The 52,958-nt window shown below is 35.1% G+C and overlaps 1 protein-coding gene across 1 annotated transcript; it reads right to left on the bottom strand.

Annotated features, from left to right (window-relative positions):
• Positions 1-3,490: 3,490 nt before the first annotated feature.
• On the bottom strand, positions 3,491-9,176 carry LOC121428177 (somatostatin receptor type 4-like). The gene is made up of 3 exons (XM_041624782.1): positions 9,012-9,176; positions 6,316-6,442; positions 3,491-5,202 (listed from the first exon to the last, which is right to left on the bottom strand). Exons 1-3 carry the CDS (start codon positions 9,032-9,034, stop codon positions 4,420-4,422), a joined length of 933 nt encoding a protein of 310 aa, XP_041480716.1. The 5' UTR covers positions 9,035-9,176; the 3' UTR covers positions 3,491-4,419.
• Positions 9,177-52,958: the final 43,782 nt, after the last annotated feature.

Here is a 52,958-nt window from a genome sequence, read left to right as displayed (position 1 = left end):
TTCTTCTCTTCACACTAAGAAATATGGGTTCAAATTTGAACCCGAGGGGTTGGTATAATAGCAGTACGCCCCCCCCCCCCCGTAGACAGTGTGTGTGAGTTTTGTCAGACGTGTATCAGAAATGATTATTTACGTCTGGGACCGACCTTTAACGTCACCATCCGAAAGACGTGACCAGGGCTCGAACCTCGAAACTCTGCATCAATTTGTAACTTTCCCCACAGCTTGGATTACAGGCGCACGCAGTGCTAAAGATGAGTGTGATTATGCGTGTTTATGCACTTTTAAGGGTGCAGTTAGCTATAATAAATACCCATTTATATTGGTCGAGAAATGAACCATAAAGGTGCAAATTTGAATTTTTTAAGACTATTGATATTATAATGCACATTAAAAGCTGAAATGTTGCACCTTTAAGGGTGCAAACGAGTATTTATTGGTGCACACACATGATAATATACGGTACATATTTGCACCTTTTCCACCAAAGGTGAAAGATCACACCCCATAAGATTGATGGAAGTATTTCAATTAAGGTGCAAAAAAAACATGTGAGTTCCAATTCCCAAATTTCCTTCTCTGTTTTTGTTTGCTATTTTTCTCCCGCTCTCTCCTCTCTTTATTATACTTCTCCCTTATCTCTCCTCTTCCGCCCCCCCTCTCTCTCCCTCTCTGTATAATCGTCACTTCCCATATAAGAGAGAATTTCTCAGATCTGGGGCCTGTTGCAGAAAGAGTTGCGTTTAAATGACAAGTCAAAATATCAAGCGCAAGTCCCGATTACGGCTGCTTCATTGGCTGAAAAACAAGTTATGCTTGATTCCAACTCTTTCTGCAACTGTCCCCTGTATCATGTTTATTTAAATATATATATCACAACAAAAACTGTGGTGTTAACCGGTGTACATAGAGGACCACACCAGTCATTTTACACCGTTGTTAAATTGGTGGTGTTAGTTTTACACCTATAGGTGCTATTACAACACCTTCGGTTGTTTCATTTACACTTTTTTCGTGCTATGTTCAATCTTTAGGGTGTAATTTTAACACCTCAGGTTGTGGTCCTCTATTAACACCAATTAGTGTCAGTCTTAACACCAAAGATTTTACAATATACATATATATATATATATATATATATATGTATATATATATATATATATATATATATATATATATATATATATATATATGTTAAATCACTTCCCTCTTTCAATAACATTCAGCAAATGAAGAGCACTATTCAATTTATATAGTGTGTAGACTGTGTACAGCATATTTAATACGAATCTTTGGACACTTTCATGAAAAATAGTGGATTTCACTTATACAATATTGACAAAAACATGACATAAAGTGGTGCATTAAACACAGAAAAACGGGAATAGATTTCGATGGCGCAACTGTCATTAAGAATCTCGTGCATACATTTTTTTTAATACGAAATTATTATACATGTACTAAAATTGAACGATAGAAACAGATAATGTTAAAGTAAAACATCACAATGAAACGAAATATATGGTAACAAGTAGAAAAGTTGATATGAAATTTTGATGAAATCTTAAAAAAAAAAACCAGCGGCATAATGATATCTCGTATTCTTTGTAGTACAAGTTTGCTAAAAGAATCAACGCTTCCATAATGTCACATTTCATTAATGATAATTCTTTTGGAAAAAAGGTGTGATTTTAGCATCCTCGTATATTTGAAAGCACAGTCCATTTTCTAAGACTTTTAAAACTTTAACTGGAGGAATTTTGTACCCATTTTTTTATTTACAGTAAATAATTCAATTTGACGATATATTTTCCTAATATCAGCTGATCCTGCAGCGATTCAATGCCGGTTTTCTTTATTATGAAATGACTTCACGTAAAAATGATAAAATTGCCATTATGATATTCAACCTCCCTCTAAGGCCAATAGTGGTCAAGTCTAGATTTAAAAAAAAAGTTAAATGACAGCATAATTGGTGATTTAAAATAACGGGAAGAAGAATCCACGACAATTTCATGGATGTTGAAAATCATATCAACCCAACAATATTATTCTACCTCACATAAGCGTGTCTTTATTAATAAACCTGTAAAAAAATGACATCGGAGGAAGAATTATGAAAGGTGAGGTGGGTTTGTAACACAGTCTAGTTGCATATTGGGCTAATTTGATTTTAAGGTGATATATATTGAATATCATCAGGATCATTGATATATCAAATAATTATGTATTCTTGTCTAAAAAGTCTGTTTCTGCTTTGACCTTGGCGTCGTCGTTGTCGAAGTAGTAGTAGTAGTATAGTAGCAGCAGCAGCAGCACCACCAGTAGCAGAAGTAGTAGTAGTAGTAGTAGTAGTAGTATAGTAGTAGTAGTAGTAGTAGCAGCAGCAGCAGCAGCAGTAGCAGTAGCAGTAGTAGTAGTAGTAGTAGTAGTAGTAGTAGTAGTAGTAGTAGTAGTAGTAGTAGTAGTAGTAGTAGTAGTAGTAGACAGTAGTAGTATAGTAGTAGAAGAAGAAGAAGTAGTAGTAGTAGTAGTAGTAGTAGTAGTAGTAGTAGTAGTAGTAGTAGTAGTAGTAGTAGTAGTAGTAGTATAGTAGTAGTAGTAGTAGTAGTAGTAGTAGTAGTAGTAGTAGTAGTAGTAGTAGTAGTAGTAGTAGTAGTAGTAGTAGTAGTAGTAGTAGTAGTAGTAGTAGTAGTAGTAGTAGTAGTAGTAGACAGTAGTAGTATAGTAGAAGAAGAAGAAGTAGTAGTAGTAGTAGTAGTAGTAGTAGTAGTAGTAGTAGTAGTAGTAGTAGTAGTAGTAGTAGTAGTAGTAGTAGTAGGAGTATAGTAGTAGTATAGTAGTAGTAGTAGTAGTAGTAGTAGTAGTAGTAGTAGTAGTAGTAGTAGCAGCAGCAGCAGCAGTAGCAGCAGTAATTATGGACATAGTTGTCATAGTTGTCATGGATTTATATGATGAAAATAAATAGATTAAATATTTTTTTTTACTTCACAAGACTTCTCATATTTATTTTCGTGGAAATAAAATCGTATCATTATTTAGTTTTTGGATTTCATACCTACATTTTTCTATACAAAGTACCTGAGGACAAAACGTTTCAGAGAAGACGAAAGAAGTGATCACTTGGCCCAGTTCAGACTTGCTCTACCATTGTCATGATTGTCTAAAGTTTATTTTAAAACCAATTTGAATTTTGGCAGGAAACCTCGAAATCAGTGCATACATTCGTAATTCCGAAGCTTCGTTATTCCAAAGGTTCGGATATTCGAAAGGTTCGAAAGTCCGAAAACGAAATGAGCTTCGTAATTCCGAAGGTTTATTAGTCCGAAAACAAAGTGAGGTTCGTAATTCCGAAGGTTCGTTAATCCGAAAAACGAAATGACGTTCGTAATTCCGAAGATTCGTTAGTCCGAAAACGTAACGATTAACGAACCTTATTTCGTTTTCGGAGTAACGCCTCAAATCTTCGGATTAACGAACCCTTTTACGTTTTCGGATTAACGAACATCGAAGTATAGGCAATTTACGTGTTTCGAAATTACGAACCTTCGGAATTATGAACCCTCGTAATCACTAAGTGTAACCTAAATCAGACGGTTCTGAAAGCAATAATTGGGGAAACATTTATCTTCATTATTCAGTCGATTGTGACACAAGTAAAACTACCAATTCATAAATCACTGTGAAAATTGTGGTCAACTTATTCAAATCACTTTAACCAGTGTCTGTGTCTCCAAACTTTCAGTAAAAAATATTTAAAATAGAGATGATAGAACATGCCTCCATAATTTACTCTTTTGATCGTTTTTTTATAACTTCTTGGACAACAAGTGGACTTGTGTGGAATAGGAATATGAGTATTACGATCACTATAACGCTGTCGCGCTATTAAGGTCCTTCCACTGGCAATACGACCAAGGAGATATTGATGCGACCTAGATTTGTGATGTCACATGTAACTTGACAGTTTGATAGAGTATAAAATACCCCCAAAATGTCTCTCTTTGTTGCGCTCTTTCTAATGGTGATACAAATACTTTATCTATAATGTATTCCTTGAAAATATGTATTATTTGCCCTCCTGTAGAAAGAATATTATACACGATCTACTGAAAGATGTGATAAAGGATGCCGTTTAAATATTTTTATTTAAAAAAATTGAAAAGTAATGCACATATGACATCAAAGAGCCATCTTTGTCGCATTGCCAATAAGAGGATTTACATTACAATAATGATCTAAAATTCATATGCTCATAAATTCCTTATCATTCATTCATTTTTTCTCAAACTTTTATTGATAAGTTTCTTTAATGTTTTCGTTTTCGCGCAAGCTATCTCGTTACAAATGTTCAATCATCCTTTAAATCAATCATTCTTCTTTGTTCTTGTTTCATATACACGGCTCGTGGTAATCAATTCATGCATTTCCATGTGAATAAAATGTTGTCATGCAATATTCTGACGATCTCGTATTTTCGGACACCGTCCCGTGGCTGTGTTCGCAATCGTCAACGAGATTGATCTGATGTCGAGCCAAGCCAGGGCTGTATTCCACTTCAACCGCGTTCCTTTCATACGAGAACGAGATTCCTACCGCCCGCCCGCTTTCTCCACGCTCCCGCATCTGATTGCCCGATATAGCATTGAGACCAGACGGATGACCTCCGTTCATCTCGCTCGAGGGCAACGACGCCCTCGTCGTGCTTTTCGACGTCGACCTACAGATTATCTGCTTGACGGCTTTCCAAAATGTATCGTTCGTGAAGGAATAGATGGCAGGATTTAGGCATGAGTTGAAGTAAGGCAAAAGAAGTGAGAGGTTTTTAAGTTCGGGGTGCAATGCTGTTGAGAAATACTGCTGTACGATGTTATAGGTGGCGAAAGGCGCGAAACAGACGATGAAGCCGAGGAAAACGCAAAGCAAACTCTTGCATATCTTCCAATGTGTGTTGCGAAACCGTTTCGGCACCGGGGCGCCATTGACGAGCTTATTCTTCAGGTAACTATTGCTTCGTTTGACATGTATCACGATGCGTACGTAGATGACGGCGGTGATGATGACGGGCACGTAGAAGAGGAGGATGTTGATGTACACGGGTTTGAAGTCTTTCCACCACGGTCCGAAGGGGACGATGACTTTGCACGCCCAGGGAAGTTTACCTGGGTAGGAGATCGCCTGCCCATCTCCGCTGTGAATACTCTAAAATGGATACCAATATGAAATGAATTTTAAAAACAGAAAAAAACTAAGAAACAATCAAGTTTTGTATTATCCTTATGGTAGTTAAATCAGAACGAAAACAGGAAATTTGTCATTTTTCATTGCAAACGCTAATGCAAGAGTATGGTATAATGGATCGATAAAGGACTATTTTATTCTCAAGCTGAGAATGTATATTATGAAAACTTCATTATTTTCAAGAAGTCCCGAACACGAAAAAAAAAGAAGTCAAGTTATCAAGTTTTGTCTAGACTTAAGTTGGAAGAAAAAAACAAGAAGACATGAGTGTGGATGTCTTCTTGTCTGAACGACCTCATCAAACCGAAATGAATTGAATTTGAACATGTTGCACGACACATGATTGTAATCAACTTGGCTAGATTCTGGATTTGTCTTTTTGTTTTTTCGCCTGATGACCTGACTTAACGAGGTCACGTCTCTCGTCTTCCAGCTTGTCTGCTTTATCTTAAATAAAATCACCTACACGATCTGTACAATGGTCAATGGTGGGCAATATTTGAAAGCCATAGCGCCATCTCCCGGAGAAACAATGCATTCCAAATCAAAGCAACAAAAATTCTGGCTCAACCAATACTGTTCATTTCTCATGGTGAAATAATATTTTTTTTGTTGAGTATAGATAAAAATAATACAATATTTGCAGAATTGTTCTTCTATCGCGCATTAAACATTGCATTAGATTTTTATGCTCATCAAGAAACAACATTTTAAAAGATGTTTTCGTTTGAAATTTTGACTTAAATTTTGACATAAATCTCATTAACATGATAAATAACATCTATTATGTCTATCTAATACATATGAGTGAGTGTTACAAGTAATTGCTTTATGACTACTGTAATACTAGTTACATTACTAATGACAAGAGCACCTGAAGAAGGTGGGTCAGAGTGGCCTCCTAACAGAATTTCTAACGACCAATTTCCCCGCCTCAAATAATTTCAGTCAGAAAAGTGCCTCCAAAAATGGTGATAGCCTTCTTTTTCGTCAGAGTCCCCGCATCTCAACCCTGATTTTTTTTTCACGGAATGCCATGGCTAATAATAATTCTCTGATTGTCACGTGACTTACCTCAAACATAAAGGCGACGGGGAGAGCGGTGGCGAACGCGATCAACCAGATGAAGAGGAGAATGAACTTTGTTCGACTGACCGTAAATTTAGCCTTGAACAAGACAGGGCTACTTACTGCGAAATATCTTTGAAAGAGAAGGAGAGAGAGGGAGGGAGAACAAAATTGTATCAAACAAATTGTTAGCATATCGTGCAGAGTATCATTAAAAGCTTATCAAAATGTTAGGGGGTACTTTGATTTTCCTGTCATTGTCAAATAATAGGCGATGTTGACAGAGAGGGAGAGAGAGCGCGCGAGATGGTGGAGGGCGGTCGCGTACCTAGGATTTTCCATAGGAGGGGGGGGGGGGTCAAAACCGTCCGCCAAAAAATTGGACAAGCAAAAACGAAAGAAAGAAAAAAGGTCGTCAATCACAAATAAAGGATTTCGTACCAGAAAAAATAATTGACAAGCAAAAAAAAAGGTCTTCAGGCTCGTCGGGGGGGGGGGGGGCAATAAGTCTTCAAGCTCATCAGGGGCAAAAAAGGTCTTTCAAGCTCGTCAAGGGGGCAGGGATACGTCCTTTGCATTGGTTGTGGATCGTCAAGGGGGCAGACTGCCCCCCCCCCCGTAGACACGCTCGTGGGGGAGGGGAGGGCAGACAGGGGAAGAGGGAGGAGGGGATATGAAGGGGGGGGGTCGTTTGCCTTCAGGGGCTCATAACACAAAGCTTAGCAATGATCGTCGAACATTTTTCTACGATCGATTCCACTGACTACCTGACTACAATGTACAATCAATCGTGAAAATCAAGCGTACGATGAATCGATAACCTTTGTGTTACGGGACCCAGGCCTTTATTTAAGGGTCAAATTTGTTTTTATCAGATTTGTTCCCAAAGTAAACGTCACTCAAAATGTGAAAAAGTTCATATTATCAAATAACTAAATAATAATATGATATCTTGAATCCATGATATACAATGCATATACGGGAAGCAGCGTGCAAGTGACGTCACAAACTACCATTTTAAAAATTCATAGCTCTATCATCAATTAATGGATTTCGTCATACCTTTATTATTAATATCTTTCCATTCTTTCTGATGTTATTTACGCCAACTAGACGTCAGTGTATAGGCTTTCCATTTACTATTTCCATTATCTTGACCATCCTTGAAAGAATAATAATGATGACAATGGAAGCCAAAACTTTAATTACTTATTTCTTATTCAATCATACAGGAATAAAGTCGATACTGCTGGCCCTAAAATGATAATAATAAAAACACACGCACTTGTTTGTTTTAAACTCCTTAACAATGACCTCTACTACCGCCTGCGTTGAAGACAAAGGACGATAAGTGTATAGTTGGGAAAAATTTATATAATTGTCATTAATAATTAATCATGAAAAATTGAATTGCACGAGTATTCCATTTGCAAAGCCATTACCATTGGAGCGCGGGGGAGGGTTCTATATGGCTACGCAATCAGGTATTTCGGTCACATTTAGTAAACAGAGGCGACTCGAGGGTATTTCAGTAGGGGGGCTAAATCAATGTGACGACATATTTTTTCTAACTAAATTATAGGGGTAACAGATTTATACTACCAAGATCTCCTCCTTTCATCACATTCTACCTTCTTTCTTCCTCTACCCCCCCCCCCTCTCTCTCTTTTCCTTTGATTGTTATACCCTCCTGTTTTTTAATACTTTTTTGGTTCTCCACCACTTATCCCCTCGGCACTCCCCCCCCCTCCCACCTGTGGCACTGCCCCCTGCAGAGCGATTACACCTGTATCGGACACTATTATGTCACGTGATTCACTCTTCACCAGTAAGAAGTCAATACAAAAAATGATATTCCTCTATTATATAGTTGTAATACATCGGAACGACGTCTCTCATCGCTCTATTCTCAGTATTTGAAATGCAACAACAATGCAAAAAAAATATATAATTTGATATTTAAAGGGCAAGTCCACCCCAACAAAAACTTGATTTGAATAAAAAGATAAAAATCCAACAAGCATAACACTGAAAATTTCATCAAAATCGGAGGTAAAATAAGAAAGTTATGACATTTCAAAATTTCGCTTCATTTCACAAAAACAGTTATATGAACGAGCCAGCTACATCCAAATGAGAGAGTCGATGATGTCATTCACTCACTATTTCTTTTTTTTTATTGTTTGAAATATGAAATATTTTTATTTTCTCGTCATTGTCATGTGAAATGAAGTTTCATTCCTCCCTGAACACGTGGAATTCCAGTATTTTAACATTTTGTGCTTCAGGCAAGGAGGTCCTAATCGTCAAATTCGTAAAAATTGAAATATTGTATAATTCAAACAATAAAAAACAAAAGAAATAGTGAGTGAGTGACATCAAATCTCTCATTTGGATTTAACTGGCTCGTTCATATATCTATTTTGTGAAAAATAAGCGAAACTTTGAAATGTCATAACTTTCTTATTTTACATCCGATTTTGATGAAATTTTCAGCATTGTGCTTGTCTGATGTTTCCCTATTATTTCAAATCAACATTTTTCCGAGGTGGACTTGACCTTTAATATCATTTACACGTATTTAATACATATTATTATTGTTTTTTTTAATTTATACTTCAATTCATCTGATACAGTATTATTTTCTAAAACTTATTATTCATTCTTATATTTTTAATATCAATATCTAATTTTATTCTCACCTATCAATAGCTATAGCCATCATGGTAAAGACCGTGCTGTTAAATCCTATAAACCTGAGATAACGATGTAGCTCACATTGGATATTATAGGCCCATAGAATCGGCCACGTTGATTGGTAGAATTCGGTCACGTGGAACAGTACCACCAGAGAGGCGAGGAGATCCGCTGAGGTGGTGAGAACAAAAAAGGGGAAATGTATGAAATTAGTTTTGAAAAAAAATTAAAATGATAATAATAAGATGATGATGATGATTGATGATAATATTAACATGAATGTATAATTGCTTTACATCAGACGTTAGGGGGAATATCATTTTGTATAGATTATCATTGAAAAATCATATTTTGTGAAAATGTATGAAAATAATTGTTTATTTGAATTTTAATTTTGCCCCACTCCTTCTACCGTAGATTAGTTCCACTTAACGTCTCCATGGCAACACTGCCTGGGAAGCGGAAATATTAGGGGTCAAAGCACCCAAGATTTTTCTGGGGTTACTGAGCATGTTATACACCATAGGCAGCAACTTTGGGAATCGGCTGGTATGCCAAAATATTTATTTAAAAAAATGATCTAAATCACATTCATTTTCGCCTATATTTTCTTCTTTTCAAACCAGCATACCCTCTTCAAAACTAGCTCCCTGGGCCTTGAACGTCTAATAAAAATGGTGGCTACTTATATAGCGCACAGGTCCACATCGGGTGCTCATGGCGCTTCAAGGAAAATAAACACATCCACAACAATAGAAAACGAAAACGAATAGAAACTGAATATAACCGAACCGAAATAACCACACTACCAAACTGTTAATGGGAGATCAAATTAGTTTTCAACTGGGACGTGAATTTTTCTTTTGATGAAATTTGGCGTGATTGGATGGGCAATTGCAATGATTCCATAGCTTTTGGTCCTATAACAGAGAATGCACGGTCCCCCCATTTGTGTTTTGTTCTGGGTGTCTGGAGCAATAGAGCATCAGATGATGAGCGAAGACTACGTGAATGCTGATATTTTGAGATAGATCTGCTGAGATATGTGGGGAAGAGAGAATAAATTGAATGATGTAATGAATAATGATGTAATATAATAATTGTCGACAGAATAAACCTATTGTCGATCCCCTTCCCTTACGATTTGTTATTGTATTTGTACTAATTGTTTAGAATATTTTTTGTTGTTTATTATGTAAATTGAAATATAATTGTAAATATAAAAAGATTGAAAGAGGAAAATAAATAGATAGGTTAGAAATAATAGTAAATGGGTTAAAGCATACTTCAAAATCAATATCTTGGTTAATATCAAGTTTTATTTTTAAAAATCACAATATTCCTATTGGCTTTGTTTTATTTAGATGTAAAATGCATCAAGGCTATGAGCATGGAGGAAGGGGATTCACTATGCAACTGTGCTCCTTGGTGCACAAATCAATTAGAGATTGTAATTGGCTGAAAAATCTAGTTAAGATTGATTTTTGAAGTTGCATTTGATTACACCTAAGCTCTCCTATTACAATCGTCTTGATCAATGGCGTTAATAAGTTCCGCTCTGACTGCATGATAGAAATAATTAAAATTTCATTGGTGACACCAGAGAACGTTTTTGTGTCAAGGGAAACTTCTGTCCTTATATTCACTCCCATCGCCATTATTGATTTCCATATCAAAAATTTCTAAAAAGAAGAAGGTTGTTTTTCACGAATATCCGTGACATGAAAAAATACTAAAATAAAAATAGGTATGCAAAGAATGAACAGTGCTTTCAAATTCACTGTCTAAACATCTACTCAAATTTGAATGAATTATATCTTATCAAAGAGGCAGTTAGAGATTCCATTAAGATATATTTCTTCAATTTTCGTCTTCTCACTGAATCGTGAATAAATGTAGAAATTTGTAAATAACCATAAACTTATTCGACATTTATAGAACTAGGATTTGGGATCCGAAGCGTGTTTCATAAAGCTGTTCGTAAGCGACTTCAAGAACGTCTGGTGAACAATTCTTACGCGCTAAATAATAAGCAATAAATATTAATAGTGAAGATCATTTACCACAAGAAAGGATCATGAATGATAATAACATCCATGTCTGGTGTTCTATTCGACTCATAGGAATTTAATGGAAATTATGATAACCAGGCAAGAACTGGCATCTACAATTATATTTAATGGTCTATTTTTCGCAACATGTTTATTTCAAAATTATTGTCTGCAAAGACATAATTTTGCTTTTCAGTTTAATACTAAAAATCAAGAACAATTTGTCAGGTAAATAAAATGGTGTTAATGAATACTGTTAGATTTGGTGGTATTTTCCCTGTTTTGTGTTGTATTTGCATATTTGTGTTTCATTCTCCTGCAATATTTTGCCTTAATCACTGCTTTCCTTCCGATGAAATACGGCTCTGAATAAAAGATCACACGTAATTTGTTGCGAATAAAAGCAACTTTAGGGAAATATGGGGAAAAATCCTTGACCTACTTTGTCATAGGAAAAAAAACTGTTGGTTGTATCATGGACCTATAGGCATGATAGGTCCATGGTTGTATACGTCGAGATTGAAATTGTTATATCTCAGAAATAGAAGAGAGAGAGAGAGTTGATATTGGAGAGCAAAAGAGAGATGGAGAAAAAGAAAGAGAGCGGGTGAGGAGCTAGAGCAGTAGAGAGAAGGGAAGAGCGGGGGGGGGGGGAGAGGCGTACAGATGGGGGTGCTTGCCCTGCCCCCCCTCCAAAAGAAAGAAATAATAATAATAATAAAAATAAATGAATAAATAAATTAATTGATAGATAGATAGAAAGATAGATAAATAAATGAATGAATGAATGAATGAATAAATAAATAAATAAATAAATAGATAAATAAATGAATAAAAAAATAAATAAATAAATATATGAAAAAAAATAAATAAATAAAAAATAACGACAAAGGAAAAAAGGGAAAGAGAGAAGGGTGAAATGTGATTATCAGTTTCTGAATATTATGTCACATCACAAAATTGAATTTTTTAACGAAAAATCTCAAGTATTTTCCTCGTTCAATACGCCATATCTGGCCCCTCAAAATCTTTGGCTCATTACATCACTGAGAGGGAGAGTAGGAGAGAGAGAGACATCGAGAGAGAGAGGGGGGGGGGGGAGGAGAACCTGATACATCTAAAGTAGATGCTAACACCCCATACGTTGTCCTTAAAAGAGTCCTATTACAACACGTTAAGTGTCAGCATATGGTAACACCGCAATTTAAAGGGAATTATTAGGTCACATAATCGTCAAAGAATATGAGTAACGGAAATGCATACACAGAAACTCATTTTAATCTATGAATGATATTTTTTCTTTAAAATACTTTGAATATAATTATTGTTATTAACCATAAAAACGGCCTCTATACTTACAAAAAATATGTATATTTAATTGCTTAATTAAGTCGACAATTCTCTGATTTAATTCCTGTTTCGCTAAACACTTCCTTTATATCAAAAGGCAAAATACACCCCGACGTCAAATTTTGGCAGAAGCCATGAACGAATTTCAAATTTCAATCAAATTATGATGACGCCCCATGCGAGCAGCTCCACATGATTTGTAGTATTTAATATAAATTCCATTAAACACGTATAACAATATTTCCACGATTTTACATGTAAATTACATGATCAGACTGATTTCTTCATGTTATTGGTATCCACTTTGTAAAGAAAGACATTTCTTTTTTACTCATTTATTAAAGAATTAATATCATTGCAAAAGACATTGGGATATCTCTGTAAACTGAATATTTCCAACCTGAATTAATGAACTAAAAATGCGGATTCTCTCGAATTAAATAAACATAGCTTACCAACGCAATCGAGAAGTTAAAATTTTCCACTCGAAGAGATATTTTAGCATGTTCAAGTTTAATTTCGCTTTATTCAACTATAAGGTGAAATGATAACACTAGTATAAATTATTTCCTTATTTGACTCCTCCCTCACAAGTAATATTAAATTGAATTATGATTGAGCACGGGTTGGCATTATTGCAAATAATTCGTACTTTCTAACGTCAATCCGTTAACATGTCTCGAAAATATTTTCCGTCACGATTTATTCAATGTTGCCCAGGCTCAGTTTTTTTTTCCATAATGCCTCGAATGCATGATTTATCAAAACTGAAGGATAATAGAATCTTTGAACCCCTAACATTTGAGCGGCGAGAAAAGAAAACAAATATAATATAAAAATATTCATATATCATTTCTGTATATTTTAGATCTGTATAGATTGTGAACAGTGTATAGGCACCACCGGAAGGACCCCTATGTTTATTAAGTACTGAAAAAAAAAAACAGGGGGAGGAGGTGTTTATCCTATTTTTCAAGTCGTGTATAAAAAAAATCTGCGTCATGTATAATTTTTCAAATGAAGGGATGTTGGCGCGTCGTGGTCTAGTGGTTCTGACTCTCGCCTTTCATACAGAGGTTCGTGGGTTCGAATCCTAGCCATGGCGTATTTTCCTTCAGCAAGAAATGCATCCACAATGTGCTGCACACGACCCAGGTAAGGTGAATGGGTATCCGGCAGGATTAAGTCCTTGCATGTACTGATGCACAGCAAAAACTGTGGTGTTGACCGGTGTACATAGAGGACCACACCAGTTATTTTACACCGGTGTTAAATTGGTGGAGTTAGTTTTATACCTACAAGTGTTATTACAACACCTTTTGTTGTTACATTTACACTTTGGTTTTTATTTGTAATCTCTAGGGTGTAATTTTAATACCTCTGGGTGTGGTCCTCTATTAACACCAATTGGTGTCAGTTTTAACACCGCAGTTTTAACAGTGTGGTAGCTCGAGCTAAAGCCGGGGTAATAATAGCAAGCGCTTTGCATCCTCTGGCAAAATGCGCTATATAAATCCAGCTATTATTATTATTATCAAATTTTATGCTGTAAGTCTTGAGACCGAATTACACACAAACACACACGCACGCACGCACCCTTATACGCACATGCAAAAATACGCAAGGCCTACATTTGGAATAGGGCGTCAGTTTTGCGTCAGTTTTGACGCACGACTGATTCAAGAATATTCACTGCTGAATTATACGCGCCGTAAAAGTTAAAACAACAACAATCAAATGCCCTCCATGACAATCAACAACCAAGAAATCTTTGACGAAAATTGATGAATCAATTCACCCTCTGGTTTGGGGACAAGCAATTAGCGTATTTGCAAACTTCATCATCTCCGAAATTTAATATGAAAAATGCTGTTCCGGTTTTCGTCAAAAACCTCCCAGCTGGGGCGCCCCCCCCCCCTAATATTTGAACGGTGCCGAAGGCGCCGCTCAAAAAATAAAAGAAAAGTAAAAGAAAGAAAAGGCAATGGTTAAAAAATAAAAATAAAGGAAAGAAAAGAAAAGGAGTCGCTTAAAAAAAATTATACACTGATTTAATGTTAGCAACAGTAAAGGAAAGACTATCCCCCAGCAAAGCACAATCATATCATCTTCCTTATCTTTTCTTTTAACTACCTTTTTTCCAACAACTTCGCCGGTAGCAGTGCGCTGCCTGCATATAACTGGCGCCAATCAAGAATAATCAGCGCCACCTTAATCTAAATCGGCGCCGGACAAGAATATAATCAGCGCCATTTGGTTATAAATCGGCGACAGTCAAGAAAAAAGGGCGCTACCTGAGTTCTTAACCGGCCCCGATGAAGGATAATCAGCGCCACCTATTTCTAAATCGGCGCCGGGCAAGAATAATCAGCGCCATCTGGTTCTTAACCGGCGCCGGGAAAGAAAAATCGGCGCTGCCTGAGTTCTTAACCGGCGCCGATGAAGGATAATCAGCGCCACCTAAATCTAAATCGGCGCCGGGCAAGAATAATCAGCGCCATCTGGTTATAAATCGGCGCCGGTAAAGAAAAATCGGCGCTGCCTGAGTTCTTAACCGGCGCCGGGAAAGAAAAATCGGCGCTGCCTGAGTTCTTAACCGGCGCCGATCAAGGATAATCAGCGCCACCTATATCTAAATCGGCGCCGGGCAAGAATATAATCAGCGCCATTTGGTTATAAATCGGCGCCAGTCAAGAAAAATCGGCGCTACCTGAGTTCTTAACCGGCGCCGATGAAGGATAATCAGCGCCACCTAAATCTAAATCGGCGCCGGGCAAGAAATATCAGCGCCATCATTCTGGTTATAAATCGGCGCCAGTCAAGAAAAATCGGCGCTACCTGAGTTCTTAACCGGCGCTGATGAAGGATAATCAGCGCCACCTAAATCTAAATCGGCGCCGGGCAAGAATAATCAGCGCCATCTGGTTATAAATCGGCGCCGGTAAAGAAAAATCGGCGCTGCCTGAGTTCTTAACCGGCGCCGGGAAAGAAAAATCGGCGCTGCCTGAGTTCTTAACCGGCGCCGATCAAGGATAATCAGCGCCACCTATATCTAAATCGGCGCCGGACAAGAATATAATCAGCGCCATTTGGTTATAAATCGGCGCCAGTCAAGAAAAATCGGCGCTACCTGAGTTCTTAACCGGCGCCGATGAAGGATAATCAGCGCCACCTAAATCTAAATCGGCGCCGGGCAAGAATAATCAGCGCCATCTGGTTATAAATCGGCGCCGGTAAAGAAAAATCGGCGCTGCCTGAGTTCTTAACCGGCGCCGGGAAAGAAAAATCGGCGCTGCCTGAGTTCTTAACCGGCGCCGATCAAGGATAATCAGCGCCACCTATATCTAAATCGGGGCCGCTCAAGAATAATCAGCGTCCCCTGGTTCCATTAAAAAGGCGCTGGTGGAATAATGAAGAAGGGCCTATTGCCAACCAAATCTAGATCGGCGAAGGTCAAGAATGATCAGCGGCACCAGGTTATACATGAATGCATGGTAATAACGAATAACAAAGCTTATCGCATGCCCTTACAGAGTGGACTGGGGTGGGGCAGTTGCCCACAGATGTCATGAAATCTTTAATTTGTTAATTAAAAATTCCCAGAATCATAAAAAAGTGAAGAGCAAATCCTTTAATTTTGATCTTACTTTCCGATGCTTTAATAAAAGAAAGGTCAGTCACTTGTCTTTTTTACACATTCCACATTGTGCCACCTCTATGGCCTTTGGTGTAAGACAGCTACTATAGTTTTTCACTAGAAAGTAATCAAGACTTGACTAAAATATCTTTCATAATTTTTACACCGGCTTAGGAATTTTTTCATCATTCTCAAGTCATTAATTATTTTTTAATTTGCTTAATTGCACTTCTCCCCTCAATGGCATTCTGTACAGGCCCTACAAAACAAACCACCACCTGCAATAGCGAATTAATTTAAGGTTAGATCAGACTGGGCTATTTTAAGAGAGTATACAATTAGGGATGATGAATGTTTTTTTTTTACATATGTTACTTGAAAATAATTATCACTCCAGTGAAATCATGCGTGAGAGATTCATTGTATAAGTTCCCAAAAGTACCTTTCCAAAAGTCACAAGATTGACCCATTAGTAGAGTTGTTAAGAGGTTGAACGCTGCATTTTTTAGTACAAATGTCCCACTTAGCAGAAATGTTCCTTGAGTCAAAAGAAAAAGATTCATCCAAAGAGACACGCTGTATCTATGCAAATAAGCAAGTAATTTGCATAAATTTGCATATTATGTCGATATGGTATAAACAAGTAATTCAGAATATATATTTCACCAGAACTGCCCTAAAATTGGAAATATAGACTAAGGGTAAGACAGGGAAGAAAACTGTCATAAAATAATTGGGCTATCCTTGTTTATTATTACCTAATTTACATAAATTATGCAAATTATAATTTAAAACAGTATTTTTTTAAGAATCCTGAACTATTTTATAAATAACAGCAATTAATAAAAAATGTCAACATTCTACATGAAAGAGAATATATTAGCGAAAACATCGATATGCTTCATGACAGTATTAGTGTCTTAATTTGCTTAGAAAGAGGGCAAATATGTCAAAATGTATGACGTGATATTGCGCTAAAACGAGACCAAAACAACCTCTATGTCACAGTCACACGCACGAATCGGACAATAAAGCGATCAATGGTATGTCATTCGAGATAACACAATCTCAACACAATAGCTTCCATCGGCTTCTCGTATCGCTTTTGTTGGTGTGTCTGCCACTCCGTAATCTATGATACATACGGGCAAAATGCATTTCGGTATCGGTAAAACACTATTAATTTTGTTTTATTTGTTTATAATTTGTTTCTCTTGGAAAATTTACAGGAGACATTGCTTTGCAGGTTACTGCTTTAATGAAGCTCTGGCACATAAATCATGACGAATGTACCCCACCTCAATCCATATATTAACGTTGTTATCTTTTGGAGACCCCAAAGTGGCAAAACATGCATCTCCCCGGCATTCCCGCTACTTTACAAAACCAGTTTGACTTGTATTATCAACTTGGAAAACACAGATATATGGGACATCAGACAACATGATTCCTGAAATTTTTTTTTATTATTTTTGTTTATTTAGGCCCACGGGAGCCCTCCGAATTTACCCCATCCCCTCTCCGTATTTCGACTTTAAATAAAAAAAAATATCATGTTTTAAAGCCATCGGCAAGGCAAATTGCGGTTTTTTGGTATAATAAAGCAACTTTTATATCTATATTTTTATATTTACATTCATCATTATTGATATTATTATAATTTTCATTAATATTATTATTATTACTATTATTGTTCTGCCGTTTGTAATAGTGCTCTAGCATGCACAGTAAAGGCTATAACCCAACAGGAGCATGCCTATGATTTATTTTATTTATTTATTTATTTATTTATTTCAATATATTTAACCAGGGTAGCCCACTCAGCAATAAACTGGTCTCCCGTGGGGCCCTGGAATACATGATAAAAACAAGTATAAAACATTTAAATACATTCAAAATATACACAGAAATATTCTAAATAACATGACTCGTATCATAACAGAAAACATAGTAGCAAACATACGACATCGTTAAAAGCATGATACTAATTAACAAATTTACACACGAAGCATTACATATAAATAAAATAAAGTAGATAGACATAAAAAGTTGATTTCAAATTTAAGAGGCAATAATAAAACTTAGAATTTAAAAAGATGCACTTTAAGTTTCTGTTTAAAGATTGATAAAGATTTTGACTGTTTCAAATTAAATGGCAAGTTGTTCCAAAGTAAAATCGCTGAGTAAAATAAAGAGTGTTTAAAAATTTCGGTATGAGTTTTTGGGGTGATCAAATTATCTTTTGCTGCATATCTAGTATTAAAACAATGAGAATCACTTGCAAAAGTAAACACATTACGATAATATTCCGATGACAGACCATTGATACATCTATACATAAAAATACACTTAAAATAGGTAACGCGGTCATTGAACGGGAGCCATTGGAGTTCACGAAACATTTCTTTGGAGGGGGTATAAAAATTACATTTCAGGATTAATCTAGCAGCTCTTTTTTGAAGCTTAATTATACGATCTGTGTGCATATTGAAACGCAACCCCCAGATTTCACAGCAGTAATCAAGGTGTGATTGAACTAAACATAGGTATAGAGTCTTGAGGGTATTTTGGTCAACATAAGGCCTCACCCTTCTTAGCATACCTAAGCTGGCATACACCTTTTTACATACATTGTCAACTTGGTATGACCACGATAGGTGTTGATCAATGATGACTCCAAGACATTTAATCTTTGTACATCGTTCTATAACATCTCCATTAAATTTGATTATTACATTTTCCATAGAAACATTAGATAGCTTTTGCGGTGTCCCTATAAACATGAACTTTGTTTTATCCGTGTTAAGTTTGAGTTTATTTACGTTTAACCATTCTTTTAAGTAATTCATATCATCTTGAAGCTTATGTTGAATATCTTGTGCAGACGTACTGTGAACGAATAATGTGGTGTCGTCTGCGTACATGGTAATACTACAATGTTTCAAGGCATGAACCAAATCATCGATGTATATTAAGAAAAGGAGCGGTCCAAGGACGGACCCTTGCGGTACTCCTAGCGAAACAAATTGCTCATCCGAAAGAGTGCCTCGTACAGCTACTCTTTGGGTTCTATCATTGAGATAAGAATTAAACCACGTAACCACTTTATCTGAACATCCAATACGACGTAATTTGACCAACATAACCTGAGTATCGACAGTGTCAAACGCACGCTTTAGATCAACGTAAATTGCACCTATTATTTCCCCAATGTCAATGAAGCGTAACCATTGATCTGTAAGCGAACCCAATGCTGCAGAGGTCGAATGTCCAGGTCGAAAACCGAACTGTGAATTACTTAAGATATCATGTGCGGTTAAAAATGAATATAATTGTTTGTGAACAATCTTTTCTATCAGTTTACTTACAACAGGCAAAATTGCAATCGGTCTATAATTGCATATCAAATTAATTTCTCCTTTCTTAAACAATGGACAGATTTTAGAACTTTTCCATTCTTCTGGATAAACTCCCTCGTTTAATGACATATTAATCAATTTTGTTATTTGAGGGGTTATTTCTGTTTTAGCATATTTTAGTTGTGAACTACTAATGTCATCAACGCCAGTTGATTTATTGATGTCTAATTTCGATAAAAGATCAGCTATGACATCTTCTTCAACCATTTCAAAATCAAATTTAAAAAGAGGAACATGCTTTCTTACATTATCTGTTTCATTACAGTCGAGTGTGGAAAGACTTTCTCTCTGGAGTTCAGGATATCTTACAGATTCAACGAAATAATCATTGAATGCGTTACTTATGATTTTGTCATCACGACAGAAAACATTCTCTATTTCAAAAATATTAGGAATAAGTGATTGTTTTTGTGGTAATAAGACTTTTAGATATTTCCACATTTGTTTAAAATTATTTGCAGAATCACGAATTTTAGAAGTGAAATAATTTCTTTTAGATTTTTCCATTAAGATGTTGACATCATTACGCAGTTTTTTGTAATTCTGCCAAATACACAAGGTCTGGCTTTCATCGTGATCTTTTGAATTTTTTCCCTTTAAAAATTTTTGATGCACCGAATCTCGATTTCTCATTAACTTTATTATATCTGACGTTATCCATGGAAGAGTCTTTTCACGTACTCGTAAATGCTTTAGTGGTGCTATTTCCTCAATAGTTGAAACAAAAATGTCTTTCCATTTATTCCAATACATGTTGACGTCAGAGATTGCTTCAAGATCAGACCAGGGTGAATCCCGGACTTTCTGAAGAAAATCATCTGATCTCAATTGTTCCTTAGAACGAAATTTGATTACCCTATTAGAATGTGTTTTGTTTTGATTACACCTTCGTATAGCGTACACGAGATAATGATCACTCAGTGATGTGTGAACACAACCAAATTCACTAATAGTTTCACTCTTTGTAGAACATATGATATCAATTAATGAGCTTGAGCTATTCGTTACTCGAGTTGGCGTATCAATCAACTGTTTAAAATTGAACGATCCAAATAAAAACTCCAACTTGGAGACTTGAGAAGAATTATCATTTCCTAAAAGGTTGCAATTTAAATCACCAAAAACTAAAATTTCATCAATCATCTTACATGAACAATGAACACATTCCATTAGCTCTGTGAATTTCTCAAAAAATGAGGCATCACTTGACGGAGGCCGATAAACACAAAAGATCAAAATGTCTTTTTGAAAAGGCAGTCGTAATTGAATACATATCAGTTCAAGGTCTGGATTTTCAAAATCTTTACGCCTAACATATTGAAAATTACGTGATATGTAAATAGCTACACCTCCTCCGGAACGTGTTCTATCATTTCTTTCAATTATCAAACCGTCCATATGTAGCTCATTGTCACTTATGCTTCCGTCGCAAAATGTTTCATTCAAACAAAGAATATCAATTTCATTGTTGGCAAGCAAATGCGATAATGAGTCTATTTTACTGACTAGGCTACGAATATTCAAAAATATGAATTTGAGTCCTTTTTTTAGGGCAGGAATCTGGCCATCACTTAAGTTTATAATTCTACATTTCTCTGAAACGTCTGTGCAAGGTTTACATTCTTGCATTATTCCATGCAGTCTGTGAGAATTGGCTACAGTACTAACAGATTTTGAAGAAAGTTGCACGGGATTCCCGGCTAAGTCTTCCTTGCCAAATTCTTAGTAATTCCTGTCATAATTGCAGAATTTTGATTTATGTCCAAGTTGTTTGCACTTGTGACAACGGATTTTAGATTCGAAGTGGCAATTGCGTTGCTTGTGATTCAGTTCGCCGCAGTTGAAGCAGCCTTTGTACGTTGAGTGCGTATGCCATGGTTCGTTGAATAGTGCATTGTTATTGTCACTAGAATGGGCTCGGTGGGGGTGTGTTGCGTGTCCATCTCGCTCATTGGTTGATTGGAGTGGGTGTGTCTCACTTTGTAAACATTGACAATCGGCGAGTTTAGGCATCAACGCTGTAACATCCGCGTAAAGGCGTGATTGAGGAGGACTGGTGATCGGCTCATATAATTGGTGTTGTGGAGCATGACGACGATCTGGTGCACGATCAGCGATTGACACGTTGTCATGTTCTATCTGATTGATATGACGAACAAGAGATGAAGCAAACATCATAACACCAGAGCGGTTGAGATGCAGACCATCAGCTATGAGGTGACGCTCGCTGTCGATTGCACTGTTGTCGATGAATCCCCATCCATGCTTCGTGGTCATTTCACGAAGTAGATGATTGACGTCGTCGGCCTTCTTTTGGAGATCAGCATGACGTTCTCGGCGATGTATGATTGAACTCATTGTGATCATTTCTACGCTACTACAATTCTTCAAGACGTATTCTCCAAGAGACTCAAGTTTTGCTGCGATAACAGAAGGGTCGTTACTTTGGAGGTTGTTTGTTCCGATGTGGAAGATGACTTCGCTGACATGATGGGTTTTGACAAGTCTATCAGTGACGTCGTATACGTCTTCGACTTTAGCTCCTGGGACAGTTTTACAGGCAACACGTTTGCTGCGGGATAGTTTCGACGGATAAATGTATTTAACCATCGAGTCTCCTACTATCAAGACATCTTTTCTTTGCTTGAATCGCTGATGTTGAACTTGCTTATATTCGTCCATTTGAGAAGAAAGAGTCGCTTCTTCCTTTGAGCCATACTTCTCAGGTGACGGGTGAGCTTCGTTGACGAGCGAAGGTTCCTGGGTTTTTGACCTGCGTGACCTAGGTGACTGAGGTCCCTTGTCACGGTCTACTAGATTGACGATTGCTTCTTTTAGCTCGGTGACTTCGAGGCCGATTTTGTCAAGCTTTTGAGCTAAGTCTTTACAACGGCAAGGCTTACTAGAGCATAAATGGTCAGCATTGGGAGTTGTCGTAACACCATTGTCAACCGTTACAATGGAGTTATCCGATTTCTCAGAATCTGATTCTTCGTCAGTGTTATCGGACAAAGGGGTATTGTTTTGGTTTTCAGAGTTCCCGGGGCTTGAGGATTTGTCGCTGTTCTTCATGATACCCTTTCTTTGTCGCTGTTCTTCATGATACCCTTTCCCTTTTTGGTTTTATGTATTAAAAAATAGTTTATTGTCTTTGGAACTCTTAAAAGATTACTTTTGTTTGTATTGATACCTTGGAATAGCATGAATAGATTGAGGAGAAAATACTCTTCAACTGACATGTAGAGGAGCTGTGGTAAATTGAAGAACAGCCACACGGCCCTTTATTGATTCCACTCTATGTTGAATTTAAATATTTTGAGAGCCCAATCGGAAGAAAGATACATTTCTACTACACACATTAAAGCCTCTTTGCGTTGTCCTCTTGAAAAAACAAACAAACATAGAAGGCATTGTTTTATATCTTATGAAATAAGTTCGTGTACGTGACGGTGGCCTGTCGAAGTTGCCAAACCCGTTTATTTTGTTTTGACAATATATATTTAGAATATCGTCTAAATGAAGCCCTCATCTGGAAAAGGGCACTTATTAAAGGCAGCATCTACATTATATAGAGGAGGCCTTGGCACTGGGAAGAGGGGGCTGAAGCTTGTTTAATTTCTTGGGACCAAAATTTTACATTGAACCTTTTTTGATTTTCAAATTTACGTCAATTAATTTTACAGGCAAATAAAGAAAAAGGATTGCACTACAAAATGAAGTTTTTTGGGTAACGTTTCTTTTTTGGTCACATCTGCCGGAATTCCAGGGGGTGCTATCTATCGAGAATAATACACGCAGCACCCCCACCCCCTCTTCCGGAAAATCTTGCGGGTGCTTCAGCCCCCGCTTCCAAGTATACCAGGGCCTCCTCTATATAATGTAGATGCTGCCTTTAATAAGTGCCCTTTTCCAGATGAGGGCTTCATTTAGACGATATTGTCAAAACAAAATAAAGGGTTGGGCAACTTCGAAAGGCCACCGTCATGTACACGAACTTATTTTATGCGATATAAAACAATGCCTTCTATGTGTTTTTTTTCAAGAGGAGAAAGTAAAGAGGCTTTTACTCTGTGTAGTAGAAATGTATCTTTCTTCCGAATGGTCTCTGAAAATATTTAAATTTAAAAGAGAGTGGAAGCAATAACGGGGTTTGAGTATTATAGAGCTTACGTGTGGCTTCTTTTTTCAATGTACTACAGCTCTTCTGCATGTCAGTTATAGAGTATTTTCTTCTCAATCTATTCCAAGATATCAATACAAACAAAAGTAATTTTTTAAGAGTTCTGAAGACAATAAACTATTTTTGAATACATAAAACCAAATGGGAAAAGGGTATCCTAGGCATGCTTCTGTTGGGTTATAGCCTTTACTGTGCTAGAGCATTACTACAAACTGCAGAACAATAATAATAATAATAACATTAATAATAATATCAATAAAGATAAATATGAAAAAGTTGCTTTATTATACCAAAAACGCAATTTGCCTTTTAAACACGATATTTTTTTTATTTAGTGTCGAAATACAGAGAGGGGATGGAGTAAATTCGGAGGGCTCCTGTGGACGTAGGCTTAAATAAACAGGAAACATGTTAACTGATGTCTCATACATCTGTCTTTTCCAAGTCAATAATACAAGTCAAACTGGTTTTGCAAAGTAGCGGTAATGCCGCGGGGAATGCAGTCTTGCCACTTCGGGGTCTATAAAAGACATATATTTTAACAAAGTTAAAATATGGATTGAGGTGGGGTACATTCGTCATGATTCATGTGCCAGAGCTTCATTAAAGCAGTAACCAGCAAAGCAATGTCTCCTGTAAATTTTCCAAGAGAAACAAATTAGAAACAAATAAAACAAACTTAATAGTGTTTTACCGATACCGAAATGCATTTTGCCCGTATACTGTATAGCACAGATTACGGTGTGGCAGACACACCAACAAAAGCGATACGAGAAGCCGATGGAAGCTATTGTGTTGAGATTGTGTTATCTCAAATGACATACCATTGATCGCTTTATTGTCCGATTCGTGAGTGTGACTGTGACATAGAGGTTGTTTTGGTCTCGTTTTAGCGCAATATCACGTCATACATTTTGACATATTTGCCCTCTTTCTAAGCAAATTAAGACACTAATACTGTCATGAAGCATATCGATGTTTTCGCTAATATATTCTCTTTCATGTAAAATGTTGACATTTGGTATTAATTGCTGTTATTTATAAAACAGTTCAGGATTCTTGAAAGAATACTCTGTTTTAAATTATAATTTGCATAATTTATGTAAATTAGGTAATAATAAACAAGGATATCCCAATTATTTTATGACAATTTTCTTCCCTGTCTTACCCTAAGTCTATATTTCCAATTTTAGGGCAGTTCTGGTGAAATATATATTCTGAATTACTTGTTTTTACATATCGACATAATATGCAAATTTATGCAAATTACTTGCTTATTTGCATAGATACAGCGTGTCTCTTTGGATGAATCTTTTTCTTTTGACTCAAGAACTCAAGGACATTTGTACTAAAAAATGCAGCGTTCACCCCTTTTTTGCAGTTAACAAGTCTACTACATTTGCAGAATTTCGACACAATCTGACAAATTCTAGTGGTTTATTTTTTTTTTCTGGGTATATTTGGTTGCTAACCTCGAACCCCGATTCTCTCATATATTTCACTTCCGTAGTGTCGCACCATCATAAGACTCTCCTTTGTATAGACAATTATATGCATATCATAAGTAATTCTGAAATATTAATCTCGTTTGATGACTATCAAATTACATCGCAGAAAAAGAGTACTAAGATTATGAAGATGATTCGATATTTTAGTCCAAAACTTTGCTAAAACCCGTTGCTAATACCGGGAGTGTATAATTACGCAACCAAACGTATATTCGTTAGACCTTAAAATACTAATATAATTTTCAATGTATAAATACAGCACTAGCGTACCTAGGATTTTCCACAGGGGTAGCAAAATCGTCCGCAAAAAAAAATTACCAAAAAAAGGGTTTCCAACCACAAATAAAGGATTTCGTTTCGTTCCAGAAAAAAATTGACAAACGAAAAAAAGGGTCCTCAACAGGATATAAAGGACATTTCACAGCAGAAAAAAAAAATTGAAAAGCAAAAAAAAACTTCTCGTCAGGCATGTCAGGGGGGCAGTCTGCCCGGTGCCAGGTAAAAATGGCAGAGGTAAAAATGGCCGAGATTATAATGGCAGAGGTAAAAATGGCAGAGATTATAATGGCAGAGGTAAAATGGCAGAGGTAAAAATGGCAGAGGTAATAATGGCAGAGGCAATTTACTTTAGTTTGCAGTTTGCATTAATTCTCATTGTTTATACCTTATTTCGATTGATGTACTTTGAATTTGACTATGTATTGTTTGATTTTGTTGTGCTTTGTGAACGGAAAATGAATAAAATCTAAAAAATCTTTTAAAAAATCTAATAATGGCAAAGGTGAAAATAGCAAGAGGTAAAAATGGCTGAGGTAAAGATCATGACATACTACATCAACAAGGAAAAGACAGCCTTTCCAGATAATATCAGTCATAATCATTGGCCTTGAATGGAATCCTATCGATAGAATGAGCATTATGAACTGAAAATATATATTATTAAGAATTTTTAAATCATTTTAGGCCAGCTCTATACTTTATCGTTGATATTATTAAACTCAAACATTTTCATGCCAGAATGATTTCAATGAGTGTGTGATGAAATGATTTATCTTGGCCATTTCGTAGAGTAGAACAGCACTTCATCACATACATACCAAACAAATTTTACTGTAAACACCAAAATGTGCGCTCCCATTAACACACTGAAATAGACAAGTTCGGGATTTCTTCGAACCACTTGCATTACTTGGATAAGAGAAAAATAACAGCGTTCTATAATAAAAGTAATTTTTCATATTCTAACATCATAATAGATCCGAATAGATATTGATACGATACGTATATAGTTGATAGTAAATGATATGATAATAGCAATTATTGTTTAAATTTAATACCTAATTGCAGATAGTACAGTGGATGGCAGGTTCCTAAACTAGTTTCTATGGTAACAGATACCGCATGAATTGGGAAATGTGTATTAGCGAATCAAGGATTTTATTTCAAATTTATAGGTTTTTCTTAGGTACCATTCTATCGACCTGTTTTGAAGGGAAATTCTCCCTGACAAATGATTTACAGTAAAAATAGCAGAACCGTATTGGTGAAGGTTTACGGAAAACCTATCAAAGATTAAGAAAGTTATTAGAAGTTTGAGTTTTTGATCTGTGACGTCATATACGAGCCCATATACGAGCAGCTGCCCCGAAATACTTTTCAAAAGTTTAATCAGTGGTTCATGATTACTGATAAAGTCTTTCAGGAGCGGATGTGAATTGATTGGAATGTTTATATACTACAATGATTATTTAGAGGGGTCCACACAATACAAGCACTGCTTTTTAATGGATCCCTCCATTTGCTCAGAATTTTATAATATTTTGCTGATATATAATACTTTGTTTTGTTTTACTTTTTATGGAAAAATATCATATATTGCACATGCCTCAATTTATATTGTCTGTATAAGTTGATTGTAATTATTTCGACCACTTTAATTTGTTCTGTTGAAAATGAAATAAATTGAAATTAAAATTGAAAACAATTGAAAAACAATAAAAAAATTATTTTCATTTTTAAACAATGACATTTCATTGATATTTTTTGTTACAACAGATTTTGAAAAAAAATGCTCGCAAATGACATCACCATTAAAATATGAAATTCTAATTGCTTTTAAAATCTTTGATGGATTCCCTTAAACCCTTACCAATATCATATTAATTATTTTCTGCTATGAAGAAGGGCCTATTGCCAACCACATCTCGATCGGCGCCGGTCAAGAATTATCAGCAGCACCTGGTTATACATTTTATTGTTGAATGGTCATAACGAATAACAAAGCTTATCGCATGCCCTTACAGAGTGGACTGGGGTGGGGCAGTTGCCCACAGATGTCATGAAATCTTTAATTTGTTAATTAAAAAATCCCAGAATCATATAAAAGTGTAGAGAAAATCCTTTAATTTTGATCTTATTTTCCGATGCTTTGATAAAAAAAGCCAGTCACTTTTCTTCTTTACACATTCCACATTGTGCCACCTATATGGCCTTCAGTGTAAGACAGCTACTATAGTGTTTCACCAGAAAGTAATCAAGACTTGATACAAATATCTTTCATAATTTTTCACTGGCTTAGGAATTTTTTCATCATTCTCAAGTAATTAATTATTTTTTTAATTTGCTTCATTGCACTTCTCCCATCAATGGCATTCTGTACATGTCCTAAAAAAGCAAGCCACCGCCTGCAATAGCGAATTAATTTAAGGTTAGATCAGACTGGGCTATTTTAAGAAAGTATACAATTAGGGATGGTCAATATTTTTTTTTTACATGTGTTACTTGAAAATAATTTTCACTCCAGTGAAATCATGCGTGAGAGATTCATTGTATAAGTTCTCAAAAGTACCTTTCCAAAAGTCACAAGATTGACCTATTTGCAGAATTTCGACACATTCTGGCAAATTCTAGTGGTTTATTTTTCTGGGTATATTTGGTTGCTTTCCTCGAACCCCGATTCTCTCATATATTTTCAATGTATAAATACATTTTTTCAATACCTTTGTTTTAACGTTTAAATGGTTACGCCACAAAATTTGATTTATTTTCATCTTCCATTAAGTTAAATATTATTCATCCGATCACTCAGGAAGAAGTTAAAAACAAAGATAACGTTACCTGTAAAACTGGAGAACTATTTCAAAAGCTCTGTCTTGAAGGATCTCTTTCTGAATTCAGGTCATAAGCATCATATTCAGTTTCATCAAAGTATTTACATAAAAATTACTCATCATTACAAATTGCATTAGATTTAATGAAAAGCATCACAATATATATATATATATATATACCAAATTCTGTATATAGGCCTATACATTATGTACATGAAAATTTAATGATAGTATATAAACCTGGATTGATGATGTATTCCAAATGATTCATGATATAGTATCATTGTATATATACATGTATAGTACAAAAACAACTTGTATCTCAATTAATATACACAAGTATTGGCCTCATCGCAATAAAAGGGTTAGTACACGAGATTTTGAAATCGCACCTATCATGCATAATTTGTGTTACTTTTTGCTTGTTTCTTTCTTTAATAAGTTTTTCAATCTCTCTCTAAATATGTTTTAGAAAGATTATAGGTTTAAATTGATGTATATTGTTTTGTTATAATGAGATATATTTAAGTGGACTTTAGGGAATGGTCGTACGCAGCAAGGGGGTAGGGGGTGGGGGGCAAATTCCCGATCAGCTGTTGTGAAAACACATTTTTTACTTAAAATTTCATGAAAACTATGAAAATCTGCAAATGTGAGATGTGCACCAAATACTTTTATTACACTTGTAATAAAAAAGAAAATTGCCCCATTGAGTTAGTAGCTCGGTCCGTTTACTCTATCGTTTTTATTTATTCTTCTTTTTCAAAAATATGTTCGAGTCTTGCCCCCCCCCCCGGAAATATTATCTGCGTGCAGTCATGCATAATCAGGCGCGGATCCGGGAGGGGGCCGAACCGGTCCTCCCCCCCCCCTATTTTTTGACAACCTGCAGAAAAAAATGTACTCTTTAACTTGATAGAAACTTTGAAAAACAGAAGACAAGAAAGAGGTATCATACCCATGATGTGTTATTTACAGCCTCGTAACGGCCGGCCCGACCCCGAAAGGTAACAAGAAAAAGGTGAGGGGATCGAAGAATTGGAATGTAGAATTTAACAATTTTCGCTCGCGCTTCGCGCTTGCTTTGCCTGTGTAATGAATCCCATTTAAGAGGATTAAAAGGATTGGCACTTATATATCCAGTTCTGAAATCAATTTGCACACAATATTTTTAGCTCGCACATGAAGCTTTCATTATTTGTTTCATTTACACACGTTGTTTATACAAAATTTCAGCTCGCGCTGCGCGCTCGCATTGTTTGATTTGTGAGTTACCTATCCTCTTTGAAAATTCTTAACAAAATTTGTCAAAAATGCTCCTTTATCATGTCAGTATATCAAAAAATTAAGCTCATGCTTCACGCTCGCATTCAATTGTTTGAGACACACAGCTTGTTTTTTTTTATTTAGATATAATCGTACTTAGGCTGTCCAGTTTTCAGGTCGGAATAACAAAAATTTTAAGCATGCGCTTCGCACTCTCATTATTTAATTAGTGATACTTGTATCCTCTTCATTAATCACCAAAAAAATCTCCTCAGAATCTTCAGGTCTAAGGACATAAAATATCAAAGAATTTGAGCTTGCGCTTCGCGCTCGCATTATATATTAAGACCACATGAGATACCTTGTCTTGTTTATAACAATAAAAACTAATATATGCTTAAAACTTCGGTCTTTATTTAGGACTTCCCCCTGAAAAACCAAAAAAAATCAAATTATAGCTGCCAATCGAGAAAAATGTTGATGAAAATATTTTCTCGGCCCCCCCCCCCCATTGGTAAAAGCTGGATCCGCCCCTGAAAATGGCATGACTGGAAATCCTATATTTTGAAGAGCATTTGGCAGGGTCAGACTTTACCCCCTTTTTCAACATTTTCTTTTACGACGCCGATGAAGTGCAAAATATGTGCGCCGTTCGGCAGTGCGCCCCCCCCCCCTCCCTTTTGCCAAAAGCTGGATCCGCCTATGATCATCGTCATTTGACGGGCATTTTCAATATATTTACCGTGTTTTTTAATCCGATGTGCATCGTGGATGGAACATCCTTAAAGGTCAAGTCCACCTCAGAAAAATGTTGATTTGAATCAATAGAGAAAAAAACAGACAAGCACAATGCTGAAGATTTCATCAAAATCGGATGTAAAATAAGAAAGTTATGACATTTCAAAGTTTCGCTTATTTTTAAGAAAATAGTTATATGAACGAGCCAGTTACATCCAAATGAGAGAGTCGATGATGTCACTCACTCACTATTTCTTTTGTTTTTTATTGTTTGAATTATACAATATTTCAATTTTTACGAATTTGACGATTAGGACCTCCTTGCCTGAAGCACAAAATGGTAAAATAATGGAATTCCACATGTTCAGGGAGGAATGAAACTTCATTTCACATGACAATGACGAGAAAATCAAAATATTTCATATTTCAAACAATAAAAAACAAAAGAAATAGTGAGTGAATGACATCATCGACTCTCTCATTTGGATGTATCTGGCTCGTTCATATAACTATTTTGTTAAAAATAAGCGAAACTTTGAAATGTCATAACTTTCTTATTTTACATCCGATTTTGATGAAATCTTCAGCATTGTGCTTGTCTGTTTTTGATTGATTGATTCAAATCAACATTTTTCTGAGGTGGACTTGACCTTTAAATGAAGCAAAATTTTGAAATGTCATAACTTTCTTATTTTACATCCGATTTTGATGAAATTTTCAGTGTCATGTTTGTTGAATTTTTCTCTTTTTATTCAAATCAGGTTTTTGTTGGGGTGGACTTGTCCTTTAATGATACATTCACACGACTCACTTCCAAAGCCTTTCCGCGCCCACACACCCACACACTCTATAATTCTCTTGAAACAACAACCACGAAAATCTATCACCCTTTGCATTGCCGTTTCTGGATTTTCCGCGCATTTCATCAGCAATTTGTCTCAATTTCACTGACAAGTTAGTGTACTTGATTAATAGTGTCAACAGCCGAGCTTTTAAGTCAATGGTTAGTTCGTTGGGGGTTGTTTGATGCGTTTTTCGGGGGAAAGAGAAGGGCAACTTAAAACAAAGCTGATTGGAACTTCATCTAACAACTTTCGAAATTTCTTTTCCTTAGAAATGTAATTGTAACGATCAAATACATTTTGGATCCCTTTAACTACTATAGCTTTTTTTTGTCAATTCAAAGATTTTAGAATGCTAACTCATCGTTTGAAATGCTAATATTACGAAAGCATTCTGCTCATTGATAACCAACTGAATAATTCACTTTTTACATTTTCAATAAGTTTGATAAGGGGATAACGAATAATAATTTCATCTGGCCTTGAGCTTATCTTATTAGGTTCGTCACTCTAAAATGGTGTGGAAAGGAGATATGTGAAGTTTTAACATTTCCAATCAGTTCAATTTTAGCGGTCCTTCCCTGCTTGGAAAGAACACTTCGTCACACAGTGTGTTCACACTGATGGACTTAAAGGTATTGTTTAACTTTGTGAGCAGCTGATTTAAAAAATTCTCAAACCAAGATGAAACACGTGTACAAGTGCATGTATTAGAACTAATAAACCCTGAAAACAACCATTATTGAGAATCAAGCTAAAACTACAAGGCAAATCCCGATTTTGTAAATAGGCGTCTTATAGACACCTAAATAGTACACATAAGTGAATGGGATGAAATTAAGATGGTGTTTCCGGTCACTTTATATTTCAATTTTTGAAGCACTAAATAAATATTTTTGAACGCAATTTTTTCTGGGCTTCATTTTTGTAACATATCACAGACACAGGTGACAAGTGTGACATTCTAGCTCAGATTTTTTTTAAGTCAAACCAATGTTAACCAATCACTTTAATGAAATATTATTCACTCTGTTTAAAGGCTCAAAATCGACAGTGTGAAGATGACTGTTCGCAGCGTGGTCACATGGTGGACCATGTGATTATCTTGATCCACGAGTGCTCAAATTTAACAGTTTGAAGGTGATTTCACACACAGCAAAAACTGTGGTGTTAACCGGTGTACATAGAGGACCACACCAGTTATTTTACACCGGTGTTAAATTGGTGGTGTTAGTTTTACACCTATAGGTGTTATTACAACACATTTTGTTGTTACATTTACACTCTTTTGTGTTATGCTTAATCTCTAGGGTGTACTTTTAACACCTCAGGGTGTGGTCCTCTATTAACACCAATTGGTGTCAGTTTTAACACCGCATTTTTACAGTGCATTGTGTTCCACACTGTGGCACATACTGTGGGTCAATGTGTTCTTTCAGTAGGATTGAATAGAATAGAAATGGTTTATTTGAACAAAAAAATAATTCGAGGCCCAAAGGCCGAATTACAGACTTTCAGACAAATACAAAAATATACATAAAAATTACAACATAGTGAAAAGCGGGAATTAGAAACACAATCCAAAATACGTGAAAAAAATCACATGCCTGAGGTAAATACATACATACGTTATTGCCAAATCAATCATCATTGTAATACAATCATTTTATAACCATTAACTATTTGATTCATTATCATAATTAATCTAAGATTTCATTATTATCATTTTCATCATTACTATTAATATCATATTTAACTATCCTTTCATTATTCGCATTAGCATCATAAACATTGAGTATTGCACATAAAGAAACATTGAAGTTTGTATTACACTCATCAAAAAATAAAAATAAATTGTTTCTCCTTACGGGGACAGGAGAGCGACCGCTCCTACACTGTAAAAACGGTGGTGTTAAAACTGACACAAATTGGTGTTAATAGAGGACCACACCCTAAGGTGTTAAAATAACACCCTAGAGATTGAACATAGGCACCAAAGAGTGTAAATGTAACAACCATAGTGTAAAACTAACACCACCGATTTAACACCGATGTAAAATAACTGGTGTGGTCCTCTATGTAAACCGGTTAACACCACAGTTTTTGCTGTGTATGATTTATAAAATAATGAGCAAAAACAGGAAAAAGAAGATTAAAAATAACAAAAAGAACAAGAAACAAGAAGAGAAGAGAAATGAAAGAGAGTCAGGTAAAAAGTGTGTTTTTACCGTCAAATTCTATCTTACCCCTGTACTTCAATGGGACGTATTTTGAGATAGTCTTCCCTCCTCTATCAAAATATTCCCGGGCCCCGTTTTACAAAGAGCTGCGATTGATCCGATCAACCATAACTATGGAAAGCCAGCAACGTCAACATATAATATGCATGCTTATTCAAAATATTTTTAGATACGATGTACATTGTTTTCTTGTTCACAAAGTACATTGTCCAAATTTCATTTATAGAAGATTATGACATTGATGGATGTGCATATAATAGTTTTATTTGAGCTTGATCGGATCAATTGTAACACTTGGTAAGACGGGGTTCAGTAATGTGCCAACGCGCCTTTGATTTGCTACCTTTTATTAGATATAGGCCTACTGAAAATAGGTTCTGGTCATGAAAAAAAATCACGTTGTTAAATATGCCAAAGTAATGAGAATGTTTATAAAATAATGTACCTGGCATCTCTGTCATTATCTTGGTATATTTATTCATATTTTGGTATGAAACATTTGCCATATTACTGATGTAACGTGACTTCAAATTCACGTTCTTGTAATGATTTTTATGCCATGATTCTGTGTAAAGACTAGTTTTTTTATTGTAATTAGTGAACCCGAGTGTCCTCTTAAAAATATGAATGAATGGATAACTAACTAACGAAATAAATAAATATATGAACAAATTATGTAATGAATACAGTAACAGATAAATAAATAATGAATAATAAATTGATCAATAAATGAATGTGAATGCAAAATAAACAAATAAATAAATACATTAATTAATTAGAAAGAATTAATGATGTGTTTTTCTTTGAGTTACATTCACGGCACATGCACATTAAGACATGTATAAAAACTTAAGTAATGAATTACATTTTAACTGGCTTTCGGGTACTTTTTTATTCAAGTGCAAGAGAAGATCAATCCTTAGCAGCTGACCCGTTTACTATCTTCATATTAAAATGGCGTGGAAACAAGAAAACCTACTACGACTGTTTCCACTTTAATAGCCGCAACAGGATTTCCGTTTTAACCATGTGACCATCGATCCATTGATTTGGAGAAGAGTCGGGAAAGTGTTGCGCTTTATCACAAAGTGATGTCCTCTTCGCTTTCTCTCGAGAATAAAACTAATAAATGAAAGCACTTCAGCCCCAAAGAGCCTATTGGTTTACATTATAATTAGTGCTATTGGGGACACTCTAGTCGTAAACATAAGCTTTAAGGGTCAGCTTAGGAGAGTCAGAATGGGCAATATATGTCCAACAATAAATTGTTACTGGGCCATTATCTTCTGCGTCGCCCCTTGTATCAAATTAAAGGTAATTTGGGGGTGCGCTCTTACACCGGGAATTTGTGACTTACATTCAGAATAGGTTTTCTTGGATTTCAGCAACCCTAGGGGTAACCTGGTAATTTAATGTTATGTGACGTGCTTTCAATTCTGTGAAAAAGGCTCCGGTGCTTGACTTTTGCTTTGAATTCATTAAAACTCTTAATTTTGTTGAATTTGTAACCATTTGTAATTCGTGACTCTTGCAATGACGGGCTTGATGAAATTTTCTTTTTCCAAAAATTACAGTAGTGAAATTATACTGACCCTTTTCACATAAAATTATTATCATTATTATCATTATTATTCATTTATTATTATTATTATTATCATTATTATTATTATTATCATCATAATTATTATTATTATCATTATTATTAATATTATTATTATTTTTTTTATTATTATTATCATTATTATTATTACCATTATCATTATCATTATTATTATTATCATTATTATTATCATTATTATTATTATTCTTATTATTATCATTATTATTATTATTATCATTATCGTTATTATTTTTATGTGAAAATGACATTCATGGATTTCCATTACTGAGATCGAAAAGATTAATTGCAACTCTATGTGAGACAGGGCCCTAAATGGTAATTAACGATTGATATATTTATCCTCATGTAGCCTTGAAATTAAGATAAATTTATCCTCGTGTAGCCTTGAAATTAGGATAAATTTATCCTCATGTAGCCTTAAAATTAGGATAAATTTATCCTCGTGTAGCCTTGAAATTAAGATAAATTTATCCTCGTGTAGCCTTGAAATTAGGATAAATTTATCCTCATGTAGCCTTAAAATTAGGATAAATTTATCCTCGTGTAGCCTTGAAATTAGGATAAATTCCTTCTCGTGTAGCCTTGAAATTAGGATAAATTTATCCTCATGTACCCTTGAAATTAAGATAAATTTATCCTCATGTAGCTTTGAAATAAAGATAAATTTATCCTAATTTCATGGTTACATGAGGATAAATTTATGTAACCATGAAATTAGGATAAATTTATCCTCGTGTAGCCTTGAAATTAGGATAAATTTATCCTCATGTACCCTTGAAATTAATTCAATTCAATTTTCAATTCATTTATTTGACATCCTTAAAAAAAAACATACAAACATAGGCCTATTTACAAGTATACAACAAAAGAGTAAAAAGAATTTAAATTACAATATTAGCAATAATACGTAAATAAAAAATTATTATGATAATTAAGATAAATTTATCCTCATGTAGCCTTGAAATAAAGATAAATTTATCCTCGTGTAACCTTGAAATTAGGATAAATTTATCCTCATGTAGCTTTGAAATTAAGATAAATTTATCCTCGTGTAGCTTTGAAATTAGGATAAATTTATCCTCCTGTAGCTTTGAAATGAAGATAAATTTATCCTTGTATCAACAGGATAAACTAATCCTTATAATTGAAATAGATTTGAATGATATATTTATTTGATCAGTTATTTCTATTAAATGGTTGTATTAATTGAAATGCTATTCCCGTTTGTTTCTCTTATTGTTAGAGACTTGCAAACATACATTGAATTGCCAATAGTAATTAAACAGAGTGATTGGAGAGAATGTGTAGAAGAGAGAACAAGTCGTACAAGTGGTTGTTAAGTGCAAAAATGTGAAATAAATATAATGGAATGAATATGATGAACATTTGAAGAAAAATGAACAAAGATTCATTCATTTTGAAAAGATTTGCTGTTACTAATCAAATTTGCCATCGAATCCGGTGGGAATCATTTCAAATTCATTGATTTAGATCTTTTACTTCTAATTACAAGAAGAAACCGGAATAGGCCGTGCAGTTCATTTGATCTGCCTGGGATATGGGGTATAACACTTCTTTCATTGTACTTACCAAATTGTTTCTTTTTGGGATAACAAAGTATGAGTGATGGATTCATTTTCAAATATTTTTGCGTGATTTTCATTGTTTGATTCTCATCAAACATTCCTCCTACACACCATTGTAATTAAATCACTATTGGCGGATTTCCTTGTAATTTGTTTAAAAGTATACTTGAACTCTACTTTTCACAACGGTCGGTACATGGCATACACTTAATATTGTGAGGTAAAATCAATTTGTGAAGCACTCTGGAATTTACGAATCACATTGTATGCTCCTAAACACAACATCAGCCCGAAAAAGTTCCTTTCTTTGAGCAGAAAATGTCATTTAAATTGAATCACATTTTCCTGTTCTTACACCGGGTAAAATGTCCATTCAGGCCTGATAATCCTTTCGACATTGACGTGATTGTGGTTGATTCAATAAGGTCCGTGTATATTCTTTCTTCTTTTTTGCATAATTTCATCGTCTGAACTGCCTGCTGCTGTTCCATGCGGCACAGGGGCGCCCGGGCGTTGCTATAGGGGAGCGTAGGGGGGGGGCAGAGACGTTCCTATGTTTGTTTTTAAGTAGTGATATTAAAATGAAATAAGAATATTCGTGTATTAACTACCCCCCTTTTCAGTTTAAAAAATTACGTCATCGCTTGGTATTTTTTCACCCCCCCCCCCCTCCCCCTTACCTTCTCCAATGGAATTAACAATGCTCTTTTTCATTGTCCCGTATAATTTGGAATCTGTTAAGGTTCTTCATAGAAGTAGAAAGGGTTCATAACAGTTCATTAGAACCGTTTTTACTCTACAAGGAACACTCTTTGTGCAACCTATGGGGTTTTGATGGTGTAAAGCACACTATAAGATTATGATAGGGTTCTTGTGTCGACCATTACAACTCCTAATATCATTTCCTTTGGAAAATAATTATTTTAGCAGTTTACTTATTTCAGTTTTATTTAGCCTTTTCAGTCATAGAACTGATTTACAAAGAGGCCCTGCAACGATAAAAAGAACATATACATATTTTACAATGGACACATAAATAAGATACAATCATACAATTATGAGGCCTAACAGATCACAATCCTTAAACCATTTTTCTGATCTTGTCAGCAGCCTTATAAGTCAGTCTTGGACAGTAAGACCAATTCATGAGACGCCATTCGGCTGAGGATGCTATTATGATTGCCCGGGCTCGTAACACAAAGCTTAGCAATGATCGTAGAACATTTTCCTACGATTGATTCCATTGACTATAATGTACAATCAGTCGTAAAATCAAGCGTACTATCAATCGCTAGCCTTTGCGTAACGAGTGCATGATAAGATTATTACCAAAGTTCAGAACTTCGCATTCTGATTGATTTTAAGCTGCATAATCGTTTGCGTGTGTCAGGGAGGACCTTCAATTCTCGATACAAGAAAGAATATAAATGTATATTGTACTTTGAATCTGAAAATGCACTTATTTGGACAATGAATCATTTGAAGTCATGCTTGATCAGTGATCATTTCTAATACCTGGTAGATTGTCATTTTTTGACATCTTTTTTGACAGTTTTATGCGTCAGAAATAAATGAAAATTGATGAAGAATAAGAGTGAGAGGAGATCGATCAGGGACGTACTTAACATGTCATGCTGTCTTTTTTTTATAGAAATAAATTGATTTGTGTGTCACTGAAATTTTGTAAGTTCAGCTCAATCATTGCTAAGGCACTCCAGTGGCGGATCTAGCTTCTTTCTGAGAGGGAGAGGGGGATTTGACAAATTGGTTTGCCCCAAATGAGGAGCTATGGCGCAATGCATCCTCCCCCCCCCCCCCCTTGTAGTTCCGCTACTGATGTAGCTGCTTGCACGACTCTTGTAAACAGGGAAGGGGTGTTGGAGTTTGATCCTACACTCCTTTTTTTGTATAGGGAGCCCGAGGTGGTTAAGACGCTACCCCCAGATCGGCCACTGCATTCCACCCCCCCCCCCCCCTTTCTCACACACACACATCCACGCACTCGCAAGCACTTCTCGGGCTATGCTTCTGATGAAAACGAATCTGTATTTTACTAAATAAATTTGTAGATTTCTACAAATGGAAACAGTTTGTTATTACTGATTGTGTATTATATTGCACGCGTACCATGTTCATATCTCATTCAGATTCCTCATTCATGCCACGTTTCATTAGAATCAATTAACGTATAATGAGATACCAGTTCACCAATTAATCTTAAAAGCCCGGTCTGTGTTTCTCAATTTGAAGAGCCTTTGGTACGTTATATATATGGTCTGGCATATAGAAAATGCCACCAAACGTACCATTGGTAAACGATTCAAGGCTCAGATCTGATTAAAAATTGCTTTAGGGTGCATTTTAATTGCGCCATTACACTACAGTGGAGGGTCGCGGAGTAGATGGAGGGGGAAGGAGGTATGATGGATAAGGAGTTTGCTATCAATGGCGTACAGTAAAGTAAGATTTAACGAAGTCTTTCAATTTTGAATCTTTTATTACAAACGCTTTCCACATAATTGCTAAAAAGTGAATCATATTATTTCTATGATTTTCGCCACATGAGCGATATGAACAAATGTTACCAATATCGGATGACGACTGATCATGTATGTGTGTTGAATAAAACGTCTAAAATGCGTACTTGAAAACAACACATCTAGGGTAAAATGATTATGGGTGTAGATGGTGCATTTTGTCTTTTCGGAGTCTACACCTGCATTCCTGCTAAATTAAAGGTCTAATCTACCATGGAGCTATTAATAACTTCATGGATAAACGCATCCAATGTTTTGACTTCCAGTCTCTTTCGCTTACCCCTTTTATAAACATCCTCGCTGATATCCTGTGAAATGTTTACACCTGTAATATTCTAGAGTGATATAAATCTAGTAGGATTAAAAATTGCACTGAAATTCCATCCCATGGAATTGGACCATATTGAAAGACGGGATTTAGATTTAAAACGCGAATTTAAATTTCCAAGGGGCCCGTTGCAGTCCCGAATAGTGCCTCACACGAACGTGTTCTGTGCCCCTTTTTATAGGATAATGCTACGTGCCTTAAAGAGAAATGCCAGTAGTTGCAGTAAACACTGATTTCATGAGAAAGTCTGTAAAACCAGGCTTAATTGTCAATATATCAACGAGGATCTAGATCTGGTACAGTCACATAAACTGAACTTTGTGAAATCTCGAAAATTACGCTGAAAAATATTCACATTGAAGATCTTCAACACAGATAAGCGCACGTGGGACAGTGTATTATTATTTAGTTGCTTTGAATGTCGTGCCCGACGCTTGACCCGAATCCTGTGCTTATTTGCTAATTTCTCAGCAATTACACAATTTCTTCCAGAATCCTTAGGCACATATTCTTTATTTAAACAAACAGACATTTTCTTGGTAATTTCATTGGATTCTGTACGAACTCATTTTGATATCGTTACCAAAACTGGCATTTACCTTTAAGCTTCATGAGTCATGTGAGGGGTAGATAATAAGCAGAGGCGTACAGATGGCTCTTGTCCCCTCCCCAATTTTTCAACGACCAAAAAAACAGAGAAAAGGAAAGAGAGAAGGTAGAAATACGATATTTTGTAAAAATTAGTCGTCAAAATCTATCACAAAATTGGTTTTCCGTTATGAAAATGTCAAAAATTTTGCTCGCTCGCTTCGCTCGATCGCAGCTTACTACAAATTTACGTAATATGACATATCTAGCCCCCACAAAATTTTTGCTCCATAATGCCACTCTGGATAAGTCTTTTTTTCTTTGTTTTAAGATAGTGCCCTTTTCAAAGGAAAATGTGCCCCCCCCCCCCACTTTAAACTTCGCTCTGCCTCCACTGGGCCTCTATCTGAAAGTAAGGGGAGGCAGTGTTATTTGCAATCTGATACCATAACAGGTGCTTGTTTTAAAAGTATGGTTTAATCGCCAGTGCGCACATATTTTAATTGTCCGTGTAACTTCGCTGCTAAATACTTAACAGTAGTGCGCGTCTCTTGAGCATGCATGGCGCAACCCTTTGGCGCAACCGATCCAATGATGCGTTTTTCTGCACGCAAAAGGGAATTTAAGAAGGATCTTTATTCAAACTCAAATCTTTGAAAAACACACACCCATCAGATAACACGTAAATCCCAAGGTGAAATAGAGCTCGATCCGACAGCGCAATAAAATATCAAGTTACTAAAGAAGCAATAAGAGAGCAAATGATGGTATAGAAATGTGATCCTGCTTGCTTTACAGGTCAAAGCATTTTGGTGTCATTCTTGATGACACCTAACAGAAAACCATGTAATACAAGTATTATTTTCACCCTTTGATTAACTCTAAACGTCCAGAGTAATTGCAGTTTGTTTGCTGACATTATTTGGAAGACAGTAGCATGTTAAGAGTTAATAACACTGACGTAACCATCTGAAGATGCTGTAAATATAAGACTTTATATCAGCAATTGGCAATTATTTTCATTTATTTCATGAACACACTGACTGCTAAGAAAGCATGAATGCTTGTAAGCAAGCAACCAGAGGACCGACGGCTTAAGGTCCTCTCCGAAGGACCTGGTACTGAGGATTAATGCCTTTTATTACCAAAGGGCACTCGCGCACCAAGTGGGGATCGAACCCGGTCACCGGAATACGAATCCCTCGCTCCACCGACTGAGCTATCGCGCCTCCCAGGTGGGGCGGGGGCAGGGTAAAAAACACAAAAATATAGGAAATCGTAAATACAGTAACCATGGAAACACTTTGCAGTGTGTACCCTCATGGACCTGTTACGATATTGTGATAGGTCCCTCAACAGATTTTATTTTTTTAGATGGCCTTCATTTTCCGTAATTAAGGGCGGATTTCGAGGTTTCAAAAAATGATTCCATGAATTAAGAATTTCCAATAAATTGCCAATGATTTTTATGGGTTTTCTTTAACACAGTAGTGACTGGAAAGAAATATGTATGAAACATTTTTTTTTCACATTTGACATTTCCCAGATAAAAACCTTGTAATTCGTACTCTTTCGTTCCCCTATCTCGCGAAATTAGTACTGAAAGTTGGGATTTTCCACCCAGCGTAAGGCATAATAACGTATCACCCTGGAGCTACTCCAGCTATATTAACTGATTGAATAATAAAGACAAATATGCAATAAACTGAGGCGCTAATGGAATTGTACCAACTGGGATTACCACTTCAAGCTTAATTTCAAAACGCCAGAATAATTTATGTAAACCTTTTTGGCCATAACTGAGTAAATAAATCAGCAACGTCTGTGTGTCGACGTTAATTACCTTTGTGGTTGTTTGTATACTGTATGCTAGACGAAAGCAATGTGAATAAAAAAGGATAAAAACAAATTCATCGATTTATCATGACTCGCACCAGTCAAATAGAGATTTAACCATGGTCCGACTACATGTAATATGGGCCTTAAGAATAAATTATTTCATGCACTGTTAGAAAATTTATCCTCAAAATAAAAGAAGTTCCTGCAGCAGAGTCTCGAGAACACCTGTAATCTTACCGATTTGCGTAATCTTACAAGAAATTGGTATTTGGAGTATGGAATCTTACAAATTTCCTTGAATAAAACATCCTTTTCCCCTTTTAAACAGACCTGTTCTGTTAAATTACAGAAAAATTCCTGTTTTATGAATTTACAGAATCATTCTGTTATTGCTTTCTGCAAAATCTGTTTATTTTCTGTAAAATCACGTTTTTTTTAACAGTGTGGGTGGCAGAATAATTTGATGGTGTAGGGGGTGAAGTTGACCTAAAGATGGGGGTGGGGGGCTTTAAATTGCATCATATGCTCCTACTCAGGTAAATTGAAAAGTTGCACTTCAAGTTTCTCCTTATAATCCTTTCCTTTTTCTTTCTTCCTTCGTCTCTCTGTCCCCCCCCCCCCCCCTTCACTACACTGTATTTGAGAACAAAAGAAATCAATTGCAAGTCGCCCCCTCCCCTCTGTGGTCCACCCAATCCACAATTAAAAGACGAAGATGATGAGAGAAGGCCATGTGGAAGAATATTGAACGAAATGGGTAGAGGCTTAAAGTGGACATTATAGGTGTGTGGGTGAGCTGAATAATCCATATATGGTATTAGTAATGTAATAATGGTTGCAGACGAAGAAAAGAGGAATATAAACACTGTGGGGGGCAGAAGCGTTATGAGCCCCAGAATGAGGGGGCAGTGGATGGACTTTACATGGTAATACTTAACTATTTTTTGATGGATTTAGATGATATATCCGGACATCAACTTGTTATTTTTACTTTCCTTTTCCAACATTATTTTCTTGGTGGTAGAACTTTCAAAGGCCATTGTCCCAATGCCCACCGTTTGTATACCAATATATGTTGGGTGAGATCAAATGGGGGAAAAGTGGACAAATGGTGTGAGCCAGTTGGTAGTTTTACCCTTTGAAACACCTCTAAGTATGTTAGAACTATTTCAAAAGGGGGCCAATTGGTATAGTTTTACCCTTTGAAACACCTCTAAGTATGTTAGAACTATTTCAAAAGTACCTTGTGGGGGTATTCTTATGATCCTGCCCACAATGAAATAAATTACTAATGTTTATGTATTGGGGTATGCATTGTACATCTTATCACCTTATATTCATTAAATAGAAAAGCATGAAAACAAGTTTGCAAATACATGACCATGATTGATTACGGTAATCATTTTAAAGCTACTGCAAAGCAGATTATGCCTATCACAAAAGATAAAAGCAGGTTATCGCACGAATAATTGAGGATTTTTTTTCAAATATGAACGTTTTTATATTAAGTGAATGAGGACATCAAAAGAAGAAATTTAATCACTTAATTCCTAAAGAATTAGCGAAAATTGCAGCTTTTAATGGAGAAAAATGGCTGTAATTCAACTTCCAGGTTGAGGATAAGCCAACGAAAACAAGATTTATAAACAAAATGGCATTTCCTCTCTTCATAACAAAATATTGGTATTAAAAATGTTTAACAATCGGAGGCAAGGTTTCAAATTACCAAATCAAAGATGTACATAATTTATGAATAAAAAACCAACTCAAGTTAACTTATTCATCATGACAGCTGTGTCTATAATTGGAAATGAAATCCCAATATGACCTTTATTTCCGGTCAGTAATTCTCGTTTTGTTAATTAAAACAAAATACTAATTCAATTCAGCATGTTAAATCAGATACAAGATATGTCAAGTTATACTTGATACATGTTTCAAATTATTAGACTAGTCTTTTTATTCTTTTCTTCCCTAATAAGTATATATAACTATGTATAAGTATATTATCTATTCATTTATCTACTCGTTCATGTATCTATCATTTCCGTTCATTAATGATAATATTTTGAATTTATCTATTCATGTACCTATGAATTTAGCTGTTCATCTTTTTCTTCTTGCAATTATGAACATCATCCTGATTTTATCTTAATTTGATTCATTTTTTAATAGTTGATTTTTTATGTATCCCTATTCATTATTCAGATTTTATATATATCAAGATTTATTCAATTTCTATACATTCTTTATTCTAAAATTTTATATAATTATATTTCTCATATCATCCTTATTTATTGTAGGACTTTTTTTAATTGTTTAAGATTATATCTGTTGAAATTGCATTCTCTTTCGACAAGCAATTGCCCAATACCCTAAATCAAAATCATAATTTATAAAATTGCTCTATTAATTTGAACTTGTATAAGCTCAAAGATATACAGCTCCATCAAACATCGATCGTTGAGTTTCGCTTGATTAGACGAGGAATGTCTTGAGATTTACGTTTATATTTATTGAATATTCTGGTTGTTTTAACACGAGGCTGATGCTAATTAATTCATGGTTTTAAACTGTATAAGTGCAGTTGCTTCTGTATTCTTGTTGACTTTTGTTATGCTTTCATATAAAACAGAAATATATGTTCAACTCCCCAATGTAAATTACAATTTAATAATAATAATAAATAAATAAATAAATAAAAGGGAACACACATACTACCACATTAGCAGCATATGGTTCAGTTTGACGGTTACACTTCGTAATTCCGATGGTTCATAATTCCGAAACACGCAAATTGCCTATACCTCGATGTTCGTTAATCCGAAAACATAAAAGATTTCGTTAATCCGAACATTTGTGGCGTGATTCCGAAGGCTCGATAATCCGAAAACGAACTAAGGTTCGATGTTCCAAAGGTTCGTTAATCCGAAAACGAAATAAGGTTCGTTAGTCCGAAGACGAAATAAGGTTAGTTAATCGGTGGAAACCTGTCCTATTTAGTTTTCGGACTAACGAACCTTCGAAATAACGAACCTTCGGAATAACGAAGCTTCTGAATTACGAATGTATGCGCAGTTTGACTACTGTCACGTTTATCTATTTATTTATTTATTTATTCACGTTTTCTTTAAAAGACAGGGTAGTCTCATTCAAGCCAAAAGGCCTGCTTTACAAGGGAGCCCTGTCAAAGTGTACATACATGATTTACATAACAAATACAGAAATAAACACAGTGAATGAAAATAAATAAAACAACGCTTTTCATAGAATAAAAATCATAAATGAAATGAGTATAAAACAACGAAAATAATATATAAACACAAAGACAAAGCACGATGGGCAAGTACAAATAACGAAAAAAAAGAACATGATAAGACAATGGTCATTATGGTTACTTATAGGAAATCTGTTCAAAGGGTCTGGTGTTGCCTTAGGCGTCTTTTGAAGATTTGGAGGGAAGGGGATGTTTGAATATGAAGTGGTAGGGAGTTGAAAAGTTTGGTTGCAATATATGAAAATGAACGTTTTTTGTTATCTGTTTTGGGCTTGGGAAGGTATAACTGATTGGTAAGAACATGTCGAGTAGGGTAGATGGTATGACGGTAAGTAATTAGTCTTCTGAGATATGGAGGGGATAATCCATTTAATACCTTATAAACTAGAACGCAATATTGATAATCAAATCTCGTGTGTATGGATTGCCACTTTAAACTATTAAGCAATTGAATGGTCGGGGTATAATAATCAGCGTTTAATATGAGGCGGGCATATTTATTTTGACATCTTTGTAATCTTAAAAGGTTTTTCTTGGTTGACGACGCCCAGACTGTACTGCATTAATCAATGTGGGGAAGGATTAATGTATAATACAATTGTTTTAAAGATTCTTCATTCAGGCTCTGTTTAATTCTTCTAATAGAATGGATAGAATAAGTTATTTTTCTAATAACCTCGTTGACATGAGGAGACCAGTCGAGATGCTGGTGTACAACAACTCCTAGATATTTAACCTCATTTACATTCTGAAGCGTTTCACCATTCATTTTTATTTCTAAATTTGATATCTTTTTCTTTCTGCTTGAAAACAACATGACCTTGGTCTTATCTGTGTTAACAATCATACCGATTTTCCAAAACCATTTTGTGAGGATATTAATGTTTCTTTGCAACTGTTTTTGTACAGAGTTTCTTCCATAACTTGGAATGAAAATAGCTGTATCATCTGCGTATAAAGATAAGTGTGTTTTAGGTTGGAAGGGTACGCTAGTAATATCATTAATGTACATACAAAAAATCAAGGGCCCCAAAATGGAGCCCTGGGGCACTCCTGAATAGACAGGGAGAAAATCACTGAGGGTGCCCTCAAAAGATACACACTGCATTCTACCGATAAGGTATGATTTGAACCACTCCAGTTCTAGTCCTGTAATACCAAAATACTCTAACTTCTTTATAAGAAGGTTATGTGGTATGATGTCGAACGCTTTTCGTAAATCCAAGAAAGCGGCACCAACCAATTGACCATTGTCAATACTATACAGATAATCACTGATTTCAGTTAGGCATGTTGCGGTTGAGTAATTTGACCTAAAGCCAGACTGGCGTTCACTCATAAGGTTATGTTCTTTTAGGTAAGTAACTAACTGTAAGTGAACAGCCCTTTCAAAAATTTTGGCAACTACGGATAATAGAGATATTGGTCGAAAGCTATTTAAGTCACCACATGATTTCCAATTAGGTATAGGTACAATCTTGGCAAGTTTAAATTCGTAAGGAAATTTACCTTTTCGTATTGAATAATTAAAAACATGAGCTATTGGCGATGCAATCTCATGTGCACCCATTTTCAAAAGTTTAGGGTGTAGATCATCAAGACCAATGGACTTGGAACAGTCCAAGTTATTAAGCTCTCTTTGAATAAATTCAGTAGATATTTCTTCAAGGATAAACTTGGATTGGGCTCGTTTCAGTCCATTCAGAGCTTCGTTTCCAATATCTTCTTTGTTCATTCTTTCTAAAGCTGATTTACCAACATTACTAAACATCGAATTAAACTCACGAGCGATCTTTAATCTATCTGACACAAGTTCACCTTCAATCATTATGTCTGACTTGTTACTTGGACGTTTGTTAGGTAGCAAGCCATTTAAAATATTCCATCTTTTCTTCATGTCACTGCCCGCAATTCGGAGCTGCTCTCTAAAATACGCCCTCTTTAACTTTTTTATTGAGGATATTGGCTTTGTTTCTATAACTTTTAAATCTGCTATAATAGATGGGATCTTTGGTCTTGTTAAACCTTTTCTTGTTAAAGTCTCTTTCACTTGCAATGTCAATGTACTGAGTGTTAATCCAAGGTGATCCTCTTATTTTAGTTCGAACAGAAATGTATGGAGCATGCTTGTCACACAAATGAATGAATAACGAACAAAAGGTTTCCCATTTTAAGTTAACATCATTTTGGGCTTCTAACAATTCATCCCAATCAATGGCACCTAAGTCACTAAGAAAAGCATTTTCATCTAAGTTACGAAAAGATCTAAAACGAGAGATTTTGGGCGTGAACGTACTGGCCGAAAACTTTGTTAATGTATAAACCAACGAGTGGTCACTAAACCCAATCGATTGGACTCCGCATTGTAATGTACCAAAGGAATCAGAGGCGAGTATTAAGTCGATTAGGGTACTGCTATTAGCTGTCACTCGGGTTGGTTGTTGAATTAGTTGATTTAGTTCAGCCAAGCTCCCTATTTCATTTAGCCTTTTGGATAAAGAATTTGTTGTTAACATGTTACAATTGAGATCACCGAGTAATACAATTCGATCAGAAAAGGCAGTGACTTTATCAAGATTATTTTCAAGTGCATCGAAAATAGACATTGATGCATTGGGCTGCCTATAGATTGTACCAACGAAAATGCTAGTCTCATTTTTAGGCTTAATTTCAAGCCATAATAGCACAAGTTCACCATCTTCTAGGTCAATTCTTCTTGTATATGATATATTACTACGTATATAGCAACAAACACCTCCACCATATTCTACTCGATCATTTCTCTCTAGATTATATCCATTTATTGCAATTAAATTATTAGAAATATGTTCATCTAACCAGGTTTCAGATAGCCCTATTAAATCATAAGGGTTGTCTTTCAAAAATAATTCGAGATCAACTTTCTTGTTTCGCAGACTTCTTATATTCAGATGTGAAACTTTCATGCCCTTTCCTTTTGGAAAACTCAATTCCTCTCTTTCTAATTTATCAATATCTGAAAGCATATCGGAACAATAATTATCATCTCCGAAATCGTTTTCATCAAAGAAGGGTAAGACAGAGAGTATACATTTTGAACATCTCCAGTTTACAAAGTGTTGATTAGGGTCGAGGTACTCTACCTCAGATATATTTGCACACTTTACATGTACCCATAAATTGCAATGAGTGCATAATAACGCCTTTTGATTACATTTTACAGACTTATTACATAAAACACATGGGTGTAAGGTGACCATTTATACTATATTTCTATGTTATATTTATTACAGTGGCGAAAAAGATTATTATATTGTACAAACTGTGATTTCAACCAGCCTATTTTATATAATAAAAAACATTAGCACCGAAAATGTGAATATTATGTGAATACATCAAATAAGGGTAACAGTTGTTAAGAATGCGAAAAAATATAAGATAAATTGAAACTATAAATAAGAAATGGATGTTGTCTTTGTGAAATTTAGTAAGGTATATAAGATCATCGGTAGTATGCATACGAAATGATTATTTCATTACTATTTCTCGTGTTTGATCACCGGATTTATTTATTTTTACGTAAATAAGGTACGAAGTCACAGTCATGTAAAATCCATCATTTTGTTACTCAATAGAGATTCAATTCAAAGCAGTTTCATTATCAAAATTACGAAAATTGAAATATTCTTATTTCATATAATGATATAACAAAAAATGTCTGTGTGATGTAATGAGCTTCTTATTTATGTTGAACTGTTGTTCGTCCAACTATGTTCGAATTTTCACATTTCAACCTACTTTTGCTTCTGCTGCATTTTCTGATTCTTCGCCTCATTCAATTAACTAAGCATTCTTTTTGGTTTGAATTGCCAATTTAGGTACATGCATAGCAATGCAAATCAAATTTTATACAAAAAAATTAGATCAATTTAGCGTCATAAAAATAATTTTTATTTGGCATATAGCTTATTAAAATTATGGAACGTCGTGATAAAAAAAATGTACGCAGACATTACGTAATAATATCGCAAGAATCCTGGCAGCTAGGTATCAGACTTCTTCAGTTCATGATATACCCGTATGTTTTTATGTTCGAAGGTGAAGGCTGCACTAACATCAAGCAAGTTGGTTTGATAATAACTGAAAAATAAAATAAACATGCATGTACCAATGGAAAAAAAAATTGCGAAACGTCAGCATTTGAGCGTCATGGCGTCACACGTGACTTGTGGGGATTATATTTTCTCGCGAAACATACTATTGGGAACATTTCATCAACTGAATACATAAGTATTCGTTATATGAAGAATTCATATAATTATTGTCAGATTTGACATCAATCATTGAATTTGATTGGCTGAAAACCACATGTGTTTGACTGTTACTATGGTAATTGTCGGCAAAGGATTTTCCGGATCGAAGATCGGACAGTCCCTTTCATGTATCGCTTCCCAGATCAAATACATAATTCCTCCTTCAAAAAGGGAAATAGATTCTCATAAAGTTCTCAAGCGCGACCTTGTTTTTCCCCATTCAATTTTAAATCTATTTGTTAAATTTGTATTGACTTACACAATAAGCTCATTGTTATTTGACCATGATGAAATTAAAAAGACCTGTGTGAAACGGTTCTACAGTTTCACACTTATTCCAACATAGGTCTCAAAGGTTTTTGCTTCATTTCACCTGTGTACTATGCCATTGAAATTCATGGATATTGTTTCATAAAACATAAAGCATCTATGTATCTTTTGTGAAACATCTATTTCCCCTATTATTAGCCTGTTGTTTCTTTTTTTTAATTGTATTTCAATGTTATTTACTCTTTATGTATGTGTTATATTTATTTGTATTTGATTAGATCATAGTGGTGCCCCACTCACACGTTTTTAAAATTTTCCAGGGGCTCCCAATCCCATGATTTTATCAAATTTATGTATATATATGTACCTGTATTTTTATGATTGAAATAAATTTTGGAAAACAAAATTGAAGAAAAAAGAAATTAATGTAACCACTTAATCGAACAATGTTCGTGACTTTAAATCACGCATCGATAGTCATCGGAATGGATATCGTTAAAATCCGTGCGTTGTCTTTTTTTTTGGGGGGAGGGGGGTACATGTAAGGGCGGAGGATGCATAAACATAATAAATTTCTTTACTCAAAAGTTATAGTGAACCCCTCCACAAAATGCACTCCTGTTGAATGTAGAAACAGCACTATGTTCGGCGAATCCATAGAAATAAACTTGCTTTTCATTGAGTGTCATTCAATGTTATTGAAAGTTCTGGTGTGAAAATTATATTTATTTTCACCAATTTTCTATTCATTATGGATAATTATTTTGTTACAAATGTACCTTTGTGAATGGCTATTATATATATTTTGTGTACAATAACTATCTACATTATTTGTCACATGGTTTATAATCTATTATTTTAACAATTTGCATTGTGCATTAAATAACTTGTATGCTTTGAATTCAATAAATGTTACTACAAAACAAAAAACCGGGTTACCAACACTTTGTTTTGAAATATCCCTTATTACTTGAAAAAAAATTATTTTGTTTTCTGTATTTCAAACATACTAGTGGAAAACCGAAGAACTATAAAATGCATTCACATATTGCTAGTTATATAGCTTGCATAATACCAATGTCGTATGGTTTTATTTAAAAAAAATAAATATTTGAGGGGCTTTTACTAAAGTTGATTCATGATACATTTACCGTTGTATCATTATTTTCTACTGAGTTTCGTTTGTAAACATTTTCAGCCTCAGAGCTGCTTTTTTATGTTGTTTTCAAATAATTCCATTCTATTTTATTGTTGCCTACATAAGACGATGTGACGCCATGAAATTGAAAAGTTTGAAACAGCTTTGGATGTCATTAAAATGGCAACGGGTTCTGAAAGTGAAAGTCCGTTGCCATGAAAATGAAGGTAGTAGCACTAATTCATCTGTTCCTCACGAAGATATACTATTTCAATGCGGAGTTACAGCTGACAAACAGGCCCCTATTCAACCTTTACAAAACGAAATCAAGAGGGAATAAGAAAACAAAGTAAAACGTCCTGATATTTAGCGTGATGAAATGCCAAAAATGCATTGATATAGAAACTATTGAGCCCGAAGACGTGATCGTACAATTTGCTTATTATTTTCTCAAAACAATTAATTACAAAAAACAGTGTTAAAAAACGAAGCGTACACAAAATATGAATAATGTTAAAAGAGACGCATGGATATCAACAGTGGCGTAGACAGGTCCTTAGACCTGGGGGGATGATCCCTAGCTGGGTCATACTTTATATATATATATATATATATATATTATATATATATTTATATATACATATATATATATATATAATTAATATATAAATATAAAGAATGAAGGAGATAAAGTACTCGATAAAAACAAAATATCATGGGCCAAAGCAGACGAGTTAAAGATAACAAAATAACACGATCTGCCTCATGGATTATCTCGTGTGTCTTTTAATCACTTTGCTTTCAGCAATAAATAAGGCATCCAGTAATAAACAAACTTCCTTGCACATTTTTCATGGCAGTAATCTTTTGTTTGATTAATGACAATGAGTAAAGATGATCATAAGAGAAATGTCATTTGTCGGATGTCTAGTTATCATTTTGGTCATGACAGTCCTGCTAAACATGATCTAGAATAACTAGTATTCCTTATTTTACTAGTATAGTAGTATACTCTTTTAAAAGTAGCGATATTGTTAATGATCAAACGAATGAATCAACAACTAAAGGAATAAACAAATAAACAGCCAAATAACTAAAAAAATATCAATTACAATTATAGTAATAGGGGTAAAATAAAAAAAAGCTCAACATTATATTTCTTATCCATGTGCAGATAATTATGCGGACACTAAAATGATAAGCACACTCTGTTTAAAATTACCATGATTACAAAGGCTTGATTGAATTAAGTACGGAAATGAAATAAACCTCACCGGGTTGTCGGAAGTAAACTGTATAGATAGTAACTTGTTATAATTTCGATTCATTTCTTACTATGTACCTTGTTATGATGATTATGATAAAAACATAGGTAAGGAAATTTAACAGTTTATAACCTTCAAACCTAGAAGACTGCGCACGTACAGAAATCACTGGTATAAGTAATTCCAAAATACATTGCGCCTCGACTTACTTCTTCTTGAAACTGGAAGACGTTTATTTTCACCCAATATAGTTATGCAAAACAGTCCTTAACAGTAAAGGATTATAATGCCCAACATGAAGGAAAAACAGGCATACTAATGCTTCATATGGCAGTATCAGGTAACACGCTCGAAAGGAACATACTTGCTAAGTTCCTATTCTCTTGAACGATTCAATAATCAGTACATGTATAAGTACAAAAGTATGAACGCTAACTTAGACCATAAATTAATCTTATCCATGGATTGATTCAATCTGCCTTCGTGAATTAAGGCATGTCTATATATTGGATGATCCTACCTTCTTTGAAAAGCGCAAAGTACCCTGAAAAAATTAGTGAAATAGTTCACTCTTTAAGGAGTGAATATATGAAAGAGTGAATATTGAGTGAAAAAACCTCGGATATCACTGAGGCCATCCAAAATTTGCACTTTCATTCCAAAATCATTCATTTACTAATTCGCTCCTTAGAGACTGAAAATTTTCACCTTTCCTTTGCAAAGTAGGGGTTGAGGACATGGCCAGCAGGGAAAAGGGTCAGTGTACGTGTATAGGTAATTACTTATTAATTCGTTTGAACAGTGTTAATGTGTTATGAAAGCAATTGCTCTGAAAGGGAGTGATTAAGCGACACTTTCTTAAATCTGTAA

The sequence above is a fragment of the Lytechinus variegatus genome, chromosome 14 (genome assembly GCF_018143015.1).
Source record: "Lytechinus variegatus isolate NC3 chromosome 14, Lvar_3.0, whole genome shotgun sequence".
Lineage (NCBI taxonomy): Eukaryota > Metazoa > Echinodermata > Echinoidea > Temnopleuroida > Toxopneustidae > Lytechinus > Lytechinus variegatus.
Note: the sequence above shows the minus strand (reverse complement) of the source record. Positions and strands in the feature narration are given on the sequence as shown.

What these genes read in the sequence shown, in the direction of transcription:
- LOC121428177 (XM_041624782.1), bottom strand. Translation starts at nt 9,034, where the DNA reads ATGATGGCTATAGCTATTGATAG. An exon ending in ATGGCTATAGCTATTGATAG is followed by an intron (nt 6,443 to 9,011) that starts GTGAGAATAAAA and finishes TCTCTTTCAAAG; the next exon opens with ATATTTCGCAGTAAGTAGCC. An exon ending in CCGTCGCCTTTATGTTTGAG is followed by an intron (nt 5,203 to 6,315) that starts GTAAGTCACGTG and finishes TATCCATTTTAG; the next exon opens with AGTATTCACAGCGGAGATGG.